Source organism: Gossypium arboreum, chromosome 4 (assembly GCF_025698485.1).
Source record: "Gossypium arboreum isolate Shixiya-1 chromosome 4, ASM2569848v2, whole genome shotgun sequence".
Classification (NCBI taxonomy): domain Eukaryota; kingdom Viridiplantae; phylum Streptophyta; class Magnoliopsida; order Malvales; family Malvaceae; genus Gossypium; species Gossypium arboreum.
In genome coordinates, this window is record NC_069073.1 from 115,706,287 (window position 1) to 115,778,375 (window position 72,089).

Consider the following 72,089-nt stretch of genomic DNA (forward strand, 5'->3'; position numbering starts at 1 on the left):
AATTAAAGACTAGGTTCTGCTGTTGCTTTTAAAATTTTTTATTAAGAAGTAATAAAAATAATTTATTAAAAGAAGCCGAGGAAGCCCAACTTTTCTAGATTTTATTAATTAAAAAAAGACTTGGTACTTCCGGTCTTTATTTACTAATTAAATTATGGACGATGCTGCTGCTAAGTCCTATCCGCTTGCAGTACTTTCATATTGATACCAGCTTCTGGAAGCCAACAGCACCACGCTTTCTCGCTCGTTTAAACGCGCGTCCTGATTCATCAGTCTTATCCAACCACAATTGCACATGCCATAATGCATGTTTTATAACTAAAGCTGTGTGGTTTCGACCAACCTAATTAAACTGATATTCTCTCGTATTGATACTAAAAATATTATATTTTACGATGTCACATCATCATTACTGTTACAAAACTGAATTAAATCTCAATCTTAATAATCTCTAACAATTTTATGTCCCACTATAAAATGACTCGTGCAATAACTCACATCACTTCTTTATAGAAAAATCAGTTCATCCTTAATATCTCTCCACTTAATCTTCAAATAAACAAATGAAACACGTGGGAATGTTTATAATAGCCATCTATCACTAAATATTTTAAGTAAGGATCTCCTTTTTGGTGATGAACTACCATTACATTTGTCACGTGTTACATGTGGGAATGTTTTTTAAATATTGTACATCAAATAAAAGGGACCTATAATGATGGTTTGTATAATGTATAATAGTACACATCATTTTCATTCTAACTTTACAATGTGAAAAATGTTTTGTATAGTAAGCATACGCATTTCATAGAGAGAATAAATAAATAAATGAAGGGTTTAGAAAATTTTATAAGTTTAAGATAATTTTGTGTTGTGTTTACGGGCGAAGCCAAAATAATTTTGTAGGGTTTGGATGAAATTTTATTTGATGTAGCCCATGTTGGACCTCAGACTTCCTTCCAATGTTTATGAAAATTGTTTTCTCTATTTATTTCATAGCAAAATAGTTTATTCAAATACAAAATAATTTACAGATTAATGGAAAATAACTTATAAAATAATTTAGGGTCTCTTTGGATGGGAGTTTACTTTTAGTATGGTGTGTTTAACTTTCTTTTTGTCTCACGCTACAATATCATTATTGTACCTAATCTCACATCACTACTATTTTTACATTAATCGTAGATAAATGCACCGCCCATCTAAAGGGGCTCTTACTCTTTTGCAAAAAGAGCTCTTTATGAATAATTATATTTTTGTATAAAAAGTAAATTAAAGTAAATCGATCAAATATTATAATGTTCAATATTATTAAACATATATATTTAATTATTTATATTTAATACATTAATAAATTATTTAATATTAAAATTTTATTTTACTAATAAAGTTTAACAATAATAATTTTAAATTTTAATAATATTATTAATATATTATTGAAAAATATTTATATTAATAATTAATAATAAATATATGTTAAAATTTATAAATATTTAATAAAAATATTTTATAGTATAAAATATGAATATATTAATTATATATATATGAGTATTTGTTTAACATGCTTAGTGTCAAGATCATTTTTTAAATCGAGTTTTGGAAAATAGGAATCGACTTTAAGAAAAACGAAAACAGGAGTCGCCACCAATCTTTTTAGGTGTGATTGGATCACCAATAAATCATTAGTTTTAGTCTACGAAATAAAAAGAACGGGTTCGGGAGTCGGTTACGTACGAGGAAGGATTAGCACCCTCGTAACGCCCAAAAATTGGTACCTAATCAATTATCAAATGTCTTTAAGGTTGGAAATTTAAAAATTTTAAGATCCAATCCTCTTTAGAATATTTTGATTTTGAAAAATTAGGGTTCACTTGTATCAAACGAATCAAAATGTCACATCCGGTAAGTTAGGACGCAATATTTTTAAGACATTCGAAACTAAACTAACCTTTTTGAAAATCTCTATCTCGAAACGACAAAGCGCCGCCACATCCAGTAAGTTAGGACACAACACTTTGAAATTCCAAAACAGTTGCTCGTATTTTGAAAACCTTAAAAAACTTAGAAGGGTGCTTGACTATTTGAACTCAACGAGGAAAGTCGCAACCCAGTAAGTTAGGGTACTACCTTACTCGAAGTTTCCAAATACCAAGCATTGCCTTTTTATTTTTGAAAACTTTTGAATCTCGTTTTTTAATTAATGCATGAAGAATCAGATTAACAATATAGAATAACATACAAGATAGCATATTATCATAATAGGTAAGTAAAAGCATGAATTTAAACAAATTTTAAATAAACATGGTAAACTTAAAACATGTAAAACATACATACAAAAATATACAACATACATTAAAAATGAATAAGTAAGCATATAAACATATAAGGTATAACTCTATATACATTTTAATAAATTAATAGACAAAAGATGATGCATGGCAAACAATTTAACATAAACAGGCCCAAAATAATATCAACATACATGTCAATTCTAAAATACGAGCTTTAATAATCATAAAACAATATTCAATATATAAATGATATGTTCAACATAAAAAAAAATAATTTATATTAAAATGTAATGTGAAGTGAGTAATTATTGATAAAAATATACCTAAAAATGTTTAAAATAAGTTATATATAATAATATAATATGAATAGAATATAAGGAAATATAATATAAAATAATAATAAAATATAATAATATTTTGCACATAAGAATATGGTAAAATAATTAGTATATAAAATATATATATATATATAATATAATAAAAAATATAAGAAAGATAGATATTATAAGGAATATTAAATAATAAAATATAGTATGTAATAACAATTCATAAATACTTATAATTAATATGGTATACGATAATAATAATAATAATGTAACAAATATTTTACATATAGAAATATAATTAAATAAATAATAGAATAAATATATGCAACATATAATGAAATTTATAAACATATATATAATGTTATATAAATAAAATGATACATTATCAAATATAACTAATATTTATAAAAAACACATATACATAAGGTATGTTAAGTAAATTAAATTAAAGATATATATGGATGAAAATTAAAATTAATTAGAAAATTTAAGGTTAATTTTAAACTAACAAAAAGAATTTGGTCTGATTTGAAAGAATTAAAAATGACAAAGGACTCACTGGGCAATTTGTCCTAATCCCAAAACGACGCCGTTTTCCGAATACTGTTTTAAAATCACCAAGAGGACTAAATTGAAACAAAATTAAATCATTAAGGCTAAATTAAAAATAAATAAAAATGGAATTATAAATATTAAAAATACAAGAGGACCAGTTGAGTAATTAACCCAACCCTCAAAAACACGCAGATCCTCCCCGGGTAATCGGGTCAACGCGCGGATCCTTAGTCTAAAAATGATGCCGTTTTAAAGGTTACTGTTCAGACCAAAACGACACCGTTTGCATGTGGTTATATAATCCACTTTTTAAACCTTTGAATCATTTTGCACCGGTCCTTCAAAAAAAAAATCCTCTGAAGAGGATTAGGGGTCGGTTTCGAAGCTTTGTCAAGTTACTGTCCTCAGGCATCCACGCCCCCATGCGCCACTGCGAACGCCACAAGAACGGTGATCGGAGGGTAAAAAAAAAACCCTCGTCCTTCCACAGGTAATTCCCTTTCTCTTAAATATTACTAGTTTTTTTAAAAAAAAAAACGATTCGTATGTTCGTCTAAGAAAAGAGAAAAGAAAACGAAATATGAGATAAAAAATCACCTTCTAAAATTAACTCTGTTTCTTCTGTGAGTAATATATGTATGTATTTTATTCTGTAAAAAAAAAATCCGATCCCCTGTACAGATTTGTGAAGAGGCTTCTATAGCCTTCCATGAACTGTTTACATTTAGAAAGAAATCTTTGATTTCTTTTCTCCTATCTATTTTCCTTTTCTGCTGTGTTTTCTTTCTCTATTTGCAGGTGATCGAGGAGAGTCAAACACCGGGTTGATTCGGCCGTAAATCTCGGCAAGGCCAGAGTCACGATGTTGATTCGAGGCCAAAATCCCGGGGTGAGACGAACGGACATGAGTCGAAGGGGCGTGACTCTTGGACTGATTGTGGCGAAGCTTCTGGAACGACTCTTATGGCACTGAGGTTCCAAGGAAACCCTAGGGTTTCTTACTGGTTCTTTAAGTTACTGGGCCTTTTGGGCCTGAGTGACTTGAGTCTCATTGGGCCACTGTTTGTTGGGTCTGGGTAGACTTAAGATTGTTGTAAACGGGCATAGGGTTTAGGTATTTGGGCTACTGGGTTATGTATATTTTTTTGTTTTGGGCTCTGTATACGGACTGTTTAAATAAATAAACATTTATTTATTTATTTTTTATTCTTGGTTTTAAGGCCCGGGCAGATTTGGGCTATTACACTTAGCTTCATTTATCCATTTCAACTCTACCATTAGGGGTGTTCAAACAGTTAACTGAACTGAACTAGTATTAATCGAATTAACCAAACTTTTTAATCCTTTAATCGTTAACCAAACCGAAAATTTTTAAAAAAATATTAATCGAACCGAAATATTTCAGTTAATTCGGTTAACCAAATTTATATGTTTTTCTTTTTTTTTTTGGTTAAAACAAGTATAGAACATATCCAAAAAAAAAACTTGATATTGTTCATTTGTGTAACACCCTTAACCCGTTTCGTCCCCAAATTAGGGTAATGAAGCATTACTGATCAATCGAGAATCATTTAACATCATAACATTTAATCGATTAACCTTAATAAAAAAACCAATCATATACATTTTGTCCCTAAATCGAGCCTTCGAGTCCCTAAAAATAGCTTAGAAGAAATTTGGCACTAATTTGAAACAAATCGGAAAATTTTAGGAAAATATGAAAATTTTCAAAAACAGGGGACACACAGCCGTATGGCCAGGCCGTGTAACTTTCTAAATTTGGACACAAGGCTGTGTCCCTTCCCGTGTAACTCACTAAGTTGGGCCACATGGTTGTGTCGCAGGTCGTGTGCCAGACCGTGTAACTCTCTGACTTGTGACACACGACCGTAACACACTGAGTTAATACACACGGCCAAGTGGCACGGCGTGTCTTAGGCCGTCTGCACCAAATTGAACCTTAGATGTCAAGTTTACCATTTCAAGGTTTCTTAGATCCTAATTAATCCATTTTCCAGTCATTAAACCTATTCAAAATTACATTAAACAAGCTCAAATCATGCTAAATCAACCATCTTAAGTGTCTAACTAATGTACCCTCATTGGTACCACCAGTAGACTCACTTCCAACAATATAAATCATCAATCAAAACATACCACTTTACACCATTTAACTTCTAACCAATATGCCTATCAAAGGCACCTCAAAATACAACAAATCAAATAGACATATCAATTACACATATACTACAAGTTAATATAAAAAACACCTTCCATCTTTCATAATTCAAAACAAGTCATTAACTAAACATTGGTCAAATAAATATTATGATCATTGTAGAGATACTCATATCATCAACTTGCATTTAGGCTTACTCTTTATATATATACATACCAAAACAAAAGTAAGGCCAAAACAAGCCTATTACATGCCATATAATCCAAAAAATAAACGTTCTTAATCTATCGAAATCAGATGGATAGTGTGACTTGAGTGCTGATCTGATCGTCCAACCTCCAAAAGTATCTACAAGAATAGAAATTAACACAAGTAAGCTTATTGAAACTTAGTAAGTTTGACGTACAGAAACAATAAATCTTACCGAAGTAAATATAACAATTCAATCAATAATAACTCAACTACAAGTGTTTCCTTCCATCCACAATGTCAAACTGATGAATTGCATAGTTCAATTCAAAGTTCAAATTGAAATTTTTCAGGAAAACATACATATCCCTAATAAAGTCAAGTCAGGATATCATGGACATGTCATGCCATTCAAGTAATTAAACAGGTTATACTACAATGATAGGTTATACTATAATGATTTATGACCTGATGAACGACTTATAGATGCGAGTACATAAGTAATCCAATTGAAACACGCCAATCACTCATAAGAGCTAATCTACCGGATAACACGCCAAACGCTCATAAGAGCTAATCCAACCGAAACATAGCAATCGCTTATAAGAGCTAATCCACCCGATAACAACACGAATGTTCGCAACAAATGCTGAACCTCAGTATACTCGGGAAAATATATATCACACAACTTCAATCTCCACTTCAACTCCCCCCGTAACACGACGTTATTTAGTCATACTCTATCTCGCATTCATCCGGCCCAAGTACCAAAATTCAATAACATTTTCTCAACAACATTATAACCTCAATTAAACAATTAAAATCTACTATTTCAAATTATATCATCAAACAATTCATATAAATATCAAATTATAAACTGAACGAACTTACCTGGACTGACTTGTAATAGTTGCAGAAGTTCAAGGACTATTCCATAATTTTTCCTTTTCCACGTAAATCAACAGGGTCTTGATCTAAAATGTAAAAATTTTCAATTATTAGCTTACCATTCATATTCAAACTTATTCTACATTTTATACCCTTTTATTTTTCAAAATTACACAATTGCCCTTAACTTTTATAACTTTTGCAATTTAGTCCCTTAACCCGAAAATCATCAAATTAACCATTCTCTTAAGTTAAAAATTACACTTGAATATTCAAGGCTTCTAAAAAAATCCACAAAACACCTCTTATTCACCATTAAATCTTGAAATTTTCACATTTTAACAATTTAATCCTTAAATCAAAATCTAACAAAAATCACATCACAAAACAACCAAATACCACAATCAAAGCTTCAGACACATTATCATAAAAAACATTCAAGATTCATCAATAGAAACTTCTAAAATTTTTAACAGATTCAAAAAGGATGTATGGGCTAGTTGGACTTAGTTGCAACGATCTCAAAAACATAAAAATTATAAGAAGTAGGTATCAAAACTTACCCATGCAAAGCTTCAAACTAGAAGAATGTTTAGTTAAACAAAATGAAGAAGAATAAGATATCTTTTTCTAATTATTTTGTTTTAATTTTATGTTAATTACTATTTTGCCATTAAAATATGTTTTATTTTACTATTTTTACTCATAATGCCGTCCAACAATAATAACTAGAGACTAATTGCTCCATAGGTCCTCCCTTATTTAATATTTAAGATATTTGATCACTTGAATGCAATAATTACTAAGTTTTGCACCTTTTTCAATTTAGTCCTTTTTCTTAAATTAGCTATTTAAACGTAAAAATCTCTTAACCAAATTTTAATGCGACTTTAATGACTCCGTAAATATTCTATAAATAATATTTATGGGCTAACACAATAAAAATTTGTGGACCTAAAACCACTATTCCATTACCACTAAAAATCGGGTTGTTACAACTTGACCGAATTAAAACTACATATAATTTGTATTATTAATTATGAAGTCCGGTTAATTCGGTTAATTACTTTATTTTAGATCGAATTAATCGACAACCAAACTTTCAAAAAATAATTAATCGACCTCCGATCGAATTAGATCGGTTAACTGACCCATTAACCAAATTAGATCAGTTCGATCGGTTAATTCAGTTTTAACCGAAATTTGAACACGCCTATCTACTGTGTCCTTATCTACTCTTATATATATTATGCGATTTAAATTAAGTTTTAATTAGGCATTGTTCATTTTGGAGTTTATATAAGACATTAATAATTATAAAATAATTTATTTTATTGTAAAAAAGAAATGCTACTATAATATTTTGTAATAAATATATTTATGTTGCGTTTGTTTCATTAAGAACAATTTTTAGAAAATGATTATAGAAAAATTACCAAACAATAGAAAATATTTTACATAGAATCATTCAAGTACCAAAAAATATAAGCTTTTCAAAAAATTAATCCATTTTCCAGAATCATTGTCTGAAAATTGTTTTAAGCAGAGCAATCGTAGCATATTTATGCTTTGCACTTGCCTCTGAATATTTGCAAGAGCAGTGAAGCCAGGATGTGGTGCTCAATTCAATGGTTTTCTCGTCCAACTTAAAAACGCAAAATTGATGGTGATTTTATAGCAATAATGGAGGTGGCCACATATGGTGGTGTAATACAACATTTGATAGTACGAATGAGACTAAACTTTGGGGCATGTTAAACGACCTAGATCATGCTTGGAAATTTGGTGGGCATCGAATAATTTTGGAACTTGATTGTCTAGTTGTTGTGCAACATATTAAGAGTAAAGATGCTAATTAGTCTCCCAATGCTATTATTTCCGTGATTAGTGAATTATTGTCACAGTTGGGAGGTGGAAATATTCCATACTAGAAATGTAGAAGAAGAGTAATTCATTAATCATACTCTTAGAATACAGGGGCCTTGTGTATTTATACACTAGAGGCTTAACAAAAATGATAACAAAAATGGATAATAGAAATGGTAACTACTCATAATTAGATTTAGTTGAGCCCAACTTACAATAGTTACCTAGTTACTTCCTCTAATATTCTCCGTTCAGACTCTCGTTGAAAACAAAAACAATAACATTTAAATTGTCACAATATTAAGGAAATGCTCTTATGGTTTACGGCTTGGTAAAAACATAAGCTACTTGGTCACTTGTAGGTACATAATTCACCTAAATTTGTTTATTGATCATCTTGTCTCGAACGAAATACATGTCAAGTTCAACATGCTTGACACAAGCATGCAATACAAGATTTGCTACCAAGGACATTATGCTGGAATTATTGCACCAAATCACTGGTGTGTCATTAAGCTTCACTCTTATCTCATTAAGTAAGAAGCGAAACCGTCTTAGTTTAGATGTTGCATTTGCCAAACTTATGTACTCGACTTCTAAGGTGGACTAAGACACAACACTCTGCTTCTTAAAAGACCACCCAATGAGATTGTTATTGAGATACACACAAAATCTTGTGGTTGACTTGCAATCTTCAAGGGAGCTAACCCAATCAGCATCAGAAAAAACTGTTAATGACGCATTTGAAGGTTGAAATACTAATATCCATGATTAATTGTACCTCGAACATATCTTAGGATCCATTTGACAGCAATCTAATAAAATCACGAGGCATATGCATGTACTAAATAACCTTGTTGACAACAAATGCTATGTCAGGTCTAGTTAAGCACAAGTACTGCAAACCACCAACAACTTGCCTATATTTGGTATCATTAGTAATAGGTGAGCCAACTAAAGATGTTAGGGTGGGGGAACTCACCATAAAAGTATTTATAGGTTTAGCATTGGCCATGTTAGCACATTCCAATAGCTCTTGAGCATAATTCTATTGGGATACACACATACACTCACCATATCGGGTGATTTCAAGGCCAAGAAAGTAGCTCAACTCTCCTAAGTCTTTTAAAGAGAATTTCTTATCAAAGAAATGGATCATTTCATCTAGTTTAGAACATGAGTCCCTAGTCACAATTATATCATTAACATAAAAAAAGAAAAATACACAACCGGATGAAGTCTATTTGAAGAACAATGATGGATCAGCTCGTGAAGCCTGAAACTTCAAATACTAAACTAAGAATTCATGTAATTTCTCAAACCAAGCTCTTGGTGCTTGTTTGAGACCATATAGAGATTTGTTTAGTTTACAAGCTAAAAGAGTCCCATTTTCATCTAGGACCTCGAACTAGGTGGTTGTTTCATGTTCACATCTTTAGTCAAATCTCAATTTAAGAATGCATTGTTAACATCAACATGGTGCTATTTCCATTTTCTTGACACTACCAAAGTAAGAACTGTTCGAACTTGTTAGCCTTGACACTAGGACTAAATATCTTATGATAATCTATTCCAGCAGCTTAAGAGAAGCCTTGAGCGACAAAGCGTAGTTTATTACAAGCCATACTGCCATCTGGATTTTTCTTGACTTTAAATGACCATTTGTAGTCAACAAGTGGTCGATTAGGAGGTGGAGAGACTAAATACCAAGTATTTTTTATTCTAAAGAATGTAGTTCATCATTGACAACATCTTTCCATGAGGGAACACCTATAGCTTCATGGATGTTAGTTAGTTTAATAGAGCTAATTGTAGTAGTGTAGACTTTTGGCTTATATATACCAACTTTGCTCCGAGTCATAACCTATCCACCTAAAACACCGGAATTTGTTTCTGGTAGAACTGAAATTTCACAGTAAGTAGAAATATGAGAACACTAAAGAGACAATGTGAGAGAGCCATAAGCAACAGACATAGGTGGCACAGGATGAGTATTCACAATCAGGGGAATCCTAACAACTAGGAGTGTGATAACTGGGCTAGAACTATTTGGTACTATAGTGGAACTTGAAACTGAAGCTTTGGCAAAAGGGAAAACACCTTCATCAAATCGCATATGCCGAGAGATGTACACATGACTAGTCTAAACTAAACACTTATAGCCTTTATGGTTAGGGGCATATCCCAGAAATATACAAGTGTAGACCTATACTACAACTTGTGCCAATTATATGGTCGAAGTAGAGGATAACATAAATGTGATAGCCCGTTTTTAGTGGTACAAGAAATGGTGGTTTCAAAACCTCATTTTCTGATAGTTGAGTTAGTAAATATTATTATTTAATATTTACAAGTCTATTTTAGTATTATATTGAATTTTGGTGTAGGAATTTTATTGAATTGATAGTTATTTAAGGTATAAGGACTAAAACTTAAATGTGAAAAAGGTTCATCGCTATTGTTATTTATTGGTTAAAAGTCTTGAAAAGTATTAAATCAAGGACTAAAATGAAAATTAAACCATTGTGCGTATTAGTAGACAATTGGTGGCCCTTTTTATTGATTAAATTTGTTTAAACTTATATTATTAATTAGTAAATAATGATAAAACATTATTATGGATTAAAATTTAAAAGAAAAAAAAAGGAATCATTCATCATTTTTTCTTCCTCCAAAAATTGATTCTAAGATAAGTAGAAAACCTAGCTCACGTCCAAGCTTTTCCCTTCAATTAGTAAGCCAGTTTTTGTCTGTTTCTCATCATTTTTATGTTTTTTAGATCTTAGGAGCTTGATTCAACCAGCTCGGGACTATTTTGCAAAGTTTTTAAAGTTTATAAAATTTTTCATTGTTGTATCTTGAGGTTTTTGGTACTAAATTGATAGATTTTGAGGTTAGATATGAAAAAAGGACTAATTTGTAAAGTGAAAGTCGTTAGTTTTGAACATAGGGGTTAGAGTGTAAATATTTCAAAATTAAGGTAAATTTCTATAATTTTAGATAATAGAGGGCTATAAACGGATGAAATTGAAATCGGTTTCAAAATCAAAACTCAAATTTGAAAGTTATGACAAATTTGATTTAAGAGACTAAATTGAATAAAATGTAAAACTTGAGAGAATATCCGAGAAAAAAATTAAATTGATATCTAGTTATAATATATTATTAAATGATTTTTGGAATTGATAATTAAATTGAATTATGATTTAGATTGAGATTTAAATCAATCGGAGGATATTCCGGATCAGTCCTTGATACCTTATCGATTTTTATTTTTGCTAGGTAATCTCGTATGATGTAATGATGTTTAAATCCTTTTAAATGCTATATTATGGACGTATTTATGTTTTGTTAAATTTTGAATTAATTGCAGCTTAGTATTATGAAATTTGGACTAAGTTGTAAAATGGTTAAATATGACCTTAAATGATGGAATTATTCAGATGAAACTTCGTAAATGCATCGTACACATGGTTACAAGTTAATTTTCAATGATTCTAGGATCAAGCATTTATTATGGGCTCAAAGATATATGTGACACAAGTTTAGCTCGGACGAGTAACTTGATGTCATTTTTTAGGTTCAGTTCAGATGAGTAAATTGATGTCATTTTATAGGTTTAGCTAAGATGGCTAAACTTACATGTATATACAACTTTGACCAACACTCTGATGTGTTAATAATGGTTTAATTCGAACGAGTAACCTGACACTAATATATATTCAGCTCAGACGAGCAACCCGAAGTCGTTTAAAGGTTTAGCTCAGACGAGTAACCTGACATACACATTGTAACTTTGGACAAGCAACTTGACATGTTAATAAAAGTTTTAGCCTAGATGGGTAACCTGACATAGATGGATATATATATGTGTTCAGTTCAGACAAGCATCAAACGTAATTGGTATTAGTGTATTGAGTTCTTTTATAATGTTTAATGAGGTAACTTATATGATACGAAAGGGAAATTATGTGTTGCAAATTAAATGATTAAAAATAGCAAAGTGAAGGATTTGATAACAAGTTTGAGTACACTTATATAATCGAATATGAATCAAGCTCACCTTATTGTTATTGTGTTTTGATATATTAAGTAAAATTGGTTATTGACATGCTGTCGTTATGATGTCAAAAATAAATAGCCTTAATCTCGATACAATGATTGGAATAAGTAGAATAGGGAGAGTAAGGGTCGATTCCACAGGGACTAGGAGTTTGATGATTTTCTTGCTTTTACTTTGCTTAGGCGTGATGAGTAAAGGCAGGAGTAGAAGGGGGGTTTGTTTGAAGTGAAGTAAATGATTGAAATTAAACAAGTAAATTAAAAAGATTGAAATTGAAATTAAGAGATAAAAGTCAGCCTTAGGCTAAAGACCTTGCCTCGATTTAAATCGATCCTCGAATGGGATTTTACCTCTAGGCACATGCCGGTTACAGCCTATATGGCCCAACCCTTATAACTTGTTTTTCTCAAGTGAATTGAGAATCTAAAATCAATTTTTAGATCTTAATTCTTTATGAGCTAATAGCGTCAATCGCTTATTAATTCAGTGCTTTGAAAATATAGAAAAACCCAACTCGGATTCTATCGTCTCAAATAAGAATCTAACCCGATTTCAGTTTCCCTTAGCGGACCGCAGCTAAGTGTGTTCACAGGAAGTCAAAGTGCCACAGGCCGATCCTTCCTCCCAACTGTTAATCGAAACCGAATTTTATTCCAACGTGCACTTTTTGAAATCAAACCGATTTGATTATAAAAGGATGGTCGATTACCAATCCTTGATTCTCGAAAACTAAAAATGTAACCCTCAAGGGTATGAAGTGCTTTTCGATTCTATGACTTAGAATCGAGTCATCACTTTAGCCTTTGGCTATGGAAAACTTAGCTAAGCATGGTAGAGACCATACTTAGCATTTTAAGAAAATAAAGTAAATACTAAATCAAAAAGAGAAATTTATTAAAACTAGAAAGAAACAAAGAGTTTAATAAATGCAAAGTGAAGAATGCTCGATGGATAGGTCCCCCCTTTTGAGGCTTACCCCAATGGGGTATTTATAGTCCTCAAAAATCCTAAAAAGTAGTATTCAAAATTAAGAGAAAAATCCTAAATAAATAAATAAATATAAATCTTAATCCTAATTTGAATTTAAATGGGTGGTTAAGTCTCTTTCTCCATGCCAAATTCCTTTTAGAAATTGCTGACTAGACCTTCTAGAAATTGCTGACTGGACGCCACGTCAGCGACATCATGCCCCAAGTCACGCCCAGTAATTCGGCCATGTATCCAGAAAATCCAAAATTGCTCAATTTCGTCGACTTAAGCTTAATTTCTGCAATTCAATGTCCTAAATCAAAAAGGAATGAAAAATGTCAAGTTAGCAACTCAAAATAGCTAATAAAGGAGTAATCAACCACGAAATAATGTATAATTTAAACAGTAATCAAATTCCCCCTCACTTATTCAATGCTTGCCCTCAAGCATTTCTCAATTATCATGCAAAAACTCAAAATTGCCAATTCCAATTTCAGAAAATTTCCAAAGTTTCTAAGCAAACCCAACCAAGCAAATGTCGAAATTCAAGCTCAATCAAGCAAGATATAATCAATTAAGTGCAAATCAACCATGGCATTTCAATCAATCATCAATTCCAAAGAATTCAAGACTTAGTTCCTCTCATGGGTTCACTCATTCCGCTCAAGTGTTTCGGGTGAAAGAATCGCTCAAGCCTGAACCAACCAATGCATTACCATAGGCTTGTAACTAAATCTCATCTCCACTACTTAGTATGAAAACGATGCAACAATCAAGAGGATTTTAAACGGGTTGTAATAGGGCTAAGTTCGGGTAGGATAAAGGCTGAAAAATGAGGTTTCAAAATTCCAAGACAATGAAAAAATTATTCCAAAAATTATTCAAAGAAAAATTGAAGGTAGGAGAAACAAGAAATTCGATCAGAGCACAATTCACTCTCTTTTCTTCTTTTTCTTTCTTCCCTTTTTTTCGAAACATTCTTTTTTTTTCTTCTTTTCTGCTCGAACCAACCTATTTTCTTGCTCATTCGAATCAAAACTGCACTGTTAAAAAAATCTGCACGAAAAATTGCCTTTGCTTGAAAGAACTTCGCTCGAACAGGTTAACTCTGGTGGTTTTGTTCGAATCTGACTGTTATTTTGAAATGACTTCTTCCTATTTTTCTTTCCGAAACAATCTCACCTTGTCATGAATAAGGGTAGCAAAAAGATGGTAAAAATAAAATAGCCTCGGGTTTTAAGTGTGGTGAATCAAAGAAAAGGATAAGGCTCAAATTGGTTCACTAAGGGGTAAAACAAAGAGGGTAGGCTATTTTATTTGGGAAAAGAAATGGGTTAGATCCTAATGCCTCTATCACATCATAGCATCATAATCAACAATGTAATCTCAACAAGCATCGAGTCACAAGTTCTAGAATGGAATCAATTGGTTCGGCATACTCAATTAAAACAAAGAGCAAGAACAAAAGATATGCTCAATAGGTTCAAAAACTCACATGAAAGGCTTGTGAACTAAGTCATGCATCTAATTCGATCAATGAAAGCATGAAATTACCAAGAAAAATTTACTCAAATTAATCATGCCTTGCTATCTTGAATCCTAAATTCAACAAGAACATGCTTGAATTCACAAAGAAACACAAAGAAACTTAATAAATTAGAGATTGGCAACCAAGATAAGTCAACAGTCATAATCAAGAAATGCTCAATTTCAAATCAACGAATAAACAAGAGTTAACTTGAGTCTAATCCCACCCCCCCGGCACTTAAGATCATATTGCCCCAATATGAACAATAAAAATTAAAATGCACAAGAGAGGGTGAAAGTACTCCCTGATTAATGTGGGGGTGCTGGCGGCAAGGGGACAAAAGGTGGGTTTGGCTTGTGCTGTAGCACCCCAAACCCGGCCCAGAAGTTATGGCCGAATCCGGCATGCCACATCAAAAACATTAAAAAAAAATTTCCATTCTAAGTCCAGAAAATCGTACTTGATGTTCAAAAGATTAATTCATTAAGGGTTAAAGTGAATGGAAGCTGTGCACCAGGTAGGAGACCGGAAAAGAGGTGGTGAGTCCATCGGACTGCTTAAGTACCAAGCTCCCTTCGGATCCAATCCTAGACATGCATACCGCCATTGCCACACCTTAACGTCATGGATATTTCTAGGAAACCGGTTCGATTAAGTCATTATTAGGAAAAGTGATTAATTTTGGAAAATACTTTCATTGCGGAAGCTTTGCTTGTTGTCGTGTTATTTTGAAATCAACTATTGTTTTTGAAAACGCGCCCTAAAGCTATCCAATTTTAACAGTTAAAATAAGTATTACCTATCTTAGTAATACATATTAAAAACCATCAAAAATAAATAAGCGGCCTTATTACATTTAAAAACCCAAAACTTCAAACGTAAATAAAAGGATGTCCAGTTCACCGTAAGAAAATCAAACTTTGAGCAATGTGGCCACTCCGAATTCCCTCACGACCCAAGCCCACTATGGTTGGGGATTTCTGCGTGGATAAAAATAAAAGGGTGAGTTTGGGAAACTCATGTGTAAGGAAAACCCATTCAAAGCCCAAGTCAGCTCAAGCCTATTGGGCCTAAGCCCATTCAGCAACAATGGTATTGGGCCGAGTCCTTTCAAATTACAATAAACCGGGCCTTAGCCCTTATTCAGATAAATGATGGCCCATAGGCCCATTTCAAAATACATGCAACATCAAGAACATATGCAAGCCCATTTGGGAGACTACTCAACCCACCAACCACTACACTCCACCCGCATTCAGCCATACACTCCATGTGGGGAATAGTTCAACCCACCCACTTAACACTCCACAGCTTGACCTTTGTCAGCTCAGTTATCAAAGAATTGAGGCAAAGCCTCCAAGACGTGGACAATCCACTTTCAGTACTTCCTCCGTCAATATCCCAATCCCATGCATCCGATAATAACAACATGGCATGCAGTAAATAACAATAGTCAAACATGCATTTAGGTCAATTTAACCCTAGGGGTATTTCGGTAATTTATCTACTAGGGGTAAAACTGTAAATTTTCCACTTTTTAAAGGTATTTCAGTAATTTATCTATTTTAGGGTTTTTCATGCATATTCCTACTTTTCACGTACTAATGTAATCACGCATCGAGGGTTCTTACTGAATTGGGCCCGTTGGCCCATCATTCCAATTTTGGCCCATTAAGCCCAAAAATATTGAGGGCACAGAAATCATGCACTTTGCAGTCCAAATTTTGTAGCTTACCAAAAACATTAATCGATTTACCTCACGAGCATTCGCACACTCGCAAATCTACAAAATACCGGTTTTCGGCATTTCGCTTTTCGACTTTTGCCGATCCGACTAAGAAAGAGGGTGTCGATTACACACTGCTTATGCGACGATATGTCGACGAGATCCACACACTAACGCCTACAATTGGATTATTAACACGTTAATCTAACTATTCAAATACGAACTACGATTAACCCCTTACAATATTCGCCAACCACACCTACAGATCATAGTAAGTTTATAAGAAATCAATAAGCAACTCATTAACAAATTTTTGTCAATGTTTACCACATAATCATAATTTCACTGCAAGCTGTCTTCCTGAGCAACAGTCACTAAATCATTTATAACTGGAGCTACGAAACTCCAAATCAAGTTCCGTTAATTTTCCTTAAAAATAGACTCATATATATTCTATCCATAAAATTTTCAGAATTTTTGGTTTAGCCAGTCAATACCAGATTTTTCTCAAAGTTTCCCCTGTTTCACTGTTTGACTAATCTGACCACTCTTCATTACAAATCACATTTCTCATTGTACAGAATTCAAAATATGTTCTTGTTTATTTCATTAGAAACTAGACTCAATAAGCTTTAATTACATAATTTATTCAGATTCTAATTCATCTCCCACAATTTATGGTGATTTTCCAAAGTCACATTACTGCTGCTGTCCCAAGCAGATTTATTACCAAATCACTCTTTCATACACCTATCTTGCATGCATTTTATTTAAACATGTATATCACCAATCAATCATCACATATCTATGATTCTTACTTAAGCATAATCTCCATTTCATCATTTTAAAGTACAACATGTTAGCCGATTTTTCCCTTTAGCATCTAAGGCACATGCATGCTCATTCGTTTGGCTCAACTTCACATATCTTCCATTTTTCATCAAAAGAACATGAAACAACAACCATTTCCTTCATTTTAATTCATTACCAAATGCTCACAACACAACCAAAAATCAAAATATACTTCAAGAGTTAAGGTAGAATCAAGAAGAACTCATGAACCTCAAAATAGAACCAAGGTACCAAGAACTTACCTTCAATTTTCCTCCTCCTAATGACCGAATACTCAAGAGCTTTCTCCTCTCCTTTCTCTTCTCTAACTTTCAGCTATGATGAACAAAGATGGACAAAACTTTGTTCTTTTCACCCCTTTTCTTTTAATAAAACTTCATATTTCATCCATTTAATTCTTTAATACAAAAGACATGAAATTCTTATCATGAAACATTTACCTAAACCATTATCATGAAACATTTACCTAACCCATTATCATGGAATATTTACCTAATCCATTATCATGGAACATTTACCTAACCCATTATCAATTTGTATCAATTTGTACCATAAATTATGGATATCAAGTACTCATATTGTCTACAACAACATGATGGCTAGCCACTTCATGTAAATGGGAGGTTTGTCATGCAAATCCTCCTATTTTGCACTCCCATTTATTTGGCCACTTCAATTTAGCCTATAGCATTTTCAAACATTTTCACATAAGTCCTATTTCATAATTTCACCCTTTTTCTTATGGAACAAAAATTAACTAAAATTACCGGTTCTATCTTAAGCTTGGGCCTTCTAGAGGCCCACAAACATAATTAAACCTATGCCAACATTCACGAATTCCCAAAATTTGGGGCGTTACAACTCTACCCCTTAAAGAAATTTCGGCCTCAAATTTACCCGATCCAAATAGTTGAGGGTATTGTTGACGATAGTCTCTTCTCGATTCCCAAGTAGCTTCTTCCCTCCCATGATTACGCCACAAGATTTTTTTACCAACGAACCGACTTCCTTCTTAGAACTTTAACCTCTCGATCTAAAATTTGTATGGGTTCTTCCTCAAAGGTCAAATCGTCTTTACTTCAATCTCCTCCACGGCACAACATGTGAGGGATCCGATCGATATCGTCTTAACATAGACACATGAAAAACGTCATGGATTCTGTCTAACTCGGTGGTAACTCTAATCGATACGCCATCGCCCTACTCGCTAAGAACTCGATAAGGCCCTATAAATCGCGGACTCAATTTGCCTTTCTTGCGAATCTCAAGATCTTCTTCCAAGGTGAAACCTTTAAAAAAACCATATCCTCAACCGCGAACTCTATCTCTTTGCGCTTTAGGTCCGCATACGACTTCGCTCTATCGATGCCTCTTTTAATCGATCTCTTATCAACTTAACCTTACTTTCAAGATCTACCACCAACTCGGTCCAAGCACTTGTCGCTCACCCAACTCTGTCCAACACGAGGCGCATTTACATCTCCGCCCATAAAGTGCCTCATATGGAGCCATCTCAATACTTGCTTGGTAGTGTTATTGTATGCAAACTCCGCCAATGGCAAGTAGTCCTCCCAACTTCCACGAAAATCGATGATACAACCCCTTAACATATCCTCCAAAATCAATAACCCTCTCCGATCGTCCATCCGTCGTGGGTGAAAGGCGATCTTGAAATCCAAACGTACCCAATGCCTCCTGCAACTTCTTCCGTAACCGAGATGTAAACCTAGGGTCTCGGTCGGAAATAATCGACACTGGCACTCCATGTAGTCGTACTATCTCTGCCACATACAACCTAGCCAACTTTTGCAGGGAGTAATCAGTACGAACTGGTATGAAATGGGCAGATTTTGTTAACCTATCCACCACTACCCGCACAGAATCTTTCTTGGTGGGTGTCAAAGGTAGCCCACTCACAAAGTCCATAGTGACTCTCTCCCACTTCCACAATGGAATTTTCACCGGTTGTAGTAATCCAGAAGGAAATTGATGTTCACTTTCACTTGTCGGCATGTCGACATTTCCCCACGAACTCACTTCTTGTTTAAGCCTGTGCCACAAGACAGCTTCTCGCAATTCGTGATACAACTTATTCCTCCAGGATGCATGGCACAAAGTCCTCCATGAGCTTCCTTCAATATTGACTGTCTCGAGTCAGAGTTCTTCGGAACACAAATTCTTCCTCAGAAGCATAAAACTCCTTCAGTATTCAGTCCAAAATCCTCATTCTCACCCTTCTCAACTTGTCAAATCAAGAATCAACGAGTTATCCTTCAACTGCTTTTTCTTTAATTTGTTCGGTCCAAATAGGCCTCACTTGCAATTCGCTAATGACTTCCATCATCAAACAGACTCAAACGTGCAAACAAGGCTCTCAAATCGAAACAACCCTTCGACTCAACGATCACCACCACGTTAGCCTTACGGTGGTACTCAATCGAATGTCGTAATCCTTAAGCAACTCTACCCATCTTCGTTGCCAAGGTTTAACTCCTTCGAGTTAACAGATACTTTAGGCTCTTATGGTCCGTGTATATGATACACTTTTCTCCATATAAGTAATGTCTCCAGATTTTCAACGCGAAGATCACGCTGCTAGCTCTAAGTCGTATGTAGGTAGTTCGCTTCATGAGACTTAAGTCGTCGGGAAGCATAAGCGACCACCTTACCCTCTTGCATCAAGACACATCCTAACCCCACATGTGACGATCATCAGACACAGTGAAGTCCTTCCTGCACTCGGTTGAATCAACACCGGTGCTTCACCAATACCTTTTCAAATGGTCAAAAGCTTTTTGTCGACTCTCACCCGCATAAATGATACCCCTTTCCTTAATAGCCAGTCAATGGTGCAAAGAATCGAGAAAATCCTTCTACAAACCTTCTGTAATAGCCCGCCAAACCCGAAAACTCCGATTTCCGACATCGATTTTGGTGGCTTCCATCCCGAATCGCCTCAATTTTTCGAGGATCCACTCTAATTCCTTCAAAGCAGAAACCACATGACCTAGAAAAGCCACTTCGCAACCAAAATTCACACTTACTAAACTTTGCATACGCTTCCTTCTCTCAAAGACTTGCAAAGACAATACGTAGATGCTCCTCATGTTTCTCCTCGGTTTCCGAGTATACCGAATATCATCGATGAAAACTACCACGAATCGGTCCAAGTAAGGTTGGAACACTCGATTCATTAGATCCATGAAAGCGGCAAAAGCGTTCGTCAACCCAAACGGCATAACCGTAAACTCGTAATGACCATATCGAGTCCCGAATGTCGTCTTATGAATATCCACTTCCTTTACCCTTAATCGATGGTATCCAGATCAAGGTCAATCTTGGAAAATACCGAAGCTCCTCTAAGTTGGTCAAATAAATCATCAATCCTTGGCGAGGGTATTTGTTCTTTATCGCCGTTTGTTCAATCTGGCGGTAATCGATGCACATGCGCATTGTCCCGTCCTTTTCTTTACAAATAGCACCGGTGCTCCCCATGGAGATACGCTTGGCCTAATGAAGCCCCTATCCAACAACTCTTGAATTTGAGCCTTTAACTCCACTAACTCCTTGGTGCCATTCTATACGGTGCGATGGACACAAAGCGCCTGCCGTGCAACAAATCTATTCCAAACTCAACTTCTCGGTCGGAGGTAATCCCGAAGCTCTTCCTAAAAACATCTTGGAACTCCTTTACGGTCCTAACCTTATCCACCGTCATCCCTCCTCTTCGATCGACTTACAAATGCCAAATAGACCTCACAACCTTTCCGAATCCACTTTTCGGCTCTTAATGCCGACACCACATTGGACAAATAATCCCTTCGCTCACCTATCACCATAACCTCCTCATCCTTTGTGGTCCTTAACATCATTCGTTTAGCGGCACAATCCAGAGTTGCGTTATGCTTAACAAGCCAGTCCATTCCCAAAATGAGATCAAACTCTCCGAACGGTAACTCCATCAAATATCCAGGGAAAATCTTACCTTGAGTTTCTAAGGGTACATCCCTATACAGTTTGTCTACCCTAACCGAGTGACCCAAAGGACTTAGTACAGATACCCCACTCACAATCTCCTCAGAGTGCACACCCAACGACCCAGATATGGCACATGCAACATAGGAATGAGTAGATCCAACATCCACCAAGACAGTATACGGCATGCTAAAAATAAAAACGTACCAGCTTATGACGTCAAAAGGCCACCTCCTCGGCGACGAGCAAAGATATACCAAAGTCGGCCGACGAGCCTCAGTGTTAATAGTACCCTTGCCAGGTGCCCCACGTCCATGGCCATTGCCACCGCGACCTCGGCCATGACCTCTCAACGGCGACGGTCCACCTCGCGCTGTTTGCACGGGTTGCACAACCCTTTGTTCAACCACTTGAGCCTCGAGTGGCCTCTTAGACAATCCCGATCTTATGTTCCTTTGATCCACAATGAAGACAAGCCCGTAACGCTTCCAACATTCCCCAGATGCATTCTACCACAATCTCCACAAGCTTGTGGACTAACAAGATTCACCAAACCGCCGAATCGGTTCTTCCATCCTAGCTCTCTTAACATTCCGGTTATAAAGCACCAGTTGGTCCAAAGATCTCTCCGAATCAATTTCGATCCTCGTCACGGTTCCCTCGTTCAACTTGCTTCACCTCTTGGCTATCTTAGCCTTTTCTATCAAGACAAAGAAAATCGCGTTCTCTTTGCAGAGCTATGAGCACCCTTAGCTCATTCCTGAGGCCATCCTCAAAGCGAACACTGCGCTTGTATTTGGTAGAGACAATACCATTAGCATACCGGCTCAATCGCAGAAACTCTGCCTCATATTCAGCAACGGTCTTACCACCCTGGGTCAGGTTCAGGAATTCCTTCCTTCGTGCATCCACATAGCTAGCTCCGACATACTTCGCCTTGAAGGACTGCTTAAATAACTCCCGTGTTACCCTCTCATTGGGTACCTCTCTCACAAATGATCCATCATCGACACGCCTCATCCCGTAGTAAGGATATCGCTCCTTTTAACTTTTGCTCTCTTGGCGTCCAAGTCATCCATAATCCGCTCCGTGGCTTCCACCAAGATTTCACCACATTTGGGGCTACTCTAGATACACCCTAAAACTTCCCTCCGTTGGTCTTGAGTCGCCGAAATGGACCCCTATTCACGGGCCGATATTAGCTCCACCACCCTTTCCAAAACTCTTAACATGGCTCGAACAGGCGCCATCCCCGCGCCCGATCATACGGCCCATTCTCATCCACCGTAGTGGTCGTGCTACTCCAATGGTATGTGTTTAGAAGACGAAGATCCGCTTTAGTACTACCTCGGCCTCGACCACGGCCTCGACCACGGCCTCGACCATGGCCTCTTCCCGAGTAGCTCTCGTACTCATATCGATTTATCCGACACGAATTTTATGCGATTAGTTTATCTGTTTCCACTGCTTATTATAGAATATCTTATGAGCAGATAAGGTTTCAGAGTTGTTCTCACAGAATCACGCTTTAGCTACTGCCTCGATTTCCTAGGGCTTAGTTTACCCTACGGCCTCGGCCAGAGCCTTTATGCTATATTATCTATAGTACTATCTCTAAGGTTTAGTACTAACTACAAGACAGATTCAAGATATAAAATGTAATAGTACTTATGACCTTAGTCTTGGGATTCATGTGCCACCTCATCGGTTTCAGATAAACTCAAAAGATTTAGACTTTTGAAATCCATTTTCCAAACATTTGTGTAAAAAATAAGTTCTGAGATTATCTCCTTTAAATGTAAAATTTATTTTCAAAAGTCGTTTTTTTTTAAAATACCCTTTTTTTTTGGCATAAAGTTTTGAAAACCCTTTTAGACCCGATCCACAATGAGTTGTTGCAACCTAGGCTCGATACCACTAAATGTAGCACCCCAAACCCGCCCGAAGTTATGGCGAATCCGCATGCCACATCAAAAACATTAAAAAATTTTCATTCTAAGTCCGTAAAATCGTACTTGATGTTCAAAAGATTAATTCATTAAGGGTTAAAGTGAATGGAAGTCGTGCACCGTAGGAAACCGGAAAAGAGGTGGTGAGTCCATCTGATCGCTTATACCAAGCTCCCTTCGGATCCAATCCTAGACATGCATACCGCCATTGCCACACCTTAACGTCATGGATATTTCTAGGAAACCGGTTCGATTAAGTCATTCTTAGGAAAAGTGATTAATTTTGGAAAATACTTTCATTGCGGAAGCTTTGCTTGTTGTCGTGTTATTTTGAAATCAACTATTGTTTTTGAAAACGCGCCCTAAAGCTATCCAATTTTAACAGTTAAAATAAGTATTACCTATCTTAGTAATACATATTAAAAACCATCAAAAATAAATAAGCGGCCTTATTACATTTAAAAACCCAAAACTTCAAACGTAAATAAAAGGATTTCAGTTCACCGTAAGAAAATCAAACTTTCGAGCATGTGGCCACTCGAATTCCCTCACGACCCAAGCCCACTATGGTTGGGGATTTCGTGGATAAAAATAAAAAGGGGTGAGTTTGGGGAAACTCAGTGTGTAAGGAAAACCCATCCAAAGCCCAAGTCAGCTCAAGCCTATTGGGCCTAAGCCCATTCAGGCAACAGTGGTACTGGGCCAGAGTCCTTTTCAAATTACAATAAACTGGGCCTTAGCCCCTTATTCAGATAACAATATGGCCCATAGGCCCATTTCAAAATACATGCAACATCAGTAAACATATGCAAGCCCATTTGGGGAGACTACTCAACCCACCAACCACTACACTCCACCCGTACCAGCCATACACTCCATGTGGAGAATAGCTCAACCCACCCAAATTTAACACTCCACATTTGCCTTAACTGCCGTCGATTATCAAAGAATTGAGGCAAAGCCTCCAGTACGTGGACAAGCCACTTTCAGTACTTCCTCCGTCAATATCCCAATCCCATGCATCCGATAATAACAACATGGCATGTAGTAAATAACAATAGTCAAACATGCATTTAGGTCAATTTAACCCTAGGGGTATTTCGGTAATTTATCTACTAAGGGTAAAACTATAAATTTTCCACTTTTTAAAGGTATTTCAGTAATTTATCTATTTTAGGGTTTTTCATGCATATTCCTACTTTTCACGTACAAAAATGTAATCACGCATCGAGGGTTCTTACGAATTGGGCCGTTGGCCCATCATTCCAATTTTGGCCCATTAAGCCCAAAAATATTGAGGGCACGTAAATCATGCACTTTGCAGTCCAAATTTTGTAGCTTACCAAAAACATTAATCGATTTACCTCACGAGCATTCGCACACTCGCAAATCTACAAAATACCGGTTTTCGGCATTTCGCTTTTCGACTTTTGCCGATCCGGACTAAGAAAGAGGGTGTTAGTTACACACATTTGCTTATGATATATATCGACGAGATCCACACACTAACCGCCTACAATTGGATTATTAACACGTTAATCTAACTATTCAAATACGAACCACGATTAACCCCTTACAATATTCGCCAACCACACCTACAGATCATAGTAAGCTTATAAGAAATCAATAAGCAACTCATTAACAAATTTTTGTCAATGTTTACCACATAATCATAATTTCACTGCAAGCTGTCTTCCTGAGCAACAGTCACTAAATCATTTATAACTGGAGCTACAAAACTCCAAATCAAGTTCCGTTAATTTTCCTTAAAAATAGACTCATATATCTTCTATCCATAAAATTTTCAGAATTTTTGGTTTAGCCAGTCAATACCAGATTTTTCTCAAAGTTTCCCCTGTTTCACTGTTTGACTAATCTGACCAGTCTTCATTACAAATCACGTTTCTCATTGTACAGAATTCAAAATATGTTCTTGTTTATTTCATTAGAAACTAGACTCAATAATATTTAATTACATAATTTATTCAGATTCTAATTCATCTCCCACAATTTATGGTGATTTTCCAAAGTCACGTTACTGCTGCTGTCCCAAGCAGATTTATTACCAAATCACTCTTTCATACACCTATCTTGCATGCATGTTATTTAAACATGTATATCACCAATCAATCATCACATATCTATGATTCTTACTTAAGCATAATCTCCATTTCATCATTTTAAAGTACAACATGTTAGTCGATTTTTCCCTTTAGCATCTAAGGCACATGCATGCTCATTCGTTTGGCTCAACTTCACATATCTTCCATTTTTCATCAAAAGAACATGAAACAACAACCATTTCCTTCATTTTAATTCATTACCAAATGCTCACAACACAACCAAAAATAAAAATATACTTCAAGAGTTAAGGTAGAATCAAGAAGAACTCATGAACCTCAAAATAGAACCAAGGTACCAAGAACTTACCTTCAATTTTCCTCCTCCTAATGACCGAATACTCAAGAGCTTTCTCCTCTCCTTTCTCTTCTCTAACTTTCAGCTATGATGAACAAAGATGGACAAAAATTTGTTCTTTTCACCCCTTTTTCTTTTAATAAAACTTCATATTTCATCCATTTAATTCTTTAATACAAAAGACATGAAATTCTTATCATGAAACATTTACCTAAACCATTATCATGAAACATTTACCTAACCCATTATCATGGAATATTTACCTAATCCATTATCATGGAACATTTACCTAACCTATTATCAATTTGTATCAATTTGTACCATAAATTATGGATATCAAGTACTCATATTGTCTACAACAACATGATGGCTAGCCACTTCATGTAAAATGGGAGGTTTGTCATGCAAATCCTCCTATTTTGCACTCCCATTTATTTGGCCACTTCAATTTAGCCTATAGCATTTTCAAACATTTTCACATAAGTCCTATTTCATAATTTCACTCCCTTTTTCTTATGGAACAAAAATTAACTAAAATTACCGGGTTCTATCTTAAGCTTGGGCCTTCTAGAGGCCCACAAACATAATTAAACCTATGCCAACATTCACAGAATTCCCAAAATTTGGGGCGTTACATGTGCTATCTTGCACCGGCCCTATTCTTGCTTCTAATGTGCACCGAATGCTCCCCCTCACTTAATGTTATGGTGCGTCTAGAACATGGGGGACCCTGCTGCTACCCTTTCACGATATTCGCTGGAAATTGGCCTTGAATTCGGTTAATTTATGCTTTAATTGAACCAATTCTTTGTTTCGGCTTTGTCCGAATTAAAATGCCAGGGGTACCTACAAAATTCGAATAAAAAAATTAAAAATAATTAAGCGAAGTTAATAAATAAAAAAACTAAAGATTGAAAACAAGAAATGAAAACGAAATGGGTTGGCTCCCATTAAGCGCCATTGTTTAACGTCGTTAGCTCGACGACCCGATTTTAAAGCTTGGGTTCTTCCAATTCAATCTCTTCAACCAATCCGACAGGGGCGTTCTCATAATATGGCTTTAATCTTTGCTCGTTAACTTTGAATCGAACTCCTGAGTCATCTTCTATTTCCACGGTGCCATAAGGAAAAATTTGAGTTACCTTGAATGGTCTGAGCCACTTTGATCGAAGTTTTCCTGCAAAAAGCTTAATTTTAGAATTGAATAGCAAAACCTTTTGATTAACATTAAATGATTTAAAGGATATCCTTCGATCGTGGAGTTCTTTCATCTTTTCTTTATAGATTTTGGCATTATCGTAAGCATTTCGTCGGATTTCTTCTAACTCTTGAATGTGTAATTTGCGTGCTTCTCCGATCGCTTCCATCTCCATGTTACATTGCTTTACCGCCCAATAAGCATGATGCTCAAGTTCAACCGGTAAGTGGCACGGTTTACCGAAAACTAGGCGGTATAAAGATATTCTGATCGGCCCTTTGTAAGTCGTTCTATACGCCCAAAGTGCTTCGGATAACTTTAAACTCCAATCCTTGCGGTCCGGTTTGACAATCTTTCCCAGAATCGCCTTAATTTCACGATTTGACACCTTCACTTGCCCATTTGTTTGCGGATGGTAAGCTGTGGCAATTCTTTGTGTCACGCCAAATTTTTTCATGAGTGCTTCAATAATTCGATTGATGAAATGGGTTCCTCTATCGCTAACGATCGCCCTTGGTGTGCCAAACCTGGAAAAAATAAAATTCTTTAGAAAATTAACAGTAGTTCTCGCATCATTATTATGGGTTGCTTTCGCTTCGACCCACTTTGAAACATAATCGACTGCAAGAATTATATAAGTGTTACCGTAAGATGACACAAAAGGTCCCATATAATCAAGACCCCACACATCAAAAATTTCGCATACATGGATTGGATTCATAGGCATTTCATTCCTACGACTTAAATTACTTGCTCTTTGACACTTTTCGCATGATTTACAATAAAAATAAGCATCTCTAAATATATTCGGCCAAAAGAAACCGCATTCTAATATTTTATGAGCAGTTCGCTTCAGTCCAAAATGACCGCCACATGCATACGAATGACAAAAATTAAGGATCGAATTTACCTCTTCTTTGGCTACACATCACCGAATTACCTGATCGGAGCAGTGTTTCTAAAGATAAGGGTCATCCCAAATGTAATATTGAGACTCCCTCTTAATTTTATTAATTACCGCTCTTGGTAAGTGCATCGGAATTTTACCCGTAGCTAAGTAATTTACCATGTCAGCAAACCATGGTAAATTCCCTTGTTGCGCTAACATTAAGTGCTCTTCGGGAGACTCCTTTTTGATCGGCGGATCAGACGAAGTGATGGGAATTCGGCTCAAGTGATCGGCCACCAGATTTTCTCGTCCTTCTTATCCTTTATTCCAAATTAAATTCTTGGAGAAGTAGAATCCAACGAATTAGCCTCGGCTTTGCTTCTTTCTTGCTCATCAGGTACCGTAATGCTGCATGATCAGAAAAAACGATAATATTAGTACCTAATAAATACGAACGAAATTTTTCTAAAGCAAATACTATAGCAAGAAGCTCTTTTTTGGAAGTGGAATAATTTCTCTAAGCCGAGTCTAAAGTTCGAGATGCATAGGCAATGACGTGCGGCTCTTTGTCAATTTTCTGACCGAGAACCGCGCCAACGCTAGTGTCGGAGGCATCACACATCAACTCGAATGGATGTGGTTGTACAATTGGAGCCGTAATTAGCTTTTCCTTTAAGGTGTTCCACGACTTTTTGCATTCTGGATTGAAATCAAAGATTTGGTCCTTGTGAAGAAGACTGCATAACGGTTGTGCGATCTTTGAGAAGTCCTTGATAAATCGTCGGTAAAATCTTGCATGACCAAGAAAAGAACGTACTTCCCTAACCGTAGTCGGGTAAGGGAGTGAGCGAATAACATCGGTCTTGGCTTCATCGACTGCAATACCGTTAGAAGAAACTATATGTCCTAGAATCAACCCTTTATCGACCATAAAATGGCATTTTTCATAGTTTAAAACAAAGTTGTATTCTAGGCATCGCTTCAAAACATTTGATAAATAAGAGGCATTTGGTAAAGGTGTTACCATAAATAGTGAAGTCGTCCATGAATACCTCTATACCCTTCTCGATAAAATCAGAAAAGATATTAAGCATGCAACGTTGAAATGTGGCTGGCGCATTGCATAGACCGAAGGGCATTCGTCTATAGGCGAACGTTCCAAAAAGGCATGTGAACTTCGTCTTTTCTTGATCTTTAGGTGCCATCGAAATTTGGAAGAAACCTGAAAATCCATCAAGATAGCAGTAGTGAGTTTTACCGGCTAATCTTTCTATTAATTGATTAATAAAAGGTAACGGAAAATGATCTTTGCGAGTTAAAGAGTTCAACTTCCTGTAATCGATACAAACTCGCCATCCATTTTGCACTCTAGTCGGAACTAACTCACCTTCCGAGTTTTTGATTACTGTTACTCCAGTCTTCTTAGGCACAACATGTATCAGACTTACCCAACTACTATCTGAGATGGGATAGATAACATCGACATCAAGTAGCTTTTGAATTTCCTTTTTTACCACTTCCATCATAGGCAGATTTAGTCGACGTTGTCCTTCACGTGATGGTTTCGTTCCTTCCTCGATCTTTATCTTATGCATACACGTTGAGGGACTTAACCCTTTGATGTCGGCAATTGTCCACCCAATGGCTTCTTTGTACGCACGTAGTATTTCCACAAGGTTATTTTCCTCGTCTTTACTTAGCTTGTTCGACACAATAACCGGCAACGTATCATCATTGCCCAAAAAACGTACTTCAAGTGATCCGGTAATTCTTTTAGTTCAATCCGAGGAGCCTGCAAAATCGAAGGTAATAATTTAGTTTTTGAAGGTGTAGTGATTTCGTTAGAATTAATGGAATCAATAAAGAAAGTTTGTTTCAACTCCCTGAATTCATCATTGAAATCATCAAATTTCCTGCAAATTTTATTAACAAAATTAGTCTCAACAAACTCATCAATCACAGGCTCAATTATATCGACAAAATTAATGCTTTGAACATCATCAGGATACCGCATCGCTTTGTAAACATTAAATTTAACGACCTCACCATCGAACTCCATTGTGAAGATTCCACTTCGAACATCGATTTTAGTGTTGGCGATGCTAAGAAAAGGTCGCCTAAGGAGAATTTCGGATGAAGTGTTTGAGCGAATGTTTTCCATGTCAATTACATAGAAATCGGCCAAAAAGATTAATTCGTTTACCTTTACCAAGACATTCTCCAAGACTCCCTCCGGGTAAATAATTGAACGATCCGCCAATTGAATAGTGACCTTCGTTTCCTTCAATGGGTCGGTTGAAAGAGTATTGTACACGGATAGAGGCATCACGTTAATGGAGGCTCCCAAGTCGTACATCGCCCTCTTTATGTCCACTTTGCCAATTTTGCAAGGTATGGCGAACATGCCTTGGTCCTTCAACTTCAGTGGAAGTTGTCGGGTCAAAATCGCAAAAACGTGCTCTCCGAGATTTACCTTTTCATGCCCGGTTAGTCTTCTTTTATTAGTACAAAGTTCTTTAAGGAAAAAAGCGTACCTTGGCACCTTCCGGATTACCTCTAAAAGAGGAATGTTGATCTCGACTTTTTGGAAAACGTCTAGGATTTCCTTCTCCTCAGCTTGCTTATCTTTCTTTATAAATCTCGATGGAAAAGGAGGTTGTGTGGCGTAAGGAGATGGTGCTAGTTCGGATATTGGATTCATTATTTTTCTTAGGGTTGTGGCATCATTTTCCTCTTGGGGATTGGCATCATTTGCTTCTTCGGTACTTGTGGATTTTTTGACAATTGCCTTATCATTTTTGCTTGTTTCAGCGTCGTTTTTCTCTCGAATTGGCGTCATTTGCTATTCAACAATTGTTCCACTCCTAAGAGTGATGGCACTCACGTTCTCCCGTGGGTTCGCTTCGGTTTGTAAGGGAAGCTTGCCTTGCGATTCTAAGCGGCCCATAGTTTTCGCCAATTGACTTATTTGTTTGTCAATTTCTTGCAAATGTGACTCTGTTCGGTCTTGAAATTTCTCTTGGGATTGCGCTAATCACTCTACGAGAGACTCGAGTGAACTTTTTGGCGGCTAATATGGTTGTGATGGAGGCAGCCTTGGTTGGTAAGATTGGTTCGACCTCTGGTTTTGTCCGTAGCTAAAATTCAGGTGGTCTCGCCATCCCGGATTGTAGGTATTACTATGGGGGTTATAAGGTTTTTGAGGTGGCCCCGGAAAACTCCCTACGGTATTCACCTGTTCGCTTATCCCCTCTTGGAGTGTCCGGCAACAATCGGTTGGGTGGTCTGGCATCATACAAATTTCGTATACTCTGTCTGATCTGTTCTTTCCTGCAATTAGAGAATTAACAACGTTAGTTAATTTATCGATTTTATTTTCAAGTGAAATGGTACTTACCTCGTGAATCCTTCGGCTAGGTTCATTCGTGGCGCCAAACTGTTGAGAGTTGGCTACCATTGTCGAAATTAATTCCCTTGCTTGAGTGGGGGTCATGTTGACAAGAGCTCCTCCACTGGCGGCGTCAATCATTTTCATCTCCATCGGAAGCAAACCATCATAGAAATATTGCAGAAGTTTTTGTTCGCTCAATCCGTGTTGAGGACAGCTTGCACATAGCTTCTTGAATCGCTCCTAATATTCATAAAACGACTCGTCATACTTTTGTTTAATTCCAAGGATGCTTCGCCTTAGTTCGCTTGCTTTTGCTGCTGGGAAAAACTTGTCAAGAAAAATACGATTCAAATCAGCCCAAGTAGTAATGGAATTTGGCGGTAAATAAAACAACCATTCTTTTGCTATGCCGGATAAAGAAAAAGGAAACGCTCGTAATTTAATTTGGTCTTCGGATACTCCCTGAGGTTTCATGCTTGAACAAGCCAAATGAAATTCGGCTAAGTGTGTGTGTGGACTCTCACTTGGAAGGCCATTGAAGGTAGGAAGGAGATGAATTAACCCCGTTTTTAGAGTAAAAGGGGTGGTGCCTTGAGGAAATGTAATGCAAATGGGTTGTTGTTCCGCAGGAGTCGCGGCTAACTCGCAAATTGTTTGATCGCCCATTGCTTTTGTTTGTTGTGCGTCAGGTGTTGGATTGGCAATGGGAGTGTTATCGACGTCGATCAGATTGGTGGAATTCGTTGATTTTTCATTGGTAGCGCTAGTTGATTCTTCAGAATTTGTTTGTTGTTGTCGTTTCTTTTTATCCCGAAGTGTTTGACCGTGAATTCTTCTTGCTCGCACTTCGATTTCCGGATCAAATTCTAAAAATGTGCCCGGATTTTGCCTGTTCATAAATCAGAAACAAGAAAATTAAATCAGTAACTTGCCAAAGTCCCCGGCAACGGCGCCAATTTTGACATGCTGTCGTTATGATGTCAAAAATAAATAGCCTTAATCTCAATACAATGATTGGAATAAGTAGAATAGGGAGAGAAAGGGTCGATTCCACAGGGACTAGGAGTTTGATGATTTTCTTACTTTTAACTTTGCTTAGGCGTGATGAGTAAAGGCAGGAGTAGAAGGGGGGTTTGTTTGAAGTGAAGTAAATGGTTGAAATTAAACAAGTAAATTAAAAAGATTGAAATTGAAATCAAGAGATAAAAGTCAGCCTTGGGCTAAAGACCTTGCCTCGATTTAAATCGATCCTCGAATGGGATTTTACCTCTAGGCACATGCCGGTTACAGCCTATAGGGCCTAACCCCTATAACTTGTTTTTCTCTCAAGTGAATTGAGAATCTAAAATCAATTTTTAGATCTTAATTCTTTATGAGCTAATAGCGTCAATCACTTATTAATTCAATGCTTTGAAAATCTGGAAAAACCCGACTCGGATTCTGTTGTCTCAAATAAGAATCTAACCCGATTTCAGTTTCCCTTAGCGGACCATCGCTAAGTGTGTTCACAGGAAGTCAAAGTGCCATAGGCCGATCCTTCCTCCCAACTGTTAATCGAAACTGAATTTTATTCCAACGTGTACTTTTTGAAATCAAACCGATTTGATTATAAAAGGATGGTTGATTACTAATCCTTGATTCCCGAAAACTAAAAATGTAACCCTCAAGGGTATGAAGTGCTTTTCAATTCTCACGACTTAGAATCGAGTCATCGCTTTAGCCTTTGGCTATGGAAAACTTAGCTAAGCATGGTAGAGACCATACTTAGCATTTTAAGAAAATAAAGTAAATACTAAATCAAAAAGAGAAATTTATTAAAACTAGAAAGAAACAAAGAGTTTAATAAATGCAAAGTGAAGAATGCTCGATGGATCGGTCCCCCCTCCTTTGAGGCTTTCCCCAATGGGGTATTTATAGTCCTCAAAAATCCTAAAAAGTAGTATTCAAAATTAAGAGAAAAATCCTAAATAAATAAATAAATATAAATCTTAATCCTAATTTGAATTTAAATGAGCGGTTAAGTCTCTTTCTCCATGCCAAATGCCTTTTAGAAATTGCTGACTAGACCTTCTAGAAATCGCTGACTGGACGCCACGTCAGCGACATCATGCCCCAAGTCATGCCCAGTAATTCGGCCATGTATCTAGAAAATCCAAAATTGCTCAATTTCATCGACTTAAGCTCAATTTCTGCAATTCAATGTCCTGAATCAAAAAGGAATGAAAAATGCTAAGTTAGCAACTCAAAATAGCTAATAAGGAGTAATCAACCACGAAATAATGTATAATTTAAACACTAATCAGTTATACACATTAGTTTAACCTTTGTACTTGTTATATGAGGTAAGTTAACCGTTTAGATTCATATGAGCTTACTAAGCATTCTATAATGCTCACCCCATTACTTTTCCTTTTCCTGTATATTTTGACTTGCATAACATGTTGTTTGGATCCTTAAGGAGGTCACACTATTCATCTCCTAATTCGGTTGACTTTTAGTCGTTTGAACTTGATTATTTGTGGGATGTACTTAGCAATGTCTAGTTGTTTAAAATGTTAAATATGTTTTGTGACATAGTTGATTTTGAACACCTTTGGAAAGTTATGGTAATGTTGAATTGCTTATATTCATAGTTTTGGTACATTGTTACACATAAATGGATGGATAATTATAATGAGTTATGTGCATATGAACCAACTTGTGGTATGGGTTGGATAAGTGTACTGGGATGCTATAAATAGGTGGAATGGTTTGTATTGATTTAATATTACATTGTTGTGATTTAGTGCCAAATGCGACATATTAGTTTTTTGGATTGATTAGATGTTTATATGTTATGTTTTGACATGGAATTGGTATATTTTGAACAGTTTTAAATGAGGCCAAAAGCATTGTTTAGCCTATCTGGTTGGTTGGTTTGAAACGAGTACCAAATGGCCAAATTTTGCCAAAAATAGGTTTCTTGTCCCAACATTGATCTTCCCTCGTCGCAATTTCAACCAAAAGATTTTGATATCCCAACGTTAAGTGGTCTAGCATCATAATGTGACATTCTGTATTTTTTAAACTTTGCAATTTGGTCCTTTTTCGAACTTAAGACAACTCTAGAGCCCACAAAAGCTCATATTAATATCGAGAAAAGTTTAAAATTGTTCTAAATGACTTATATTATGATAAATAATGATTTTTAATTTGAATTTACCATTAAAGGTCTATAATTGTTTCGATTTTGTACTGTATCCTTTTATACCTCAAACTCGACAACTGGGACGGGTTAAGGGTGTTACAATAAACACTTGAAAACTTTAAGCAACTGATACTTAGTTTGTTGACTGAAAAATCTCTCTACAAAGGGCATCCCACTCAATGCCTTTGTAGGAAGCAAATTCATGAGGTAAATTATAGAATAAAAAGCATCAGTCTAATAAGGAAGGGGCAGAGATACTTGTGCAACTAATACCAGACTAGTCTTCACAATCTATTTATGACGTCATTCCATCAGTCCATTTGTTCAAACACATTTGGAAAAGAGAGGCGATGTGTAGTGCCAAAATTATTCAGATTTGGAACAAAGCTTCTAAATTTACCTCCATCATCCATCTGAAGTTGTTTAAGCTTAGCTCCCAACTGTAGTTCAACATGTGTTTTGAAACACAATAAGGCTTGCAATGCATCAAACTTTTTCTTAAGAAAATTAATCCAAGTATGAATTAAAAATGCATCCACAAAGGAGATATAGTATTAATAGCTTGAAGAGTAACAAGGGGCTAGACCCCACAAGTCAGTAACAATGAACTCAAGAGGAGCATAGTACACTGATTTAATGGACATAAATGGCAGTTTGTGGCTTTTGCCAAGCTCACAAGCATTACACAAAGAGAATGACTATCAACATGTGTTTTGAAAGACAAAAAGGCTTGCAATGCATCAAACTTTTGCTTAAGAAAATTAATCCAAGTATGAATTAAAAATGTATCCACAAAGGAGATATAGTATTGATAGCCTGAAAAGTAACAAGAGGCCAAACCCCATAAGTTAATAAAAATGAACTCAAGAGGAGCAAAGTACACTGATTTAATGGACATATATGGCAGTTTGTGGCTTTTACCAAACTCACAAGCATTACACAAAGAGAATGACTTATTTTTGGGAATTCTAACATTACAAGACTTCAATACTTAATTTATAACATTAAAAAGAAGGGTGACCAAGTCTTTGATGTCAATGATTGAACTTGAAATCTGAATTTGACTTTTTTAATGACTCATCCGCAACTGTATTTGTAGCAGTTAATGCAAGCTCAGTGGTGGCAGGTAGGAACTGATATAGCCCATTTGACTCAATGCCTTGAAGCAATATTCGAAGTGTTTCCAAGTCCTTTACATAGGAACAGTTCAGATAGACTTCAAAAAACACTCTATTATCGTTTGCAAACTTTGAAATAGACAATAGATTTTTTTGAATATCAGGAACATACAACAAATCTTTAAGAAGCAAAGTGTTAGAACCAAAAGATAAAAAAAATTAGCCACCATAAGAGATAGTTATAGTATGACCATTACCTATAACCACCTTACTTAACCCATTGTACGAGCTGCACTTAGTGAAATTGGCACGGTCATTGGTCATGTGTGTCGTAGCCCTACCATCAAAGTAGCAAGGCTAGTAAAAAACAACAGGCGGAGTGGTTTTCACTGATGCAACATTAGCTTGGATTATGTTTGAAGCACTTGTAGAAGCTAAGGAACTCTTTGATGGGCTAGAAAAGGATGAATCGGTAATGAGGATGAGGCTCAGATCGATAACACTCAAACGGCCCATGATCAGTATAGCACATGTAGGCTGAAGTAGTCTTGTGATTCAAATGATTAGATGGCCCAATAGAAGATGAGCCCATGTCCTCATATCCAGAACTAGGGTTTTCTTTGTCATCATCATCATAGGTTGAATCATACTTGTAGAAATACCAACGAGTAACATGATCAATCTTGCCATAAATCTAACATTGCGACTATATTCCACCGCCAAATCGACCACGCTCTTGTCCTTAAAAAAAATAGTTGCTCGATTAGACCGAAACAATTAAGGTGGTTGTTGATTAGCATATGCAGGGATAGACAGGGAGAAAGAAGGTTTACTCATTATAGCAAGATTTGTCGAGAATGTGACCGGAGACAAGTGGGCTTCTTGACGTGCTTCAACATCCAATAACACTATTATGATTCCTTGTAGATCAAATGGTACACGACTTATTGTGATTATTGACACAACATGGTCAAACTCTGAGGAAAAGCTATTGAGAATCATTGACTGATGCTCTTCTAAAGACACATGTTGACCACAACCCACCAAACAATCATACAAATGTTAAATTTTGACCAAGTACACCGACATAGAAAGTTCATTTTTCTTGAAATGATGGAGAATATGTACCTTATGGCTTTGGTTGTGGATTGTGTGCCAAATATTTTTATCAAAGTCTCATAAACTTCATATTCAGAAGATAAAATGCCAATCAATTGATTATGTAGCAGAACATTTACTGTGGAAATGAGCCATGTTGATAATGTTAAATCTTACTGCTCGTACTCGACATACGTTGGATTTTCAACAGAAACACCATTATCACCAACAATAAGTCGCGATGGCATAGTAATCGACCCATTAATGAACTGGTATAATTGGTGAGACTTGATTACAAGCAAGACATGATGTTTCCAGGACAATAAATTACTATCATCTATAAGAATTCCTACTTTTTGAGAAGCAAAGGTAAGGGGTTTGAAGAACTTTCCATTTGTTGATTTTACTGAGACTACAGAACCCATGATTGAAGCAATGATCAACAAAAAAAATAACTTTGATACCATACTAGAAATATAAAAGAAAAAGAGTAATTCATTAATCATACTCTTAAAATACAAGGGCCTTTGTATATTTATACACTAGAGGCTTAATAAAAGTTATAACAAAAATGGATAACATAAATGGAAACTACTCATAACTAGATTTAGTTGAGCCTAACTTACAACAATTGTCTAGTTACTTCTTCTAATATTCCATAAGTACAAGTAGGGAAACCAAGTAGCTAATAGTATGGTTGCCTTTGTTGGAAATCTCCCTTTACGCCTTCATGTTTATGCACCTCCCTATGACTTTATTTTAAAAGGCTCTATATTATGATTGCAGCATGGTTTTGCCTAGATTAGTTACTATGTAATTTTTTTATTTTCCCCATTTAAAAAAAAATAAATTCAATGGCTGAAATGCAATCAATCATAAAAAAAAAAATTGAGAATTTTTTTTTGGGTGTAAATTCAATGTGTTTGGAAGTTACATTTAACTTGAGACGTAAGTTACTATCATCTACCAGAATTTCCACTTTTTGAGAAGCAAAGGCAAGGGGATTGGAGAACTTTGTTGATTTTGTCGAGACTGTAGAATCCATGATTGACAAAAAAATAGCTTTGATACTGTAGACACTCAATTTTGCCCGGCCCATTTCAGTATTTAAAATAAAAAAAAATTCCAAGTTCAGTCTAGAATTACAAATATAATTTGGCCCGATCGGAATGGCCCATTACTTGAAAAGATTTAAGGTCCATCTACAAGCTTGACTCATATGGAAATATAATCTTCAATGATATGTAATCTTAGATATGATACAATCTTAGATATGATTGCAATCTTAGATATGATACAATCTTAGATATGATTGCAATCTTAGATATGATACAATCTTAGATATGATTACAATCTTAGATATGATATACAATCTTAGAAGATATGATTTTGTTATCTTGGAGATTTAATTTGTAGATATCCTTTAATCTTAACCGTTGATGTAATTGATCTCATGCTGTTGGATTTTGGGAGGCTCAACTATAAATAGAGGCCTCTCCTTCATTGTAAAACACTTGAGTTTTGGGAAGCAATAAGAATTCTTGAAGAGCATTCACTCAAATTTCTCTCCCTCTCATGCGTTCTTACTCTCTGTGGTTTGTTCTTATTTTATTTTTCGTCTATCTTAGTTTTTCAACTCTTTTTATTTTTAATTTCTTCATTTTTCAAATATGTATATTTTTTCCTATCTTTTATACATTTGATTATGTATTTTATATATCATAATATTTTACCTTTTATATAGTTTATTTTCAAATATATATTTTCTATGCATGTATATATATTATATAATCATTTCATTATAAATATAAATTATTTTACATATTTGATATTTTATACATTATTTTCTAAACCAATATATTTTTTATTTTTATATAATTATTATTCTTATAAATATATTTTTTATTATATATTATATTTTAAATTTATTATTAAATATCACATTTTTTTATATGCTCATTCTATTTATCAATTGTTTATATTATACATATATTTTTAAAACTTATGTTTTTATTATTATACAATATTTGTTTTACTTTAGCATTAATGTATTATTGTTATGTTATGTATTTCATATGTTATGTAATATCTTAGACTTTTATAATTTACTTTCAAATGCATATTTTTATATATGTACATTGATATATTGTATTATATGCATCATTTTATTTATTAATCCATTCATGTGTACATTAAATTATTGGATTTTATATTTTATGTAGATTCTATTTATCCATTTGCTATGCATGTCATCTATTTTACTCATACATATTTTACACATTAATATTTACCATGTTTTTTATATTATTTAATGTTTTATTTATGATATATTGTATATAATTAGTGCATTTATTATGTTTTCTTTGTGGTATATTCTTATTTGCTTAGCATGATTATTTTATTATTCTATTTTACCTCTATATAGTGATTGCATTTATATAAAGTGTTATAATACTTTATAATATACGCTATTTGAATATCTATGTTTCATAATATAGAATTGACACTCTAAAAGGTCATTTAAAACAATATTTAAAAGTTTTATAAAAATAAAAAGGCAATGCTTAGTATTTGAAAGCTTTGAGAAAAGTAGTGCCCTAACTTATTGGGTTGCAACTTTTCTCGTTGAGTTCGAATAGTCAAGTACCCTTCTAAGTTTTTAAGATTTTCAAAATACGAGCAACCTGTCTTGGAATTTCAAAGCGTTGTGTCCTAACTTATTGGATGTGGCAATTTGTCGTTTGAGATAGGGATTTCCAAAAGGTTAACTTAGTGTCAATGTTTTGATACGAGTGAACCCAAATTTTCAAAATCAAAGTATTTTAAAGAGGATTATATCTTAAAATTTTTTAAATTTCTGACATTAAAGACATTTGATAATCAATTAGGTACCAATTTTTGGGCGTTATGAGGGTGCTAATCCTTCCTCGTGACGTAATCGACTCGAACCCATTCTTTTATTTCGTGGACCAAAACTAATGATTTTAAAACAAAATGTTTTAAAGGTGATCCAATCACACCTAAAAAGATTGATGGCGACTCCCGTTTTCGTTTTTTAAAATCGATTCCCATTTTCCAAAACTCAATTTGAAAATGGTTTCGACAGCTTGGCGACTCCACTGGGGACTAATAAGAGAGTCAAGCCGTGTAATTGATTATCTCTTGTCTTAATGTCGGAAATTAAAAATTTTAAAATTTAATCTTCTTTGCATTACATGTGTTTGTGTTATTGCATGTGTTGCTATATTCTAATAGCATTGCATTTGCATGACCGTTGTGGTCACACCCTTAAGTGGGAGTGAGAAGCTACGCCTTCGTGGGGTTTTCGCCTCCGTGCAGGATAGTGGATCACTTTCGGGATACATCCGTACCTATGGTTTCGTGAGATTTTTATCTCCGTGTAGCCATAGGGAAATGTGTCCCCCTGAATTGAACTCGATTCAAATGAGCCTATAATGGGTGAGGATCGATGAATCTGCTGGTTCAGGTACCTCAACTTTAGAACTAAACCACATATAGAAGGACCGTAAGAGCTCAACCTAGATAGAATTATACCGTAATTATTACCCTTGCAGGTTATCTTTGAGTTTATTATTATCATGTGATACTAACTATCTCCTTTCTTTTGTTGCATATCATTTCGCATTTAAAATGTATCGATTTTCGGTTAGTTTCTAAGTTAGAGAGTTTTATTATGGAGAACGGACTTCTTGATAGAGTGGAAGACAACGCTAACGTCTATATATGGTCAGAGCAAACTCAGTTAGTAAAGGAAAATAGTCTAGCCATGGGATATGTGTCAGAGCTGTTAGACTACATTCGTATCACACAGGATAATTAGCATGAGTTAAAGGAAATATGGAATCAATAGGGTAGTGAAGCCAAGCAGTTGTTCTACAACAACCATGGGGACTTGCAGTACTTGCAGAATTGGTTTTGGGCCATCACTCAGTATTGGAATCTTGTATACAGTTGCTTTACGTTTGGAAAAGCCTATATGGTAGCCGTGGTGGAGGAATATTCAATTTTTTGGCGTTGTCCTATGATTCAAGTTGATAAAGTTTATTCAAGGGCTAACTGTATTCCAACTTTTGTGAGGAAGTTGATGAATGTCATAAGGAGAGGGAGTGAGCTAAAATGGAAAGAGCAGGAGGGAAAAGGGGCAGTCTTGGAATTCCTGCCTCTTCCGTCACTAGTGCGTCTTAATGTTGTTTCCAATCAAAGCAGAATTGGATACGAAGAAGATTGTTCAACACTCTATGGCAAGGCGTGCTGCAGGGCAAAAGGTAATGTACTCACCAATCATTTTAAGGTGAACAAGAAGAGTATGGATGGACATTTCTACCATTACAACATTTCTCTTTCATAGGAAGATGGTCGATGGTAAGAGTGTTGGAAGAAAAGTGATTGACAGAATGCATGGACCTACAAAGGTAAGTTGGATGGAAAGAATTGTACCTATGATGGTAAAAGGCTTATTTATTATAGGACCAAACAACAAGCATGAGTTCACTATGTTGCATTTATCAGAGATAATGGAAATGCAAGCCCTGATGATCTGTCAAAATGGACGCAAAAGAATGAGATTAAAGAAGTCCATATAATTTAAAAGACCTTTAAAGTAGAGATTAACTATACTGAGAAGATACCCATCTAAGCATTTCAAAATGCTTTGCGTGGACAGGAATCTGAAAGATCTCAAGAAACCCTAAAGGTGTTGGATATCATTTTAAGGTAGCATGTTAAGCAGGAATGCCCACTTGTTTGCCAGTCTTTCTTTCAAGATAATCAGAACAACTTCACAGACATTGGAAGAGGTGTCCATAGATGTAGGGATTATCTTATGGGTGAAGCCATAGCTCAAATTCGGGATGGTAGTAGATCATTTACGGACCATGAAGGTACAAGCTGATACATTGAGCACAGTCAGATCATTGTCAAGAGTTAGCTTTGTTGAGTTAAAACTTTGGGCCATGGGACAAAGGCGTATTTGTAATCCATTCATATGTAAAGATATTCTTTTCTAAATAAAGTTTTCTAAATGAAATTAAGTCGAGATCGATACCTTTTGCATTCATGCATTTGTATTACATCACATCGCATTATATGCATTTAAATTATAAAAGACCATAATTAGTTAAAGTTATTAAAAAGAAAGAAAAAGAGAGAGAGAGAAGAGGGTCACGGCTAAGTGAAAAGAGACGTTCCTTACATATCCCTAACTTTTGTGTCAAGAGGGATAGCTTACCGGAGAAGGGGTGTTTGGAAATGAAAATAATCCCATCAATGTCATACATGAGGAAGGGATGAACAAAGAAACCTTGAGGGCATTCGTCCTTACGAACCGGGAAGTTCTTTAAACAATTGGACTGCAGAAGAACTTCCTGTAATCTTTAGGAATTTTATGGAGTAATATTCAGAACACTCTTGTTGCTCTAAAGCCTAGGAGTAATGAGATTTCTTTTGAGAAGTGGGCTCATGTTCAGACATTTTTATTTTCAATAAAACATACTTTTATTATTTATCCGAGTAAATATTCTTTCATTCTGATTCTTTTGACCTTTGACATTCTTTATAAATTTTCATTTCATGTAAATAGTCATTTTTGAATTCATTTATTCCTTTTATATTCTTTTGTGTGCCTATCATAGATCCCTAAATATCAATGACATGGGCAACGATACTATAGATTCAGAGTTCCTTTTGAGTGCGATATGTGTTTAGAGGAATCTCAGTACTTTGAAGGTGACAGAAATTGTGACTTGTTTCTGAATTTGTTGAAAATGGTTTTTACCCCATGAAGTGGTGGTAGGAAATATAGCCTTAGAGGAAGGAAAGATTGCGAAATTAGAATTAGCTGAGGAGACAAAACAAGACCTTGTTGAGACTATTATGGGAATTCAAAAATATGGTCCAAAGACGTATGCAGGAGGATTTGCAATTGCCAGGATAAACATGAGGTTTTGGGGCACTGTTGGTCCACCATGGAAAGGGATCGCATCAGTTGTACAATGAATGCCAAATTTAAAGGATTAAAGACTTATGGGGCATGTATGTTATGGGCCCGAGCTCATCAAAAGTTTCAAGCTGACAATGACTCATCTTTGTAGACGCCAACTACTCCATTAAGAGGGGAGATAGCTTCATATGCCAATATTACAAAGTCAAAAGTCATCTATTTCAAAAAAGAAAAAAAAGAAAAAGAGTATATATAATCGCACAATGCCAAAAGTTTGCGTCTTTTCAAAGATAATGCGCCATACCACAAGACAACAAAGGTTGCCAAAAGAAAAGAAAAGAAGAAAAAACAAATTACAAAAGATGACCGAGATCGGTAAAATTGGCATAAGAAACTACCGCCTACTCTCTATGCTTACGCTAGGGCAAACACCTTCAATTCCAGTTGTTTCAAAGGTTCCAACCATCATCCTTGGAATGGGTGCATTGTTTGGCTTTCCGAAGCGATCGATGTGCCGTCAATAGCTGCGATGGTTAGCTCGAGCAAAGGGCCATTGATTTTCAGCTATGGGGCATCGGCCGCATACGATCTCTGAAGCTTAAAATGATAGATTCTTTCTTCAAAACCAGTTTCTGACAAAGTTGATGACGGTATCATGAAGGAAGCTCTCTTAGACTTCTATACAAGTTCAGAGAAGAAGAAACCTGATCAAATCATTATTTTCAGGGAGAGGGTTAGCAAGTCTCAATTCAATCAAGTTTTGATCAAGTTATTGAGGCTTGCAAGTTTCTTGGCAAGAAGTGGAACCCTAAAGATTATGGTTATTATTGTACGAAAAACCATGATACCAAGTTTTTTTTTTCAGCAGGGATCTCCTGACAATGTGCTACATGGTACTGTAATTGACAACAAAGTATGCCATCCAAAGAATAATGATTTTTACCTTGGTACCCATGCTGGAATGATTGGAATCACGAGGCAGACCTACTATCATGTTCTCTTAGACCAGGCTGGGTTTTCGGCTGATGATCTGCAAGAGTTTGTTCATTCTCTATCCTACATGTATCAAAGGAGCACTACATTCATATTTGTTGTGCCTCCTATTTGCTACGCTCATTTGGCAGCTTCACAGTTGGGGGCAATTTATGAAGATTAGGGATGTTTCAGAAACATCATCGAGTCATGGTGGGATGTATGCTCCAGAGTAATCTCGTACCTCACTTTCCGAGTTGAAGGATAAAGTCAGCAATTTCATTCTTGTCTCACGAGAATCATTGAATCATCTTTTGTAGGGTTTGACAAACAACGACCGGGGACTGTCTTTGGGGTAATCCCTTTCTCATGGGTTTATGAATTAAGATTTTTCCTCCAAGCTTTGATGGAGTCAAGAATTGAATACCTCTAGTAAACTTAACTTGAAAATATTCATCCTAAGCAAATGTACCAAGAGTGGATGACACAGACTTATGACAAAGAAGGTTCGTCAAAAGAATCTCATAAAGGAAACCTTGCAAAAGGATGCCGAATTGGGAAGGGCCATATGTTACGAAGAGGGCTTTCTAGAGGTGCATTGATTTTGACAAGAAATGGATAGGAAGAATTTATCGATCCAAGGATTGGACTCATCAAAGAGTACTTTGTCGAAGGAGAAGGAAGCCAAGGTGAAAACCCACAAAGGGCACTTTGGGACTTCTATTTCAAAAAAAAAAAGAAAAAAAAAGAAAAAAATAAAGAGAAAAAAGAAAAAAAATGGAGAGGCCAAGGTGAAAACCCGCAAAGGGCGCCTTGAGACCAAATGGGTTTTGAGTTGAAAACCCGAAAGGGCAGCTCAAATTTGGAAAGTCATGCAGTGACCTTGCTATACTGGATTTGACGAGAAGTGAAGTATGTTACATATCGAGGCATCAACGAATTACTTTGGATCTTTTAAACACATGTTGAACTCAAAAAAGTCTTCATGGAGCTGGTGTATAGACGCTCAAGCGGCGATATCTGGGGCATCTGATTTTTTTTGTCCTGTTTACTATCTTTGGATTCTCTTTCTTCTCAAAGATAGATTCCTAGATTAACCTCCTTTGTCTTTTTGATAAATCATTATCCTCAAGATCAATTTATTCGTTCAGTTATTCATAAAGTGTGTTGCATAGAAATAATGATTGATGAACTAAATATCTTTACAAACGAAGTTTTGCATATTACTCTGGAAATTTCTAGATAATACAAGAAACTGAAACAAGACAATTGTTTAAAGAATTTCCATATTTGAGAGTCGGATGTACTGGGAAATTTCTTCTTCATTCAAAAGGGGTGGGACATTTTAAATTGATCTTAAGAAAGGATCATTTCATAAACATCTCCAGCGGGTCACAACATTTAGAGAATGGCATAATAGGACTAAGTTGATTCAAAGCATACAAGCAGAGTATGATTGATACACCAAGAAGTATAAAGTTAAAACTTCGATGAGGGAATGAGTGATGACGCCCGAAATAAGGGTCATATTCATAACATTTTGCATTATAACATGTCTAATTAGGAGAATTTGACTCACTTCGATCATAGGCATGAACTCATACGCATTCTACAGGTTATGGGACAATGTAGATCAAAGAAACAAGATTTGGCATCCTTATGTTTATAGGGAACAGATCAAAGATAGTAGATCTGACATTCCTGTGCTTACAGCGAAGCAGATTGAAGATTTCAGCATGGCATCCCTGTGTTTATAGGGAACAAGTTGAAGATAGCAGATTTGGCATCCCTGTGTTTATAGGGAACAGATCGAAGATAGTAGATCTAACCTTCAGATGTTTATACTGAAGTAGATCCAAGATGATTTGGCATTCTTGTGTTTACAAGGAATAAATCGAGGACATAGTAGATTTGACTCTCAGACGTTCTCAAAGATAGCAGATCTAACCTTCAGATGTTTATACTGAAGCAGATCCAAGATGATTTGGCATTCTTGTGTTTACAAGGAACAAATCGAGGACATAGCAGATTTGACTCTCAGACGTTCTCAAATATAGTAGATCTAACCTTCAGATGTTTATACTGAAGCAGATCCAAGATGATTTGGTATTCTTGTGTTTATAAGGAACAAATCGAGGACATAGCAGATTTGACTCTCAGACGTTCTTAAATATAACAAATCTAACCTTCAGATGTTTATACTGAAGCAAATCCAAGATGATTTGGTATTCTTGTGTTTACAAGAAACAAATCGAGGACATAGCAGATTTGACTCTCAGACGTTCTCAAATATAGCAGATCTAACCTTCAGATGTTTATACTGAAGCAGATCCAAGATGGTTTAGCATCCTTGTGCTTACAAGGAACAAATCGAGGACATTGCAGATATGACTCTCAAATGTTCTCAAACAGACTCAAGATGGTTTGGCATCCTTGTGCTTACAAGGAACAAGTCGAGGACATTGCAGATATGACTCTCAAATGTTCTCAAACAGACTCAAGATGGTTTGGCATCCTTGTGCTTACAAGGAACAAATTGAGGACCTTGCAGACATTACTTTCAAATGTTCTCAAACAGACTCAAGATGGTTTAGGCATCCTTGTGCTTACAAGGAACAAGTCGAGGACCTTGCAGATATGATTCTCAAATGTTCTCAAGCAGACTCAAGATGATTTGACATCCTTACAAATGAAAGAAGCAGACTCGGTGTCTCTATGTTCGGCGTAAAGCAGATTAAAGATATCAACATAACAATCCTGAGTTTGCAAGGAGCAGATTGAGGACCATGAAGTCTGAAGCTGGCGAGCCCGGGCAAAATTGGTCCTTTTATAGTCTTTGCTCTATTCCTTATATACAAAGAATGAGCAAAGAGGGCACTATAGACACTCAATTTTGCCCGCCCATTTCAAGATTTAAAAAAAAGTCCAAGTTCACCGAATTACAAATATAATTTGGCCCGATCGAATGGCCCATTACTTGAAAAGATTTAAGGTCCATCTACAAGCTTGACTCATATGGAAATATAATCTTCAATGATATGTAATCTTAGATATGATACAATCTTAGATATGATTGCAATCTTAGATATGATACAATCTTAGATATGATTGCAATCTTAGATATGATACAATCTTAGATATGATTGCAATCTTAGATATGATATACAATCTTAGAAGATATGATTTTGTTATCTTGGAGATTTAATTTGTAGATATCCTTTAATCTTAACCGTTGATGTAATTGATCTGTACCGTTGGATTTTGGGAGGCTCAACTATAAATAGAGGCCTCTCCCTTCATTGTAAAACACTTGAGTTTTGGGAAGCAATAAGAATTCTTGAAGAGCATTCACTCAAATTTCTCTCCCTCTTGCGTTCTTACTCTCTGTGGTTTGTTCTTATTTTATTTTTCGTCTATCTTAGTTTTTCAACTCTTTTTATTTTTAATTTCTTCATTTTTCAAATATGTATATTTTTTCCTATCTTTTATACATTTGATTATGTATTTTATATATCATAATATTTAACCTTTTATATAGTTTATTTTCAAATATATATTTTCTATGCATGTATATATATTATATAATCATTTCATTATAAATATAAATTATTTTACATATTTGATATTTTATACATTATTTTCTAAACCAATATATTTTTTATTTTTATATAATTATTATTCTTATAAATATATTTTTATTATATATTATATTTTAAATTTATTATTAAATATCACATTTTTTTATATGCTCATTCTATTTATCAATTGTTTATATTATACATATATTTTTAAAACTTATGTTTTTTATTATTATACAATATTTGTTTTTACTTTAGCATTAATGTATTATTGTTATGTTATGTATTTCATATGTTATGTAATATCTTAGACTTTTATAATTTACTTTCAAATGCATATTTTTATATATGTACATTGATATATTGTATTATATGCATCATTTTATTTATTAATCCATTCATGTGTACATTAAATTATTGGATTTTATATTTTATGTAGATTCTATTTATCCATTTGCTATGCATGTCATCTATTTTACTCATACATATTTTACACATTAATATTTACCATGTTTTTATATTATTTAATGTTTTATTTATGATATATTGTATATAATTAGTGCATTTATTATGTTTTCTTTGTGGTATATTCCTATTTGCTTAGCATGATTATTTTTATTATTCTATTTTACCCTCTATATAGTGATTGCATTTATATAAAGTGTTATAATACTTTATAATATACGCTATTTGAATATCTATGTTTCATAATATAGAATTGACACTCTAAAAGGTCATTTAAAACAATATTTAAAAGTTTTATAAAAATAAAAAAGGCAATGCTTAGTATTTGAAAGCTTCGAGAAAAGTAGTGCCCTAACTTATTGGGTTGCAACTTTTCTCGTTGAGTTCGAATAGTCAAGTACCCTTCTAAGTTTTTTAAGATTTTCAAAATACGAGCAACTGTCTTGGAATTTCAAAGCGTTGTGTCCTAACTTATTGGATGTGGCAATTTGTCGTTTCGAGATAGGGATTTCCAAAAGGTTAACTTAGTGTCAATGTTTTGATATGAGTGAACCCAAATTTTCAAAATCAAAGTATTTTAAAGAGGATTATATCTTAAAATTTTTTAAATTTCTGACATTAAAGACATTTGATAATCAATTAGGTACCAATTTTTGGGCGTTACGAGGGTGCTAATCCTTCCTCGTACGTAACCGACTCCCGAGCCCATTCTTTTATTTCGTGGACCAAAACTAATGATTTTAAAACAAAATGTTTTAAAGGTGATCCAATCACACCTAAAAAGATTGATGGCGACTCCCGTTTTCGTTTTTTAAAATCGATTCCCATTTTTCAAAACTCGATTTGAAAATGGTTTCGACAGATACCATACTAGAAATATAGTAGAAGAAGAGTAATTCATTAATAATACTCTTAGAATACAGGGGAGCCCTTGTGTATTTATACACTGAAGGCTTAATAGATGTGATAACAAAAATGGATAATAGAAATGGAAACTAATCATAACTACATTTAGTTGAGCCTAACTTACAGAAGTTATCTAGTTACTTCCTCTAATATTTCATAGGTATAAAAAGGGGAACCAAGTAGCTAATAACATGGTTGTCTTTGATGGAAATCTCCCTTTACGCCTTCATGTTTATTCATCTTTCTATGACTTTATTTTAAAAGGCTCTATATGATGATTGTAGCACGACTTTGCCTAGATTAGTTACTGTGTAATTATTCTATTTTCCCTTTTTTTAAAAAAAAAATAAATTCAACTATTGAAATGCATTCAATCATACAAAAAAATTTGATACATTTTCTTTTGGTGTAAATTCAAGATGTTTGGAAGTTACATTCAACTTGAGACGCAAGTAACTATCATTTACAAGAATTGCCACTTTTTGAGAAGCAAATGTAAGGGGATTGAAGAACTTCCCATTTGTCGATTCTATCGATACTGCAGAATCCATGATTGAAGCAACGATCAATAAAAAAGTAGTTTTGATACCATACTAAAAATATAGAGTGAGAAGAGTAATTCATTAATCGTACTCTTAAAATACAAGGGCCTTGTGTATTTATACACTGGAGGCTTAACAGAAGTGATAACAAAAATGGATAATAGAAATGGGAACTACTCATAACTAGATTTAGTTGAGCCTAACTTACAGTAGTTCTTCCTCTACTATTCCATAGGTACAAGGAGGGGAGCCAAGTAGCTAATAGCATAGTTGCCTGTGTTGGAAATCTCCTTTTATGCCTTCATGTTTATGCATCTCTCTATGACTTCATTTTAAAAGGCTCTATATGATGATTGTAGCATGGTTTTACCTAGATTAGTTACTATGTAATTACTCTATTCCCCCCTCCCCCACCTTTTAAAAAAAATAAATTCAACAATTGCAATGTAATGCTATCATACAAAAGAATTGATACATTTTTTTCCTCTTCATTTGACATGTTTCCAAATTGCATTAACAAATGATCGTATGCAAATTTCCCTCACTCACTCTTTCTTTTATTTTTGTTTTATTGTTTGATCAATTCTGTGATTGAACACGACATTGAATAGTCAACTTATACTTGTAGCAAACTAACGTGTTTTTCAATATTCTCTCATAACTTTTTAGTACTTCTTGTGCTTTTTCGGAATTGTTGGTACATCCTCATATTTTATAGTATTCCCTTATAAATTTTTATGCATCCTCATAATTTTTTATGCTTCCTTATTTTTTTTGATGTTCCCTCATAATTTCAAAATCAGGATTTTAAATGAGATATAATTGTGGAGTTAAAAAAAATATTTTTGTATATTAAGAAATATCAATAAAATTTTTGAAAAATTGGTAATTTTAAAATAGTAATTTTCATTCTAATATTTGGTACAAACCAAATATCAATTTTTCCTATAATTTTTTTACTATTTTTAGTTTATCCTTATATATAAAATTTTCCGTACCGATTATTAGTATGCAAAATTAATAATTTAATAATGACCAATTTCTCGTCAACAAAATCCCATTAAAATTTATTAATATGAGAAATAAGTTTTTTCACTAAAAAATATCTTTCCAATCATTTTGAAAGCATACCAAAAATATGTTAGGAATTACAAAAAATTATGAGACTCTATTGAATATTGCTTTGTCTTATAAATTTTACTTTATTTATTTAATTTTTAATTTATAAAAATATTATTAGTATATATAAAAATATTAAAAATATAAAAATATTTTTATATCAAAATTAAATTTTCATGTCAAAATTTAATTTTAAAACATACAGAAAATTTTGATGGCATACTAAAATTTATGAAAAAAATTAAAATTTATGAAGGAGTACCAGAAATCATTAAAAAATCAAAATTATAAAAATACAAAAAAAATCTTTCATAATTTTTATCCGATAAAATATTAACTTTACAAAGAAACTTACTATTGGAAGGTAAATGTGGTGGGCTTTCCTTGTGCAAATCTTTTGTTGTTACATGAATTCATAAAAAGGATGTTGTTTGTTTTAAAACACGTGCCATAATTGGTAAAAGAAACAGTGCAATCCGAGTAACCTTTTTCAAACATATTACAACACCGTACAAAGCCTCATGGGTCATACCGATGCGTCTACCCAGCACGTCTCACCATGTAATTTAACCATTACCGGAACATGTTCACATCTACATCTCATAATATCATTTTTCTGTGCAGCGAGGGTCCCCGACCCCTTGGTTAAATGGGAAATTTTTCCTTTAGTCTCTTTTAAAATTAAATTTTTTAACTTCGCCTTTATTAATAGCAGTAAATTATCTTCTCTACGTGAGTACTTTCCAAAAAAATAAATGATTAGATATAAAATCTATTTTATTTTTATAAATAACGATTAAACCTTTAGCTTCATCATAAAAGGTGAGTAACTATTACAATTATATTCAAAATATAAAAACTAAGAAAAATAATCAAGTTAGAATTTTAGGTTACTATTTTAATGTAAAGATTTTACTATAAAAGGACCAAACTCATCTAAGCAATTGTGTACAACAAAAAGAGTAAACAGTTGAATATTAAAAAAAAAAAAAAAAGAGTAGAGAGAAATATGGCGTTGGCACCTCCCAGCCTCATCCTCTGCAGTCCCCGTCTGATTCCTAAGCAAGTAATGATCCCTACTAATATTTTTCGTCACAAATTTGAATCTGATCATCGTTCGTTGATGAGTAGCTCCCGTATCTGCTGTGCTGTGTCGCCGCCCACCACTCAAGTTTCTAATTCTAATCACCCAAAAGATGGAAGAAGTTCAGCAAATTACCAGCCAACTATTTGGAGCTACGATTTCCTTCAGTCCTTGAAGAATGATCATGCCGTACGTAATTAGCCTCCCTCACACTTTGTGATCATCAATTCCCTTCTTTGTTTGTTTAATTATTTGGTGCTGAATTCGCAGGATATCATATACAAAGAGAGAGCAGCGAAGTTAGAGCAGGAACTGAGGTTTGCTCTTCATGATGAAAACGCAGAGCCAGTGAACTTGCTAGAACTGATTGATGACATCCAACGGCTGGGGTTAGGTCATCGTTTTGAGATTGATATCAATCGAGCCCTTGAGAAATTTATGTCTTCAGATGACTATAGTGTCGCAACAAAGTATAGTCTGCACGCAGCGGCTCTAAGATTCAGACTCCTCAGGCAACACGGCTATGTGGTTTCTCAAGGTAAGACTAGTTGTTGACATCTTTAGGGACACGTGTAAATAAAATGGGGTTTTAAATTTCTTAAAAATTAAAAGAAAAATATTTTTAGGTCTATTATAAGTTGGTAAAAAAAATTTTTTTTTAGCCCTTAAAAGTTAAAAAAAAAATTAACCTTTAAAAGTTAAAATATTTTGTTTGACCCTTTAAAAGTTTAAAAAAATTTAGACATTTAAAAACTGAAAAATAATATTTTAAATCCCTTTTAGTCTTGGGTCCTAAGTGGCTACACCTCCAGACGACCCCTAGGGTCGGGTCGGGTCTAAGCTTTTTGCAACTTATTATATAATATATTTGGAAAAAAAATATTAGTATTTGATAATATTGTGTTAATGCAGACGTGTTTAAAGCTTTCAAGGACCATAAGGGAAATTTCAAGGAATGCCTTTACAAGGATGTCAAAGGAATGTTGAGTTTGTATGAAGCTTCACGTCTTGCCTTCGAAGAAGAGTATGTAATGGATGAAGCCTTCTTGTTTACACGAATGCATCTCATGGGTTTACAGGGTGTTAGTAATCTGGAAGAAGGTTTATTAGAACAGGTGATCCACGCATTGGAGCTCCCACTGCATCGAAGAATGGTCAGGCTAGAAGCTCGATGGTACATCGAAGCTTACAGCAAAAGTGCAGCTAGAAAACCAAACCTACTTGAATTGGCCAAACTGGATTTTAACATGGTGCAGTCAACACTTCAAGAAGATCTTAAAGAGATGACAAGGTAAGACGATTGATTAAGAACATAAGCTTTTCAAAACATTTTTCTTTTATCACTTGCAACTCTGACAACATCGCTTTCACTTGTTGATTAGATGGTGGATTGGTATGGGACTATCGAGCAAGTTAAATTTCGCAAGGGATAGGCTCATGGAATGCTTCTTTTGGTCTGTTGGAATGGTCTCTGAACCTCAATTCAGGAATTGCAGAAAAAGTTTAACCAAAGTGGCTTCTTTCGTTACTATAATTGATGATATTTACGATGTTTATGGCACTTTAGATGAATTAGAGTTGTTCACTGAAGCTGTTCAAAGGTTTGAATTTTTTTTTATTAGAAATATATAAAACTCTCTCTTATTGTTCAGTACTAATAACATTTTTAATATCTTGAATTTCAGATGGGATGTATGTGCCGTAAAAGATCTTCCCAAGTGTATGGAGCTATGCTTTCTAGCTCTGTACAACTCTGTAAATGAGATGGCTTATGAAACTCTTAGAGACCATGGAGAAAACATCATTCCATACTTAACCAAAGCTGTATGGCAAAGAATCCATATTTAAATTACGATTCCAAAAACATTAAAACCGCTATCTATATGTGTGATTTTTATTTTTATGTTTTCCCAGTGGGCAGATCTATGCAAAGCATTCTTGAAAGAAGCAGCGTGGGCACGTAGTAAACATGTTCCAACATTCCAAGACTATCTTGAAAATGCATGGGTGTCTGTGTCTGGACATATTTTTCTAGTCCATGCCTATTTTTTACAGAGTCCAAACATCACAAGTGAAGCACTTGACAGCTTGGAACAGTACCATGATATCCTTCGTTGGCCATCTACTATTTTCCGACTTTGTAATGATTTGGGTACTTCGAAGGTATATATTGATTATCACCATTATTACATCTTGTTCGAATTTCATTTGGCAACCTAGTTCATGAAATATATATATATATATTTTTGGGTAATATAGGACGAGTTGGAAAGAGGTGAAAGTGCAAACTCGATAATATGCTACATGAAGGAAGTTGGCTGCTCGGAGGCAACGGCTCGCCAACATATAAGTAATTTGATCGATAATTATTGGATGAAAATGAACAAATGCCGAATTGAAGGTTCTACATTTGCGAAACATTTGGTAGAAACAGCTACTAATTTGGCTCGGATTTCCCAATGCACATACCAGCATGGAGATGCACATGGATGTCCAGATAATCTATCTAAGAATAGAATACAATCGTTGATTGTTGAGCCTATTTCTATAAACTAGAAAGTAATTTCATCAATGTACATTTGAGATTTTATAACTATAAAGTATAGTGTGATAATTGTTCACTTCATCTCTTTATTATGTGGTCTGATGTTCGATCTCCGTTCATGGGAATGGAGAATATTTCATAGCTAGTCATTTACCTCTTTAGAGAATATTTACGACGAGAAAATTACTCACTATTACAGATGATAGATACCTTGATTCTGACAAAAATATAAAGCGAATTTCTTATTCACATTGCTTGGCCTTGTAAACTAATATTTGTTCAAATGTATCAGATTGCTTGATTTTGCGAGGTATAAAAGTTATTATAATTCAAACCTTAATAATCCTATGCCTTTTTCTTTTAATTAAAAAAAAATTGATATTGCTTGTTGTTGTTCCAATAGGGTCGGAAGCGTGTAAATTATTGTACTAAAAAATCACACAAAGTTCAATTCCCAGGGAAGAGAGGTGGATCACAAGGATCTCTTAAATACCAAGTCTTTCCTTAGTCAGAATATCCCTTTTATAGTAATTTAATAGCACAATTAAATACTACTATTATACCCTCAAATATTGAAAGAAAAATAGGACAAAAAGAACACAAGAGTTTTAACGAGGTTCGGTAAATTATACCTACGTCCTCGGGCACTAACACCAGATGATAACTTTACTATCTCCAAAATATTACAAACAAATAGAATTCCTTAAGAATTCTCAAATGGGAGAAGAGAGAAAACTAAGAGAGAAAGATTGGTTGGGATGAATTGAAATGAGAAATGAGAAGGCCTATTTATAGTTGAGGTTCAAGGACCAAACAATAAATAGCCCATTATCTCAAGGACCAAAAAAAAATTATCCCATGCCACTTTTTCAAAGTCAACTTTAGGGTGCTAAACTTGCACCACTTGGATTGTTTGCCATTAAAATTGTCTGCCATTAATCATAATGTTAACAATCTCCACCTTGAAGATTTGATTAGGATAATCACATCTTCACACACTTCCTTCAACTCCCCAAATTCGATAAAGCTATCTTTTGTAGTGCCTCCAAATGCGCTCTCGAGCGCCATACACCTGAAGGTGCTCAAATTCTCAGGATATTAATCAAGTTCAAACAATGATTAAACTTGATTGTTGTTACCACCTTGGTCATCATATCTGCGGGATTATCTGCTGTCGGAATCTTCTGAAGTAGAATTTTTCATTTTTCAAAGACTTCCCGCACAAAGTGATATCTTACGTCGATATGCTTGGTTCTTGAATGATAGACTTGATTTTTCGCTAAGTGAATAGCGCTCTGACTGTCACAATATAGACTAATGTGACTTTGAATAACTCCCAAGTCTTTCAACAATCCATTAAGCCAAATAGCCTCCTTAATGACCTTCAGAATCGCCATATATTCCGCTTCGTAGTAGACACACCATCAGAGATCGTAAGGTAGACTTCCAACTCATGGGGCTTTCGCAAGAGTAAACAGATACCCGTAGTTGAACGACGTTTATCTAAATCACCAAGAAAGTCGGAATCAACATATCCAACTACAAACCGACCAAGTGCTTCATCCTGTTCAAAAATTAAACCAACATCTACGCTTTTCAAGATACCGTAGAATCCATTTCACGACTTGCCAATGTCCTTTTCCAGGATCATGCATATACCTGCTCACAACTCCAACAGCTTGTGAAATGTCAGGCCGCGTACACACCATCGCATACATCAAACTCCCAACTACATTAGCATATGGGACTTTTGCCATATATTCTCTTTCTTCTTTAGTCTTCGGAGATAATTGAGCACTAAGTTTCAAATGAGAAGCAAGTGGGGTACTTACATGTTTTGTGTTTTCATTTACACCAAAACATTGTAATACCTTTTTCAGATATTGCTTCTGATTCAAGCAAAGCTTGCCTCTCTATCTATCTCTACTTATCTCCATGCCGAGAATCTTCTTGGCCTCACCTAGATCTTTCATCTCGAACTCTTGATTCAACTGAGCCTTCAGCTTATCTATCTCTTTTTGGCTCTTCGAAGCGATTAACATATCATCAACATACAAGAGTAGATAAATGAAAGATCCGCCATGTAGCTTTTGCAAATACACACAATTGTCATATTTGCTTCTTGTGTACTTCTGCCTTTTCATAAAGCTATCAAATCGCTTGTACCACTGCCTCGGGGATTGCTTCAATCCATATAGTGATTTGTTCAACTTACAAACCCAATTTCTACCACTAGCATCTTTGTATCCTTCGGGCTGAGTCATATAGATCTCCTCTTCTAACTCACCATGCAAGAAAGCCGTCTTAACATCAAGTTGAGCTAGCTCCAAATTCAACTGTGCTACCAAGGCCAACAAAATTCTAATGGAGGAATGCTTCACAACAGGGGAAAATACATCATTGTAGTCAATTCCCTCCTTCGGCGTAGCCTTTAGCTACCAACCTTGCCTTGTAGCGAACATCTTTCTTGCTAGGAGATCCATCTTTCTTTGCGAATACCCACTTGCATCCGATTGCCCTTTTACCTTTCGGTAATTGCGCCAACTCCCAAGTATTGTTCTTCAGAGAGATTGCATTTCTTCATCCATGGCGCTTTTCCATTTATCACTTTCTAAGCTTTGCATTGCTTCTTGATAAGTGATAGGAATATCATCATCAACAACGGAAGGCGCGAGGCCACCATATCAAGAATCGAGCGGGTTTACGAATTTCTCTCCTTGGCCTTGCAACCGCAATCGGTTTCGTGTACTTAATGGTTCTTGGGTTAGAACCTCTTCAACCTCTAATTCCTCCATTGTGGCTGGAGAATTAGACTTATTAACCGGAAAATCCCCATCGCTCAAACTCCACTGTTTTGGAGTACACTCCACCACCGTGGAGTATCGCTCGTCTGAATATCTTTATCTCGCTACCTTTTCAATGTGGCGATTCATCAAAGGTAACATCTCTCGCATGATCATTTTCTTTGTGTCTAAGCACCAAAGACGAAATCCCTTCACTCCGTAAGTGATTCCCATAAAGAGAGCTTTCTTTGCCCTCGGATCTAACTTTGACTCCTTCACGTGGTAATATGCAGTGGATCCAAACACATGTAAGGAATCATAATCTGTAGCCGGTTTTTCATACCATACCTCCATAGGAGTTTTTCTTTCTAATGCAGATGATGGCAAACAATTAACAAGATGGCGGCAGATGTCACACCTCACCAAAATTGCTTGCCCAACCCAAAGATTGGACAACATACATCGAACTTTCTCCAAGAATGTTCGATTCATACGCTCTGCCACTCCATTCGCTGCGGTGTATCCCTAATCGTGAAGTGTCGAACAATACCATACTCTTGGCACACATCAAGAACGGATCACTTCTATATTCGCCTCCATTGTCCGTTCTAAGCCGCTTGATTTTCTTGCCGGTCGGTTTTCGATCATAGTTTTCCATTTAAGAAAAACTCCAAGCACTTCATCCTTAGTTTTCATGGTATACACCCAAACTCTTCGAAAAGTCATCAACAAAGGTAACAAAGTAGTGTTTTCCTCTCAACGAAGGTGTTTTGAAGGCCCCCACATCTCGAGTGAACATATTCCAAAATACCTTTTGTATTATGGATAGCGATGCCAAATTTCACTCTCTTTTGCTTTCCTGAACACAATGCTCGCAAAATTTTAATTTGCAAGCCTTTGCACCTTTCAACAATCCTTGCTTTGCCGAATTTGCAAGGATTTTTTTGCATGTCCCAACTTCATATGCCACAACCGCATTGAGTCCAAGTCTTTGTTACTGGAAGTCGCAATGATCGCTCCAATAACTGTACTACCTTGGTAGTAATACAAGTTATTTTTCCTGATGCCCTTCAATATCACAAGTGCGCCAGATGTCACTTTCAAAACCCCATCTCTCATAGTAACAACTGAACCATTGGATTCCAAGGCTCCCAATGAGATGAGATTTTTCTTCAAACTGGGCACATACCGAACATCAGTCAGAACTCTGGTTGATCCATCTTGATTCTTTAATTGGATTGAACCTATCCCAACAGTTTTACAGGCATTATCATTGCCCATATAAACAACTCCTCCATTTAGTTCTACTAAATCAGAGAACCACTCCCGGTTAGGGGACATATGATAGGTACAACCCGAATCCAAAATCCACTCATCTGAATGGAATGACGATGATGATGCAACCAGTGATAGTTCAGAGTCACTAGTATCATGCTTTGCAACACAAGCATCTACAGCAGCTTTTCCCTTATTCTTCAGCTTTGGACAATTTTTCTTCCAGTGGCCTTTCTCATGACAAAAGGCACATTCATCTTTCCCGAGTCTGGACTTTGACTTTGATCTCCCCTTCTGAGTTTTCTTCCGAGTGTATGAACGACCTCGGACTACTAAAGCTTCTGTATCTCTGATTGAGTTTTTCTGTTTGTCCTTCTTTCTCTGTTCATAATCAGATAAGGCGCATGCACTTCGCCGAGATATATCACTCTTGCCATGAAGTAGAGTAGTTTCTAGGAACTCAAACTCCTCAAGAAGTGACCCCAACAGCATCAAAGCCAAATCTTCATCTTTGAATGTCTCATCCATATTTAGCAAATCAGTGACTAACTGATTAATTTTGGTGATGTGATCATTCATTGTGGTACCTGGGACATAAGTGAAGCGAAACAGTCTTTTCTTCAAGTGGAGCTTATTTTGACTATTTTTCTTCAAAAATTTTTCTTCAAGTGCCACCCACAACTTATTTGCAGAAGTCTCCTTTGAAAAAGCATACCTCTGCTCTCGAGAAAGGCATGATCGAATTATGCCACATGCCAACCGATTGATCGCCTTCCAATCTTTCTCCTGTACATCATCTGGTTTCTCTTCATCAATGGCAATGTCTAGACCCTGCTGAAAAAGGGCATCTAGAACCTCACTTTGCCACATACCAAAATGGCCCGTGCCATCAAAGATCTCCACGGCTAATCTTGCATTTGCAATTGTCGATCTTGTCCACATAGACGATGTTGAAGCTCCTACACCGACCGTTTTCTCCATAATCTTTCAATATACCTAAGGAAATCTTTTCTGATGTGGAAGATCAGTTTAAACTGTAACCACAGAGCATACTACGATTAACCTTCGGCTCTTGATACCACTTGTTGTTCCAATAGGGTCGGAAGCGTGTAAATTATTGTACTAAAAAATCACACAAAGTTCAATTCCCAGGGAAGAGAGGTGGATCACAAAGATCTCTTAAATACCAAGTCTTTCCTTAGTCAGAATATCCCTTTTATAGTAATTTAATAGCACAATTAAATACTACTATTATTCCCTCAAATATTGAAAGAAAAAATAGGACAAAAAAGAACACAAAAGTTTTAACGAGGTTCGGTAAATTATACCTACGTCCTCGGGCACTAACACCAGATGATAACTTTACTATCTCCAAAATATTACAAACAAATAGAATTCCTTAAGAATTCTCAAATGGGAGAAGAGAGAAAACTAAGAGAGAAAGATTGGTTGGGATGAATTGAAATGAGAAATGAGAAGGCCTATTTATAGTTGAGGTTCAAGGACCAAACAATAAATAGCCCATTATCTCAAGGACCAAAAAAAATTATCCCATGCCACTTTTTCAAAGTCAACTTTAGGGTGCTAAACTTGCACCACTTGGATTGTTTGCCATTAAAATTGTCTGCCATTAATCATAATGTTAACACTTGCACATTTATAAAAATTATATAAATTTGATATAAAATTATATTATTAGTTAATAAAGTATTAGAATGTTTTTGTCTTGGTTACCCAATTACAAAAATTATTAAAGATGATACTCAAATTTTTATAAATCAATCAAATATTCAACACTTCATGCATAACATATTTATGAATAAAATCTAGATAATCAAAATCAAAATAAACAGTTGAGTACAAATGAGACCCCCATGGAGTCTAGATGCACATAATGAAATTGCAAATACTAAAAATCTTTCTAAAATGTACAAGCCTCAATTAAAAATCGACCACCATGGAAAGATCTCTCTAATTAGTGACAATGGCACAAGCATCTCCCTCAATGGTGCCTCTGGTGTTGGAAAATTTTAGTGCCAAAACTAAGGCACTAACCTCTACCATATCTAGAACAAGTGCATCATGCACATTATGTGGTCATCCATCTACCACGAAGCCATCACAGTCGAACACTATAACACCTACACAACCAACTTTGTCCTCGAGCTTGCAATGGTTGCCGAGCTATCACCTAAGGTCGAGTGGGAATGATAGGAGGTCATTTGAGTGCAATAGAAGGTGGAGTACCTGAACATTGCTTCATAAAAAAAGTATTAACTTTTTTCCCATAAAAAAATGATTTTGGACAAAAATTTATACTCTTTTTCATTAATTAATTTATTTTAAATATTATTAATTTTTTTAATTTGCGCTTGTCATATGATATACTGAGAAACTGTCACGTGTCACTATCAAATTAGTCATCAGTGCCACATTAGCATAAACTAACGATGTTAGTGTAAAGGTACTAAATTTGACGACGGAATAAAAGTTTAAATATCAACTAAATATGAAAAATATTTAAGTATCAATAAAATACTTACAAATTTAGAAAATAAACTTGTAAAATTGATTAATTAGTCCAATAGAATGAACCGAAGAAGCAAATTATATGATAATGGATTGCGGGCCTAAGCAGAAATTGTATCATCCATGGTTATTGTTTTTGACTATCAAACTTTTTACATTTTAAACTTACCATTTACCATATTATTACGTTAAAAAGTAATTTAATTTAAAATAATATTATTCTTAAAAATTACGTTGAAAATACATTAAACATTTTGTATTTGTAAATCCTATTTTATATGCAGTAAAATTGACTCTAATTTTATTATCTTATTTTTACTATTATATTTGGAAAAATTAAATAGTTATGATTTTATTAAAACCAAAAAATAAGTTAAACATTTTTGTTTTTGAAAAGAATCTGTAAATAAAACATAATGTGGTTGTGATGTCATCATATGACATGTGACAACACATGATTAGTTGGATATCTCAATCGTTAGTTTTAAAGTTCAAAACATTAATGTGTAATATTAAAATTGAAATGAGATACAAAGAGCTTTAAGAATTAAAGGGGAAAAAAGATACGCTTTTAAGGGCTAAAGTATGCATTAAGCCAATTACAAATTATTAAAATATAAAAAGTATTCATCTTTTGCTAAATCAAAATACTTTATTAAAAATTAGTATTTAGTATAATCGATAATATATATTTTTATTTCACAAGTCACTTTAAAATTTTAAATGCCTCTTTTTCATAAATATTTATTTTTCATATTTTACTATACCTAAATAAAATACTTACCAACATTTAAATTTTATTTATGGAATCTAAAATGTGTACTTTACTTTTTCTTTTTATTAGAATTATGAAGTAGTAGGGAGATTATAACAAACCAGTGGAGAAGCAAAAGCATAGAAGGAGATTCTCTACTGACAAAAACCAGAATAAGAATATTCTATTATTAGGTTGGGGGAATGGCTATTCTATTCTATTAGTGATTCAATGGAATCACTATTTTTCTCCATCTCACTTGTAATAGCAATTTTTGTTATACCTAAATAGAAAAAAATTAATTTTGTTCTTGTTCTTGAAGTATTTATATGATGAAATAAATAATAAATTATATAATATTAAATAAATAAATAATTATTTATATTATATTAAATATAACTGTAAATAAATAAAAAGTATAATTTCATAAATTTAATAATAAATACTTTATCACTTATATTAATATATTCTAATAAAATTATTTTTTAATGATAGTAAAATGTTATTATTTTTAATATCTATTATTAATTATTTTATATTTGTTACATTTAATAAAATTTAAAATATCAGTATAAAAAACTTAATTTTAAATACCTATAATTATTATTTTGATAACCATATTTTAATAAATTTCAATATAATTTATGATAAAATTTAATAATGAAAAATTATTATTTTATCAAAGGGTAAAATTGTTGTTTTAAAATATATTCCTTCCAATCAAACTACATAAGAGTAAGATAAATGATTGTATGAAACTGTGATTCAACGTTACAAATCAAATTTTTTTCTTTTAATTTTTAATATTTTTAGTTCACAGAAACACTTTCCTAGGTTAGTTTTCCTCTCCCTCAATGTTAATCGGAATCGCCACTGTCTGCTATAATTGGTATGGCAGCCCAATGTGAATAGCTCTTTGCATGCCTTACATTAATGTCCATTATCAACAGCAATTATTGCTTTGCCGAAAAATAAGAAATGAATAGGAAAAAAAGATCAGTTAATAATATAAAGGAGAGGCGTATGAAAAGTCAGCATATTTAAATTTCAAGCCTTTACCCTGTTTTGTTGATATTAGTTCTCTATTTTCATTCTAAAATTTCAAAGATGAAGAGTTCTAAAGGGAAAACATTGATGATGAAATGGATATTACAAACGAAAAACAAAATGGTCACACCGTCAATGTAAGAGGGAAATCGTGGATTCAAGAACTAGGAAGTCAACCACATAACCAAAAGTGTGATGTCGGTAAAACATTGAATGAATTGTTTGGTTTATCTAATGATAGTTTATTAATAGAGGAGGAGGAGGAGAAAATCCCAGTTCAACTGATGATAGCTTTGTTTCTGCGGAGTTATGCCTTGTATTTTTTAATTTTTATTCTCTAAGTTAAATATTATTTTTAGTTTCTCATTTAAACTCTGATTAATGTAGGTTACTTTAATACTATTTGACCTACGAATTTAATTTATAAATAAGTCTAATGGCCTAAATTTAAAGTTATCGGAACAGTAATTTCGTAACCACAAATCCGATTTAAAGATAAATTATTTTAAAAAAAATTATTGCATGAATATTAATATAATAGGAAAATCGTATGAAAATATCGATAGAAAAATTTTACCGATTTAGTGGTTAGTTAGAAAAAGAAATTATTGAAGAAATTGGGTAAAAATAAGGTATTGAGATCTCGATCTCATAAAACCGAGTCGGAAATATTTTTATAAATATTTATGAAATGTTAGTGATGTGGTATTAAAATTTCGTTAGGAAATTTTAATGTTTGGGTAGTCAATTAAATGAAAAGAACTAAATTAGAAAAGGTGTAAAAGTTGCTAGAATGATTAAATAGCTTAAGTGTCTAATAAGAAAGGATTTAAAAGGCAATTAGACTCAAAATTTATTTGGGCTGGACGACTAGCTCATGAAATCAGCAGGAAAATTAATGATTTAAGGGTAAAATTAGAATATTGCATAATTAATTAAATAAAGATAGGACTAAATAGGAAATATCTAGATTTCTCTTCATTTTTCTTCATTCTCATCAGCCAAAACGCCATAGAAGGGGTTCTTTAAGCTAGTATTCCATAATTTTTGCACTAAATCCAGAAAATTCAAATATGAAGCTAGATTTTGAGCAAAGTTTTTAGATCGTTTAAAAACTGCAAAAATAATATTTTAGATCCCTTCTAGCCTTGGTTCCTGGACCGCTACACCTCCGGACAACCTTAGGGTCAGGCCTGCTGAAGGAAGCTTTTTGGAAAAAAAAAAAAAAAGATGAGTATTTGATAATATTGTGTGAATGCAGACGTGTTTAAAGCTTTCAAGGACCATAAGGGAAATTTCAAGGAATGCCTTTACAAGGATGTCAAAGGAATGTTGAGTTTGTATGAAGCTTCACGTCTTGCCTTCGAAGAAGAGTATGTAATGGATGAAGCCTTCTTGTTTACACGAATGAATCTCATGGATTTACAGGGTGTTAGTAATCTGGAAGAAAGTTTATTAGAACAGGTGATCCACGCATTGGAGCTCCCACTGCATCGAAGAATGGTCAGGCTAGAAGCTCGATAGTACATCGAAGCTTACAGCAAAAGTGCAGCTAGAAAATCAAACCTACTTGAATTGGCCAAACTGGATTTTAACATGGTGCAGTCAACGCTTCAAGAAGATCTTAAAGAGATGACAAGGTAAGACGATTGATTAAGAACATAAGCTTTTCAAAGCATTTTTCTTTTATCACTTGCAACTCTGACAACATCGCTTTCACTTGTTGATTAGATGGTGGATTGGTATGGGGCTATCGAGCAAGTTGAATTTCGCAAGGGATAGGCTCATGGAATGCTTCTTTTGGTCTGTTGGAATGGTCTCTGAACCTCAATTCAGGAATTGCCGAAAAAGTTTTACCAAAGTGGCTTCTTTCGCTACTATAATCGATGATGTTTACAATGTTTATGGCACTTTCGCTGAATTAGAGTTGTTCACTGAAGATGTTCAAAGGTTTGAATTCTTTTTATTAGAAATACACAAAACTCTCTTATTATTCAGTACTAATAACATTTTTAATATCTTGAATTTCAGATGGGATTTATGTGCCTTAAAAGATCTTCCCAAGTGTATGGAGCTATGCTTTCTTGCTCTGTACAACTCTGTAAATGAGATGGCGTATGAAACTCTTAGAGACCTTGGAGAAAACATCATTCCATACTTAACCAATGCTGCGTGGCAAAGAATCCATATTTAAATTATGATTGCAAACACTATAAAATTGCTACCTAAATGTGTGATTTTTTATTTTTATGTTTTCTCAGTGGGCAGATCTATGCAAAGCATTCTTGAAAGAAGCAGAGTGGGCACGTAGTAAACATGTTCCAACATTCCAAGACTATCTTGAAACTGCATGGGTGTCTTCGTCTGGACATATTTTTCTAGTCTATGCCTTTTTTTTTTACAGAGTTCAAACATCACTAGTGAAGCACTTGACAGCTTGGAACGGTACCATGACATCCTTCGTTGGCCGTCTACTATTTTCCGACTTTGTAATGATTTGGTTACTTCGAAGGTATATATTGATTATCACCATTAATACATCTTGTTAGAATTTCATTTGGCAACTTCTAATTCATGAAATATATATATATTTTTGGGTAATATAGGTTGAGTTGGAAAGAGGTGAAAGTGCAAACTCGATAATATGCTACATGAAGGAAGTTGGTTGCTCGGAGGCAACGGCTCGCCAACATATAAGTGATTTGATCGATAATTATTGGATGAAAATGAACAAATGCCGAATTGAAGGTTCTCCATTTGCGAAACATTTGGTAGAAACAGCTACTAATTTGGCTCGGATTTCCCAATGCATATACCAGCATGGAGATGCACATGGATGTCCAGATAATCTATCTAAGAATAGAATACAATCGTTGATTGTTGATCCTATTTCTATAAACTAGAAAGTAATTTCATTGATATACATTTGAGATTTTATTACCATAAGGTATAGTGTAATGATTGTTCATCTCATCTCTTAATCATGTGGTCAGATGTTCGATCTCCGTTCATGAGAATGGAGAATATTTCATAGCTAGTCGTTTACCTATTCAGAGAACATCAATGACTAAGAAATTAATCACTACTAGAGATGATAGATACCTTGATTCTGACAAAAATATAAAGTGAACTTCTTATTCACATTGTTTGGCCTTGTAAACTAATATTTGTTCAAATATTAGATTGCTTAATTTTGTGAGGTATAAAAGTTATTATAATTCAAACCTTAATAATTCTAAGCCTTTTTCTTTTAATTTAAAAAAAAAAACTCGATATTGGTTGCACACTTACAAAAATTATATAAATTTGGGATAAATTATATTGTTAGTTACTAAAGGATTAGAATGTTTCTGTCTTAGTTACTCAATTACAAAAATTATTGAAGGTGATACTCAAATTTTCATAAATCAATCAAGTGTTCAACACTTCATGCATAACATACTTATGAATAAAATCTAAATAATCAAAATCAAAATAATTGCAAATACTGAAAATCTCTCTGAAATGTACAAGCCTCAACTAAAAATTTACCACCATGGAAAGATCTCTCTAATTAGACACAATGGCACAAGCATCTCCCTCAATGGTGCCTTTGGAGTTGGAAAATTTTAGTGCCAAAACTAAGGCACTAACCTCTACCATATCTAGAACAAGTGCATCATGCACATTATGTGCACATCCATCTACTACGAAGCCATCACAGTCGAACACTATAACACCTACACAACCAACTTTGTCCTCGAGCTTGCAATCAACATCAACGTTGAGTTTGATAGCATGTCCACTGGGTGGTTGCCGAGCTATCACCTTAGGTCGAGGGGGAATGATAGGAGGTCATTGGAGTGCAATAGAAGGTGGAGTAGCTGAACACTGCTTCATAAAAAAAGTAATAACTTTTTTCCATAAAAAATGAATTTGGACAAAAATTTATACTTTTTTATTAATTTATTTATTTTTAACTATTATTAATTTTTTTAATTTGTGTTTGTCATATGACATACTGAGAAATTGTAACTTGTCACTATCGATTGATTATCGTTGTCGATAACATAAACTAACGATGTTAGTGTAAAGGTACTAAATTTGAAGATGGAATAAAAGTTTAAATACCAACTAAATATATAAAATATTTAAGTATCAATAAAATACTTACAAATTTAGAAAATAAACTTGTAAAATTGATTAATTATTCCAATAGAATGAACCGAAGAAGCAAATTATATGATAATGGATTGCGGGCCTAAGCAGAAATTGTATCATCCATGGTTATTGTTTTTGACTATCAAAATTTTTACATTTTAAACTTATCATTTACCATATTATTACGTTTAAAAAGTTATTTTATTTAAAATAATATTATTCTTAAAAATTACGTTGAAAATACATTAAACATTTTGTATTTGTAAATCCCATTTTATATGTTGTAAAATTGACTTTGATTTTTTATCTTATTTTTACTATTATATTTGGAAAATTAAATGGTTATGATTTTATTAAAACCAAAAAAAAAATATAAACGTTTTTGTTTTTGGAAAGAATCTATAAATAAAATATGATGTGGTTGAGATATCATCATATGACATGCGACAATACATGATTGGTTGGATATCTCAAGCGTTAGTTTTTAAAGTTCAAAAGATTAATGTGTAATAATATTAAAGATTGAAATGGGATACAAAGAGCTTTAAGAATTAAAGTGGAAAAAAAGATATGCTTTAGGGGCTAAAGTATGCATTAAGCCAATTACAAATTATTAAAATATAAAAAGTATTCATCTTTTGCTAAATAAAAATACTTTATTAGGGGTTAGTGTAACACTCTAAACCCGGCCCTAAACGTCCAATCCAAGTTTAAAGAGTTACATCATCGATACTCAAATACCACACATATAACACAATAATACTAAACCATACGTCGCATAATATTTATCACAAAGATTAGTCAACTATATAATCATCCAAAAGTCATACTCTCATAGTTTACCAAAATTCTTAAAGTAGTATTTAAATGAAAGATAAAAGCTTGACTGAGCTTCCGCGATGCTGACCCATTCAAGACTGAGAACCACCTGAAATCTAACCAACAGTAAAGTGAGTTGTGAACTCAGTGCATAAAGAAGTTTGTTCACATAAACACATTTACCAAACAATGTCCGTATTCAAAGATTCGATCTCATAACAGAACATTTCTAGTTCAGATCCAAGATAGATTAATTTCAGGTGTAGAAACAATTTCAGTTTCATATACAAAACAGATCAGAGCCAGATGCAGATATTCATAAACCCCATCTGCTACACACCATCTTTGGCCATCCCAACACATCGTTAAAGGCGTTCAATGCCCAACCAACCCTACACATCATAGAGTGTCAGTCTGACACGTTTACAGAAACACAGCTTAGCTGCTAAATCGTAATGTGACAAAACGTCGGGATCATAATTATACATATGGTGGCTTAGCCGCTAATTTAGAATAGATCACTTCCTTCTTCATAATATCCCAACCCATGCATATGTAGAGAACCAATATCCAAAATATGTATTCAGTTATTCTAAATTGTTCCACAAGTAGATAGCATAGTTCAATCTCAGACTAAGTATCACAGTGCACATACAGGTATAGAATTCATGCATATGTCACAGGGTATCAGAGAATTCTCATTCAGTCAAATTCAGACCATTCATACCATGGGGACATCAATATTGGTCTTAAGTAACATTTACGGCCTAAAAAATGGTTTTCGGGCCCTTTTATATATGCGACACGGCCTGGACACATGCCCGTGTCCTTGCCCGTATGGTTCACACGGCCTGGGCACATGCCCATGTCCTTGCCCGTATAGTTTTAAAGCATAAATCAAAGAGTTACACGGCCTGGACACACGGCCGAGTCCTTGCCCGTGTGACTCACACGGCCTGGGCACACGTTCATGTGCTCGCTCATATTGTCCCAAGTCACAAATACTGAATTACATGGCCTAGACACACTTCTGTGTCCCTTGCCCGTGTGAACCCTGCACTAATATTGTCACATACGGCCTGGAAACACACCCGTGTGCCTTGCTCGTCTGGCTCCAAATTGATGAACAATGAGTTACACGGCTTGCCACACAGCCGTGTGGCGTCGACAGCCACCATTTTCGACGACCAAAACTTGCAAAAACTAAGGTTTTTGGTACGCATTGTATGTAAAGGTTTTCGGTACACATCATATAATTTTTCGAATTAAATCGAGTTTTGCTTATCTCTACTAAGAATGTGTGTAAAGGTGGCAAACAGGGAGGTTGAAATGGGCTCAAATCAGGTTTTCAGATTCAAATTATTTCTGGATCAAATTATCTTACGCTTATACCAGCTTGAGCTTGGTTATTCAAGGGCTTGAATTTGTCTCGAGTTTGGATTATTTCGGGCTCAAATTTTCTAGGATTTGGATCAACTCGAGTCAGCGAGTTTAAAGATTCAACTAATTTTTTTGTTTTATAAATTATATTTCATATGTAATAATTAATTTTACTTTTACATGATGATAACACAATACTAATTCACTTCATATAAAACTACATAAATTTTACATAGATTTTTAATAGAACTATTGTATATAACATAAATTTAAAAGTACTTACTATATATCATGTTTATGGTAATATAATATATAATAATTGTATAGACATGATTAATATTATTATATGATGTGTATATAAATTTATGGTAAATTTGATAAAAATGTTGATTTTAAAAAATAATTAGGGTTTTAGTCTAATTTTTTCAATATTTAGAGAAATAGGCAGATTTTGGAGAGATAAACAGAAAACACATCCTGCAAGGAGCGTTTTCATCCCCCTAGCTGACACCTAAGTAGAAAACGCTTCTTGCAGGATACGTTTCTGTTTCTAAAATTTTTTTTTGTTAAGTGTTGGAAATTTAGGGAGAAAGATTTATTTGTATTTGTGTTTGAGGTATTTAAGGTATGTGTGAGTTCACGGTGATGCGATGGCACTCGAAGACTCACACATTTCATTTGTCGTGTTGGGATGGAAGCTGTAACACCCCTAACCCGTACCCGTTGCCAGAATAGTGTTTCAGAGCATTATCGGAACATTCAGAAGATTTTACAATTAATTCATCCAAGTCACTATTTATTAACCGAGATTATTCATAACGTCCCTTAATTGGACCCTTGAGGTCCAATATGAGTGAGTCGGGACTTAATTGAGACCTTTAAGAATTTTTCACGAAATTTAAAATTTTTCCAAGGTGCAGAGGTCACACACCTGTGTGGTCCAAGGGACACGCCCGTGCTAGAGGCCGTGCGCGACCCCTTGTAACTCTATGACTTGCACACATGGCCATGACACACGCCCGTGTGCTAGGCCATGTAGCATACACGGCTGAGACACACGCCCGTGTCTCCGCCCATGTGCTCAATTTTGAGCATTCTGTTTCTCAAAATTAAGGTGCAGGGGACACATGGCCTAACCACATGCCAGTGTTACCAGGCCGTGTGTCACTCACGGTCTAGACATACGCCCATATGTCTGCCCTTGTGGACAAAATAAAGCCATTTGTAGCTTTTTTCTCACCCCAATATTTTCCATAATCCTACACCACATCTTGCATTCATAACCCAACAAATCCAAGAAATTTATCCAAGTTAATTCCATCATTTAACATGATATATCATCACATACAATTACTAACCATTTCAAGCATTCTAATCAAGCATGATTCCATCCATCATCACGGCATAACATTTTATGCATACATGTTTACAATCTTACCTTGGTTATGTCCTCATGTTAGACATAATTTGATCAACTACTTAACATATATCTGGTTAACATAATATGACATTATCAAAACAATCATTACTAGCCATTTCAATGGCTAGATTACAAGCATCGTGTACGTTTACAACCGCAATTGAATTACCATACTATACCGACATGGGTCGATGGATAGTGTGAGTGATCTCTACCAAGCTTCCAATCCAACGAGCTTATGATTACTATAAAACAGGGGAAAGTAAACAAAGTAAGCATAAAATGCTTAGTAAGTTCATATAACATGGTACTTAACTTACCATTCATCCTATTTGATGTAACTATGTAAGGTATAATCAATCAATTTGCCCACAAGCCCTACACATATTCTCATTGCCCTCGTTAGTCATATATTTCATATTAACATTAAAACATATATGGGCTCAAAAACAACCAAGTTTCCAAGCATATATGCTTGCCACATCATGTATTCATTCAACATGCATAATTCATCTCATTATTTCGAGTATGGTTTCATAATAATTCATTTCGAGTTCAGATCATTCCATACCAAAACTTTACTCATTTTATTCGAGTATTAAGGTCATAGAAGTAGTAGTACATTCAAGGTATTCAGGTTTATGATCAAGTATGAACATTCTCATCAAGTAATTTCTATATACAAATATCATATTATTGTATTTCATGTAATATTCTTTCATGTCATATTTCCATATCCTATGTATCATTCCATGTCAATTTGTTTTAATTTCATCTTTGCCCTTGTCAAAACTTTACCCATTGAATTTATTTGAAATATCAATGATACACAAATAGGACACTTAAGGTGTACAATCAGAATTCGTCAATTTGTGTCCAATGGTACCCTTAAGATACAATTTTCAGAAGTACACTCTCGAGCTACACATGTATACAACAGGATTACCAGTCTAGGCTAAATCCTTTTTATGAAATATGCTCTAAAGAGCTTGATCTGGATTTACTGTCTGGGCTAAATCCAAACTATAATATATGTTTGAGAGGACTTATGTCAGGATTACCGATTCGGGCTAAATCCTATCAGAATTTAGGTCAAAGTTTTACTTGTCCGAGCTAAGTCCTATTTGTAACAAATGCAGGACGTCTTTCGTTTTGGGAAATCACATATCCATCGATTTTCCATTTATTAAACCGGGGTTTAAACACTTTTCAAGAATTATTGGACATTTTATTATTTCATACCTCCGTAAAATTTATGTAATTCGAGTGAAACACATTCCACATTCATGTCAAGCATACAAGTAACATTTTATTCATTTACCATTTTATCAAGCATTTTCATTTATTAGGCTATATCGAGTAGGTGATCATTTCATATATTTATGACATTGATAAAAATTCACAAATACAACATTTAAATTAAGCATAAAACATATACAATTTAGCTACACGAACTTACCTCAACAAAGGTTCATGTACGTAAAATCTACTAATCCGACATTTTCCTCATTTCTCGTTCTAACTCCGAATTTAGTCTATCCGGATCTATACAAGTAAATTTACAATCAATTTATCATATTTTACATTCATGTGGACTAAATTTTCATCCTATGCAAAATTACTATTTTGCCCTAACTTTTTCATAAATTCCCATTTTGTCCCTAGGCTCAAAAACGAAATTCATGAAATCTGACTCTCTAACCAAGCCTAGCCAAATTATACATACAACTTTTACAGCACATATATTTCACAAATTTCAGCATTTTCCATGGATTTTCACCATTTTTCATTTTAGTCCCTAAATCAAGTTTTCATGAAAAATCACTTTGTAAAAGTTGTTTATCTTTCATCAATCTTTCATTTTCTACCATAAATTTCAAATTTCCAGCATATAAATCCTTAACCCAATTTTTATACCATGATAACTTTTCAAATTGATCCGCCAAATAGATAATTTAAGCTATCCCAGTTTCAAAAATATCAAAATTACTAAAAACAGAACAAGAAAACTTCCCAATTTGGCCATGAAAGTCTCTTTTCTCTCTCCTAGGGTTTCCATGTTTATTTTGGGAAAGAAGATGAGAAAATATGATTTTTATTTTCTTTTCATCTTTTTA

General features: G+C 34.6%; 2 protein-coding genes and 1 pseudogene across 2 annotated transcripts; 2 read left to right on the plus strand and 1 right to left on the minus strand.

The window, feature by feature from the left end:
* Positions 1–29,557: 29,557 nt before the first annotated feature.
* LOC108459044 (uncharacterized) lies at positions 29,558–30,700 on the minus strand. The gene has a single exon (XM_017758411.1). It carries the CDS (start codon positions 30,698–30,700, stop codon positions 29,558–29,560), a length of 1,143 nt encoding a protein of 380 aa, XP_017613900.1.
* Positions 30,701–51,116: 20,416 nt separating this feature from the next.
* On the plus strand, positions 51,117–53,914 carry LOC108459891 (probable terpene synthase 12). The gene is made up of 7 exons (XM_017759291.2): positions 51,117–51,469; positions 51,551–51,818; positions 52,193–52,571; positions 52,663–52,881; positions 52,966–53,104; positions 53,195–53,443; positions 53,540–53,914. Exons 1-7 carry the CDS (start codon positions 51,206–51,208, stop codon positions 53,834–53,836), a joined length of 1,815 nt encoding a protein of 604 aa, XP_017614780.1. The 5' UTR covers positions 51,117–51,205; the 3' UTR covers positions 53,837–53,914.
* Positions 53,915–63,461: 9,547 nt separating this feature from the next.
* Positions 63,462–65,273, plus strand: LOC108459043 (probable terpene synthase 12; annotated as a pseudogene).
* The last annotated feature ends 6,816 nt before the right edge of the window (positions 65,274–72,089 follow it).

Bases quoted from the DNA above. Each gene is read 5' to 3' on its own strand.
- LOC108459044 (XM_017758411.1), bottom strand. From the start codon at position 30,700: ATGACGCCAATTCGAGAGAAAAACGACGCTGAAACAAGCAAAAATGAT.
- LOC108459891 (XM_017759291.2), top strand. From the start codon at position 51,206: ATGGCGTTGGCACCTCCCAGCCTCATCCTCTGCAGTCCCCGTCTGATT. The intron at 51,819-52,192 runs GTAAGACTAGTT...GTGTTAATGCAG, and splicing joins CGGCTATGTGGTTTCTCAAG to ACGTGTTTAAAGCTTTCAAG. The intron at 53,444-53,539 runs GTATATATTGAT...TGGGTAATATAG, and splicing joins ATGATTTGGGTACTTCGAAG to GACGAGTTGGAAAGAGGTGA.